This window comes from Camellia sinensis, chromosome 11 (genome assembly GCF_055761805.1).
Source record: "Camellia sinensis isolate YWXY chromosome 11, ASM5576180v1, whole genome shotgun sequence".
NCBI classification, from domain to species: domain Eukaryota; kingdom Viridiplantae; phylum Streptophyta; class Magnoliopsida; order Ericales; family Theaceae; genus Camellia; species Camellia sinensis.
The window spans coordinates 74,089,751-74,161,839 of NC_138971.1; positions in this window are offsets into that span (position 1 = coordinate 74,089,751).

Below are 72,089 nucleotides of genomic sequence, written 5' to 3' on the forward strand. Positions count from 1 at the left end.
TTGTGCCCATTTTGCCATATTTAAGGTCTGTCCTAGGTTGTTTGGGTCGAATTTGGCATGCTTAGTATAGCTCCTTTTCATTCCGGCTTGTTGGCCTTAAGTGTATGAGTGTATAGCATGACATTTTTGCGTTGATTTAGTGGTTTGGAATTATCCACCATGTCATTTCAGACCTTATAGTATGCTTGTATGCTTGCTTCAGTTACCTTTTTGATGCTTTGAAGGTTTGTGTAACATGTTCCATGTTTTGACCATTATGCATGCCTTTGTTTTTGAGCCACTTAGATGCCATCTAGGGGGTCCCCTTTGCATGGTCTAGGTCTGCCTTGAACTTATTTTAAGCCCCATTAGCCTTGTGAGGCTTGGTTGGCTTGGCCATGGTTCAAGCCCCTTTGACTTGCTTCAAGCACCTTTGACTTGCTTCAAGCACTTAGGCCATTTGTTGCATGTTTGGCTTGATTCGTTGCTTGGTTTGGCTCCATGTTTTAACATGATTTTCAATGCTTATGTCTCATGCTATATGTCCATGATTACCTTCTTTCAAATTTGTTTGAGAGTTGTCCAATTTGTGCCTAAGTGTTGGCCTTTCAACATGTGAATGTGTGCATGTGTATTGGGTCCCTCATTATAGCATTTTGGCCCTTGTTTTAGGCCTAATTAGAGCTGCCTAAATCATATGTAAGTCCACCTTTTTTTCATCAATTTGCATTGCCTCATGTATGCTTGTATGCTTGCATAAGTGTCTTGCCATGCCATGTTGCACCCTTAGCTTGCATGCCTAGGTTGCATTACATCTTGCATGCATGCCTTGTTCCTTGACTTGGTGATAGGAATTGGGCCTTGGTTTGTTTATTTGGTTTGCGTTTCATTTGACATGAAAGTTGCACACTTGATTCTTTGGGCCATCACGCATGGAAATGCGTGATTGGTGGTCCGAGAATCGAGACACATGTCCCTTTGAGTCACAAACATGATATGGGGCATGATTGGTGCATACATAGTTTGAATTGCTTTGCCATGAAGTTCTGTCCTCTGCTGCTGTGAGTTGCAGGTTCTGCAGGCATTCTTTGCCGACCGGCAGTGTACATTGCCGACCGGCAGTGTACATTGCCGACCGGCAATTATTCTTCTGCCGATAGCTTCATCTTGTGCCGGTGACTATATACAATTGCCGGTGGGCATTTTACTCAGCCGGTGGCACTCCCCAGTACCCAGAGAAGCAATTCTGAGACTTTGACAGTCTCCAGAGGAGCAGAACAGGGAAAACAGAGGCAGACCATGCATGGCGGCGCACTTCCGAGCAGGACCCGAGCATGCGCTGCATCTGGCCCTCCTCTCGAGGCGATTTACTGTTTTTCCTAGCTTAATTAGTTTGTTAGCTAATTAGGTAATTTGTAATATTTAATTAGCTTGCGTAGTTAATTAATTTGTATCATTTATTCGGTCCCTCCGAGCGAGGGCAAATCTGTAATAAGTGTGGGTGAGTGGCGTGTATGTCTTCCAATCCCCACTTCTTTCTTCCCTTTTATTTACCCGCTTTGATGGTTAGTATTAGGGCACGTCTAAATTAGCATACCTCATGCAATGCATGCGTGCATTCATACATTTGTCCTGCATGCACCAGGCTCGGTACATCATTCTAACTACATCTGCATTTCAAATCCCAAATTGAATATATGTTAGTTGTGCATTTTCACATATCATTCATAGACTAGCCGAGCCTACTCTAGTGACATTTTGTATGCGATGCATTAGGCACTTAACATGGACTTGGATCATGTATTGATTACTAACATGTTCCTGTTTTTGGCACAGAGTATGATGTAAGTATTTATGCTTTAGCATCTCGCATGCGTGTGAATGTTGCCATGACAGTATGCTTACCATGTGGCTAAATGCTTACGTGATATTACTGTTTGAATGCCTGCGGGTGAAGGTTGGATTGCTTGAGTTGGAAAAACTCGTTGAAATCCGTGTTTTAGCCTACTCGCGAGTAGCAAATTCCAAAGCGCTTTTCAAAACAAACGGATATGCAATGCTTGTTTCCAAATTAGGCAATCTAGTCTATACTTGTTTGTTGTGCGCATAACATAGTAATTCTAGGCTAATAAATGGAATAAGAACACATAAAGTTTTCAAAATCGGATATCATGGTTAGTAGAGGCCGGTCTTCGGACCGGGCGAAAGGGGGTGCTCATAGCTGACCTTCCCCGATCGTACCCAAGCTCCCGAGCCGAGACAACTCCGGTGATGACGGACATGTGGCCTTCGGCACCGAGTCAGGGTTTCCTAAATTCCCCCATAAAAAATATTTAGGTGGTGACTCTGTATCTGGCAAAGCAGTCCATGTTTGGCACTTCTTTTCAAAAAATCTGTTTCTCAAAACGATTTTCCAGATTTGGACTCTTTGTTTCAGATTTAGAACCGTGACACAAATCGAGTCCGAACTGTAGCGAAGGCCCCTCGCGGGACGCGTCTACAATGGAGTTCGTAGAGGATTATGATTTCGAGCAACATTATTATCCAGAAAAGGCCAACGTTGTGGTTGATGCCCTGAGTAGGAAGTCTATCAGTAGTGTGGCTTGTATTGCCATCTGAGAATAGGAGATGTTGTGCACTCTTGGTGAATTTGACTTATATTTGGGCGAGTCCGCTGAGTCTACAGCCTTATTTTCAGTAGTTGCATAACCTACACTTGTGAACCGAGTGTTAGAAGCACAGAAGGGTGACCTTAAGGTAGAATCCCTCTGGGAGAAGATTTCCAGTGGAAAGGTAGAGAAGGGTCTGAATGTGTATTCCGACCAGAGTGTGAGATACTGTGACTGTTTGTTTATGCCGAAGTCTTGCCGAAAGGAAGTACTCCGAGAGTTTCACCATTCACGCCTTGTGGTGCATCCGGGAGGCACAAAGATGTATCACGATCTGAGTCGCCAGTTTTGCTAGAGAGGAATGAAGAAGGATGTGGTCGTGTTTGTATCGAAATGCCTTACTTGTCAACAAGTGAAGGCCGAGCACTAGAGGCCAGCAGGTTTGTTGCAACCCTTGCCTATAGCTGAGTGGAAGTGGGAGCATGTCACAATGGATTTTGTTGTGGGCCTTCCGAGGACTCAACGGGTTAGTGATGCCATTTGGGTGGTAGTTGACTGGCTGACTAAGTCAGCGCATTTTATCCCTATGCATGTAAGTGACTCGGTAGATTATCTTCCTGACTTGTACATCAGGGACATAGTGAGATTGCATGGGGTCCCTTTGACAGTTATTTCGGATAGAGATTTGCGTTTCACAGCTCAGATGTGGCCGAGTTTGCACAGTGCCTTGGGCACTAGATTGACTTTTAGCACTGCGTACCATCCTCAGACTCACAGGCAGTCTGACCGTAGTATTTAGATCCTTAAGGATATGCTTCAAGGCTGTGTTCATGACTTCAAGGGGTCATGGGAGAGGCACCTACCCTTAGTGGAATTTGCCTATAATTACAGTTTCCAGTCGAGTACCGGCATGGCACCATTTGAGGCCTTGTATGGCCGACCGTGTAGATCTCCAATGTGTTGGGCCGAGGTGGGTGATGCACCTTTGTTGGGTCCAGAGTTAGTTCGGGAAACAAAGGAGAAAGTTGCACTTATCCGTAAGAGGTTGGTTAAGAGTCGCCAGAAGAGTTATGCCGATCGCAGGAGGAGACCTTTGTCTTTTGAGGTGGGTGATCACGTCTTTTTGAAGATATCACCTAGGAGGAGTCTTATGAGATTTGGAAAAAGTGGGAAGTTGTCCCCTCTGTTTATTGGCCATTTTGAGATCCTTGAGCGGATTGGGGGGGAGGGGTAGCCTACCGTTTGGCGTTGCCACCACAACTTTTCAGAGTGCATGACGTGTTTCACATTAGTATGCTTTGGAAGTATGAGCCGGATCCATCGCATGTATTGGATTGGACCGACTTAGAGGTAGATGAGGATGCCTCATATGAGGAGAGACCGGTGAGGGTCTTGGATAGATGGGACCAAGTCTTGTGAGGCAAGACAATTCCCTTGATCAAAGTATTGTGGAAACATCACGGGGTTGAGGAAGCAACTTGGGAGCGTGAATTGGAAGTCCGAGAGAAATATCCAGACTTATTCGTTGATGTTTGAGTATATGTTGAGATTTTAGTTTTGATCATGAATTATAAAGACATTGTATATGTTTTGAATTTTGAGAACATTGTACATGTTGAATATGTTTCAGAAACGCAAGTTTAATTTGAACATTGCATGTGTTGTTTAAGTTTTGGAAATACAAATTTATTATGAACATTGAATATGTTTTGGGAATATGAGATGTACGTATTGGAATTGGTTAAATTTTGGAAGATGAATATTTGTAATATATGTTCTAGATTTGTTCTCTTGTGAAAGAATTGAATGACCGGTAGGTGGATCATGGTAATCAGAGTTGAATAGTAATCATTTTGAAATTGGCTAAACATGGTTTTGAAGCATGATTTAAAATTTTGGGGAAAAAATTCTTCAAGGGGGGAGGTTATAGCGATCCAGGTTTTGACCCGACTTTTGTTATATTCCAGATTCGGGTCTCGTGGTTTAATATTGTTATTTATGTCTTCTCTCCCTTCCACTCTTTGAGTTTGAGATTTGGAATGTGCTGGGCATGTTTTGAATAGATGGGTTGTTATTTGGTTTAGAATGAAGTTGCCCAGATTTTGGCTTCTTCGTTACAGCGAAACTTTCCTTGCTTGAGCGAGCTTGGTGATCTCCCAGTATTTCTTTTAGACTTGCAGAGTTTTGGCAGGGCATCGTTCTTCGCTCGAGCAAGAACTCTTGCACTAGAGCGATGGTCTTCTGTCTGCAAAACTTCTGCGGATTTGTATTCTACGCTCGAGCGATGCTTCTTGCGCTCGAGCGAGGACACTTATTGTGTCTGGTCGCTTGAGCGACAACTCCTTCGCTCGAGCGAGCCTCATGTATATCAGTTCGCAATAGAGGAGTTTTATATCACTTTTGATTTTCTTTTCACTTAAAACCCTAATCTGGCTCCTTCTCTCTCTCTGCAAATACACATAGATGTAGGGATCTCTCAACCCTAGTTCCTTTGTTAAAAAGGTGGAACATCTTGTGGGCTTCCATTTGAATCGAACAAAATCGAGTTTCGGTGTCTTTGAAGTTCTTCCATTTCTCATTTGGGCTTCTACTCTTGAGGTAAGGACATTCTACACCATCATATGGTTTTTAACCTAGATATTAGTTGTTATGTATAAATGATGAGATTTGGGAGAGATTTTGAGTAATCTTGGGTTTGGGTTCAAACTAAAAGAGGGGTTTTCTATGTTGGGTTACAAATGAATATGAGGCTTTGAATATGAAGCTCTCTTGTGATAAAATGGTGAAATTTAGCCTTTGGGTTGATATTTGGAAAAAGGGAAAATTTGCCCTAATTTATTTTGAATAATCATTTTGTATAAAGAACGAAATTGATATGGGAAATGTGAAATTGGGAGGATGTGTGAATGATTGGTGTAGTTGGATTTGTTAAATCACTCATCTATAGAAATTTGATAAATTACCGATTTAAAAGATTGTATATCTGTTTAGAAATATTTGTTTTGGGCTATCGATGGAGGATAGCCATGATTGTTGTAGAAATTGCATGAGGATTAGGTGAATTAAACCTAATCATTTGAATTATGTCATCGAATATGACGGTATGATTAAATCATTGAATATGTGTTGTGGATAGTCATTGTATATGACGATACTTTTAAATATATTGTATATGTATCACTGTTTGGGAACAGATAGGGGATGTACTCTATTATTTAGGAGGAGATAAGGGATGGATTCCATTTAAAATTAAGTTGACCGGAGTGTCCAGGGTGAAAGTCCCGAAATCTTGTGTATATATGGGTGCCGATTCCCTCGGATGAAAATTCCGTAAAATGGCATGTTGAAGTGTTTTGAATAATAGATGTTATTGAATTGTGAACCGATGAGTTTTAGTTTCATTTCGGTTGTTTATATAACAATGAACTAGACTCATGAATTGACTTAAAGTGAATGAATGGAAATGGATCGAGATGTGAACGTCAATATTGAATGGTCCTGGGAAAGATGTAAGTTGGTTATGTATATTGAGCATTTATCTAACACTTATATCTTAGTTAAACCTCGTATATTATGTTAGTTTATTTCTACTGGGCTTTAGCTCACCATACATGGGAAACCATTTTCAGGTATCGGTGACATGCCTCCTCCAAGGACGTAGCTTGGGAGGACTTAGGAGTTGAAGGCTTAATTTTGTTATTTTTGTGTTTAATTGTTTATCCAAGTCGAGGGCTTTAAATGTATAGAGCTTATGACTCTCTTTTGTGGTAACAAAGTTATGTCTTGGAAACATGTAAGCCCGTAGGGCATTCATTTTGTTGTTATTAATTAGTGTTATATGCTGTAGTTTCAGAATGAACATTTATGAAAGTATAATGCATGTAATATCTTTTGTAATATAAACTCTGATATATCAAAGTATACTAATTCCGTTTATATTCTCATCGCTTATGAGTTCGATTGTTTGTATTTATTTTGGGGGCGTGACATAGGGGATGCATGGAGAATACCCTAGGTTATCCTATGGTTCCCTCATTGCATTCTCCTTATGCCTCTCGAAGAAATTGCACTAAAACACCAAAATTCTGGGCATCGGTGGGATGTCCACATGCACAAGGTCTGTGCAGATACCCTAGGAATGTGCACACACGCAAAAAGAAAATACATCTATGGATGCGTTTGCAAGGATCTGCACATGCACAAGGCATGTGCGGGTACACATCATTAATAGCTTATCGTATTTTGGATATATATTTCTCATCTGACATCGGATTGAGGCAAATCAAGCGGCATTGAAAAAATAAGTCAAAGGGCTACAATCTTGTATGGAATAGAAATTTCTAAATTCTAACTTTTCTTAGTGAAAATAGGCCCTCAATATGAACTAACAAACGGTAATTTTGACCAAAAATAATTTTTGGCATGAAAATGGTAATACAACTCTAACAACTTCAAAAATCTCTAAGGTTAAAATTATGATTTCATTTATCATCGGGATGCATTTCAAGCATCTAAATCTTAATGCTCAGTAAAAACGGGGTGTCTACAATATGGATATAAAAAGCAGGTTGATACAGACTCATTAAGGCAAGAGCAAGTTGTATAACCATAACAAACTGTCCAACATCCATAACACAATCCACATCCATCATACTACATATTTTTTTGCTTGGAAGGAACAAAAGGAGTGCAAAGCATGAATTATACATACATATATATATATATATATTTAATAAATCCAAACAAAAGAACAATTGAGAAATATTCAATCATATTATAGCAATAAGTACAAACCTAGAATATGAGAATAGTATATCACATATCAAAACAACTTCACAAGAACATTGAAAAACTACTAAGATGAAGGCTATTAAGCGGTGAAGAAGGAGATTAAATGACCTAGCTAAGTGTTGAACTGATTGACAGAGCTCACGATCTACGAGGTAACGGTTTAAAGGACTCCAAGTTGGTTGCCATATTGATCGAAGTGAGGAGAAATGGAATTTATGCTTGTTTGTACGATGTCCAATCGACCATATATCCCATGCTAGAATTGAGAGAACTAACGATGAGGAATTCAACATTGATTTGGTGGGTGATGCCCCCACTAGCTGCTACTACATAAGCTTCTTCTTCTTCTTCTTGTGCATCATCTCTTACTTCTTATCTAACACCATGAGGCCCCTCTCCTCTAAAAGAATCATGTGCTCAACTAATGACATAGTTTTCTTGGAGAATGACTTAAGTAAAGGTACAATCTCATCCTCATCAAAAAAGGGACAGTAAGTGACTCAAGGAGGCAATTGATGAAACAACCATATAGAAGACTAAGAAATGGTCTCATGGTAGGACTAACAAGGATATTGCAATAAATTTTGAGAGGTATATCAATTGAACGACCAAAACCAATGGCATAGAGAACAGACACATATTCCTAATTAATCTTTGAACTATGGGAATTGGGGCTAATGTCATCACACATAATGAAATTCAAAAGAAAATAGAAAGCAAGAAAGCATTTTCCTTAATCAGAGCACTAGGAAACCAAGAACACGGATGACCAACAAGAACGGTAGCAATGGGATCATAGTCAGTAGGCTCAGGTATACCAGTTGTATCAAATTGACACTTCGCTAAGCCATCTCTTTCTATGTCCAGTTGAGAGGCACTGAAGGCATGGGTGATAGTGAAAGAAGACCCACATACAAAGTTATCAAATGAGTCAATTCCATGTTTACCTTATCAATATTATAATAGAACTAACGAATATTGATAAGGTTAACATAGATTGATCAGAACTTGGAATGATCGAATTTTGTCACCGCCGAGAGGACGTGAACCAATGCCTAATTGGAATATTCTCAAAGGTCTCTGGTTGGACATGTTGTTCAAGGTGTATAGAACACCCAAAGAAGTGGTCACAAAATAGATGTGATTTTTCTTTGAAAGGAAACCTAGAGCGATCAAAAAAGGGATGTTAATTGTGATAACCCTAGTCCGTGTTATGCTAATTAATCTTAATTATGATTGTGATTATGTGTTTGATATGATTTTGAGTGCCATTTATATGAATATATGTGGTTTTAAATTTCTATCTGTTCACCATAGGAAAATCTGTTTGATTATCTGCTTTAGAATTTAAATTGAAGGCCCTATCAGCCACAAAACCCGCAATTGATTACGCCATTGTGATTAGCGTAATTTTTAGAGCCTACGGTGAAATTTAATTAGAAATTGATTCGGATCAAAGTAATTAGATTAAACTGATTGAATTGGATACAATTAATTAGCCTTAATCAAGTCTAATTAGATAAGCCTATAAATAGGCCCTTATACACTTAAACTCACCATATGTTTGAGCTCAAAATCTGAATTTTCTCTCTAGAGAGAGAGTGTCGATTCTAGAGAGAGAAAGAGGGAAAATTGTGCATTTTGACTCAAAGATTGTGGATTGGGAAGCTGCACTCAAGAATTAACAAGAATTTGTGAAGATTGAAGCTCCTAGGTGAGTAAATTCACGAGTTTAAGTTGTGATTTGGTGAATTCATGTTAGATGATGATCAAGGACTTGAATTGAGCTAATTATGATGAAATTGAAGTCTAAAATGCACATGCGTCTACGAAATTGCCATGAATTTACATAAGCTAGCATGAAATATGTTGATTATGAAAAATTGAGCATTGAAGCATACATGCAAGCATAGTTTGGTTGAGTTTCATGGTTATGAGCATCATTGGTGCTATTTGAAATGGAATTGGGGTCAAAGACTAACATGCATGTTGAATTGATAGAGATATGAATTTTGTATGAAGTTTGAATGCATGGGTTTTGATCATACAAAAGAAATGAGGATTAATTTGAGAATTGGGTTATGATTTTGAACAATTTGGTCTCATACTCTTATATTCTCATGTAGTATAATGTGTTTGCATGTTTTTGAACCAAAATCATGAGTTTGGAGCCTTTGAACATCAAAATTGAACTTCAAGGACAGTTCTGGAAAACCCAGAATTTGGCATGTCCGCTTGAGCGGGGAAAGCGCCGCTCGAGCATGAAATGTTGGTTCCTAGCACTTTTGCAGACATGGACGTCCGCTCGAGGGGGGAGATTCACGCTCAACACGCTTGAGCGGGGAGCCATGTAGTTTGACTCTTAGCTCGAGCGTCCGAAGTCACGCTCGAGCGTAAAAATGAGGCAGCTAGTACTTTTGCAGACCTAAAGGGTCTACCCGAGTGGCCAAAGCCACGCTCGAGCGGGGAGCCCTGTTTCAGAAAGTTTGTAAAGATGTTTTGTCTTTCATTTTCCGTTCTCTTCCATTTCTGAGCACTCTTAGGCATGCATTGAACATTGTAAATGGATTAAGAAGATAATAAAGAGGCCTAAGAGGAATGCACAAGTTAAGAACAGATTGAATCGTTTGTGACCCATATGTGTTATGTAATGTGTAGGGTCGAGCACGAGGGCAATCCACCGGCAGAACACTGTGAGTAATATCTTAGTTAAGATATTTTCAAGTATGTCACTTTCCAAATGCTACTTCTCTATGAGCTCCATGGATTTGTTGATTTGAAATATGAATGAGTATTCTATATGCCTAATTTGTATAAGGCCGTTTAATACGTTTGATATATTTGAATTGTGCCTAAGGCCGTTTTCCGTTTGCCGTTTGGCGTTTTCCATTTGCCATTTGCTGTTGATATGTTTGATATATCTGAATTGGGCCTAAGGATGTCGAACATGAATGATTGGGCCAAAGGCCATCGGACATGAATGATTGGACCAAAGGCCGTCAGATATGAACGATTGGGCTAAAGGCCGTTAGACATGAATGCAAAGATGGGCCAAAGGCCGTTTGAATATGTCATTTGATATGTTGAAATACCGTGATGGGCCAAAGGCCGTTTGAATGAAAGGAATCATGATCATGAATATGAAATACGCATGGATATGAATATAAAGAGAATGGGCTCGAGGCCATTTGATGCGCCAAATATGTTTGAATTGGGCCCAAGGCCATTTGATGTGTTCGAATTGAACCAAAGGTCGTTTTGAATAAAGAGTTGGTTAGACCAAAGGTCGTTTCGTATAGATGGACCTGAGGTCATATCGTTTTATATAAGAATTAGACCTGAGGTCGTTTTGCATATGGACATGATGTGTTGGACCTAAGGTCGTTTTGCTTTGTTGAGATGTGTAAATCTGGTGTGAATGGGAATAGTGGTTCAAATATGTACGTTATAAGTATGATTGATTTATGAACGAATCTCATTCATTAACCTCTTCATTTTGATATTATTCACTAGGCGTTAGCTCACTCTCATTTATATGTATGTACGTGAGCAAAGGGACGTTCAACCCCAGCCTTAGTGGAATTTAAGAAAGGAACTCGAGTTTTCTAAAGTCAGCAAAGGGACGTTCACTCTCATTTTGATATCATTCCTTTTTGCTATTTCTATTGTTCGTGATAGACCGTTTATGTGTATAAGCTTTTGGTTTAGCTGACTATGTGTTTGAATGATCCTGGGTATACAAGATGTTAACTACTGATATGTGGTGTGAGTTATTATTAAGTACATGTGAAACGTTTTGATATGCCATGTAAGCATAGCTCATTGGACAAAATTTTTAAGTTGTTTCCATTTGGCCCCTTAACTCTAATGGAGTATATTCTAATCTGATTTGAGGCCGTAGGTAATCTCATGATTACTGGCCGGTTATGACCATAATCTATAGAGGCGGGTTCAGGTCATGACATTAATAGTGAGTTTGGTGCTTTTACAGGAAGAGAAGCTCATGATAGCACACTCTAAATACCCAAAAAATGCCTAATAGAGAATTACACCGACAAACCTCAAATGGCCTCAAAGACAAAAACAAGGCTATTAGCCACACAATGAGCAACAATCCAGAAAAGAAAATTAAAAATGAAAAGAACAATTAATAATAATAATAATAATCTATGATCTAAGGAAAAACACGAGGATAAAAATAAATTCCATAAAGGAAAAGCAAGTGTGTGAGAGAGAGAGAGAGAGAGAGAGAGAATTAAAGAAACAAGCCTTATAGAGAGGGGAAAAAAAAGAAGGAAAAGAAACAGAAAAGAACAAAAAGAACTCACACACAATTGATGAAGATCAGTTAGAATCCCAGTGGTGAGAGAAAATCTGACATATAGACCTTGCTTTGGATAAAATCACACCAGAGAAGAGCAAGATGGGTGATAAAGAGTGTGATCGGTCATTTTTCAATCAAAAATAAATAAACTAAATGGAACACTTATTCTGTAAAATAGTGGATTGTCTAGGTATTGTACCAAAAGGACTGTGGGTTGAGTTATATCCATTCGAATAGTAATTCCTAAATTAATTTCATCAAGAGATGATGATTGAATTAACTAATGAGAGCAAAAGGAAAACTAAATTAATGATGCAAATAGAATTGAGTTGTTTTGAATATGGAGAGAGACTTAGGATCTTGAATCCACCACTAACCGCACATCACATAATTTATATAACTAATTATAGTAAATCAATGATTTGGATAACAATGATGTATCACGGTTACAAGTCCGAATAACATCGTTAAGAAAATAAATATATTCAAAATGTAGGCACAAATTATCTTTGATTGACATGAACCATCCACACTAAACTAAGGTTGTAGCACGATTCTTCTCCCTTAAGCATGACTCATTTCACAGTTTTGTATATTCAAGGGAGTAAAACAGTTGTATGATCATGTATTCTCAATCACAGAAATACATAGATTAAATGAAAACTTTTCTTAAATAAAAGATATTAATAATCGTATGATTATCCAAATCCAAAGGAAAAATAGAATCAAATACAAATTACATAATACTTGACTAGAGCTTCATCTTGATCCTAAAAATAGAGCTTAGTCACTCAAGGAGAGAGTGAAATCCTTGAAGGTTGAAGAAAACAACATGGATTGGTGAATTTTTATTATTATTCTTCTCTACCTTCTAGCCATCTTCTATAGGTTTTCAAATCACCCAAAACAATCCATTTTATCACCTCTACTAAATTCTGATCAAAATCGCTTGTGCTCAAAAAATGAGGCGAATCCACTCGTGCAGCTTAAATGTTCCACACATACATATCAAGGCAGGGCCAAAATAGGTTGAAGGCATTCCACTCGTATGGCTCGTGTGCTCCACATGCGCGAAACAACGCAGTATACACCAATTTCTTGTCTATAAAAATAAAGTAAAAAAAAAGTAGGGTAACAAATATAAATTTATTGATTTAAAATAAAACGAGTACAATCTCTAATAAATTTTCTAGTCAAAGAAAATAATCCTTTGATTCTTCTTTTCAAAAAGTTGACTCGAGGGCTTAACCGGTTGTTCCCAAATTGAGTGGTGAAATCTCCTCCAACTAGCGCGAAGAAGATGGCAAATTTGTAGAATGTTTATTTGAGGGCTTGACAGCTTGTTTCCAAATCAGATTTGTAGAATCCTCTCCAATTTAGAAGAAGATGACCATCAATTTGTAGAGTTTGATGATGAACTTTAATTGTGATCTCCAAACTTTATTATTTATGGAGATTGATAGTCTTTGGTGAAAAGACCTCGGGGCTTTAGGCTTGAATCCGATGGAGCTTTTCTCTTGCTTGATGTAGATTTTTGTTTGGAGAATTGTATGTCAAATTTTGGCGGAGATCACCCGTGCTTATATGAATGGATGGATGAGAGTCTGAATAGACTTCAACTTCTTTGATAATTATCTCCGATTTATTTAGAGATAAATACCCAAATATTACTTTAACGGTGTACCATAATTTCATTGGCATGATCACCTCAAAGTGATAAGTGGCCTAATTTGATTAATCAAAGACTTATTTCTAGATCACCGTGGCTTAATTTAATTCGCCAAGGAGTTATCGCATCATCTTAACAAATGGCAATATTTAATTTAACCACCATATAATCCTGAATTAAGACCAAATAAAAACATGACAATATTTAATTTATCAATAATTGTGTTATATTTTGTAGGCCTTTGTAGTTTGTTGTAATTTATAATTGACTAAAATTTTCCATGCTTACAAATGTAGAATTGGATTTTATTTATTTATTTATTTTTTCCTCTTTTTCATCTTTTTTTGTTTCTTTTCCAACTTCAGGGTTGTACATGCCTAGAGACCAAGGAAAACACTTTTTTTTTTTTTTATGTCAAGTATCGGAAGATAAAGGACTAAAAAGATTAACTAGCCGTGGACTTGCCTTTCTCCGCGCCCCGCCTTTCGAAAGGTTTGAAAAGAAGGCCTCACAGTTCGGACTCTCACTGTCACACCCCAAACCCGCTCCTAAAAGTTTGCGCATGACCTATTCAGAAATGGACACTAAGTCTGATATACATATCATATTGGGCCTGAACGGAAGCATTTAAAATTATAAAATAATGCCGAATAACATCCATTGAGCTAATACTAACATGCCAGGATCACATACTTGAGAGCCATTTAACTATATGTATACACATACGTACCCAATCCCTTCACCGAACGTATAACCGAACATTGGTAAAGAGACGGGTCATATACATACATTTTAACTGTAGGTAAACAATTAAAGTGCAAGCCAAAATCTTAACAAGCTTCACAGAAATGCATGGGCTTCGTCTGGGTGCCTAGACACACTAAGGTTGATAACTGAAGGGCGAGCATCAAGGGTTAAGACGGACTTCCAAAGTGATTACCTACAGAACAGACATAACACAAAGTGAGCGAAGCTCAGTGAATAATATTACATAAACAATTTAATGCTCATCTTGAATTATAATACATATCAACGCATATATAAATAAAGAGGGCATATGGCTAATTTGATTCTGCACTAATCCCAGAACAGCCTTAGGCCCAGTCTTTAAACATAATGGCTTTAAGGCCTTGAACGGAGTGGCATTAAGCCCTTGTAGAACGGCATAGAGCCCTTCACAGAAATACAGAACGGCATGAAAGCCCTTATCATATATGTGTGGATTCAAGAGGTGGCTCGCACGGATTCTAGAGGTGACTCGCATCGCAGCACTTTGTTCCATACCAGATATCATTAGGTCTTAAAGACCGATCAATTCATATCATGTCACAACTTAGCATAAATGAAATGGATAAACCGAAATAAATTCATACGGATTCTTAATTATTCTTGAATCATAACAGAAATCAGAGTTCATGCTTAATTATTCATGGTACATCCAATAACGCTAACAAATCAATATAGAGCATGCTTGTTAGTTCCATAACGGAACCTTCGGTACCGGGAACTTGTAACATACTTGAACCACGGTATTATTACCCCCGAGCAAGGGCCTTGAGCTAAGGATGCCATGAGTACTTTTATATTTGTGGACAGTCATTCATTAATTCAAAACATAACATCTCAGAAAATAAGGCATCTTTTGTCATATCATGTCATTACAGTACGCTTAACAAAGATAGAACAATTCGCATTCTAACGTGGGTCACATAATGATGTTAAACCTTTGCATTCATGTCGTAGATTCCGAACTATCTCGGGTCCATACGTAATACAACAGAATAATCTTGGATTCACACAGATACCATTGTTCCAGGATGAACATAAGTTCCATTTATTCTTTAAGAAGTAACGTAGTATGTTGATAATTAACAGAGGGTTAATATTCGTTATTGACAGAACAAAATGATTCCGAAGTCATACTGATGTACACAAATCTTTCAGCGTTCATATAAGTTCACATTGATTTCCAATCGTCATAAATGTTCGTGTAACACTTACGAAGAACAGGGCGTTAGTGACAATAATTATCACTGGTAAGTAAAATGTACATTTCCGTACTATTACTCATAGTGGTAGGTCTCTGATAGCGGTGGAACGATGTCCTCGTCCTGACCTACAAACACAATGCACATAACAGATTATGAGAATAAAACCAATCTCTTTTTATTCCTTACACAATAGCTATGGTGGTTCTGGACTCGTTAGTCCTCCATAGGTTATAATCCATGCCTCATAAGATAAGAGGAATCGATAGGAGAAAGGTTCAGACGAAGAAACGGTACAAACCCAGTAAACAGAAAGTGAATAGTTGTCACTAATTTAGGAATAACTATTTTGGTACTTAGAATTTGGGAGTAAGACCACCACCATTGGAAACTAGACTTCCGGGGCATGGTTTGAGGCTCAAGAATCACTCAAAATGGAGTCAGGATGCAAAAGATATACTTGTTCAAAGTTACCCAGTATATGCTGAAATAGGGATGGCCGCTCGTGCGCCCACTTTGGCTGCTCGTGCCGCCCAATTCCGCTTGAGCGGAAGAACCCGGCTGCTCAAGCGCCCAAAAGTAGAATGAAAACCTCTTTTTTTTCTTCATGTCCGCTCGTGCGGTGCCCGTGGCCGCTCGTGCAGTCTGGGCAAAAAACATCAGTCCGAAAATGGTTTTTTTTGCTCCAACACTTGATCTATCCATTTCTTAAGCTTGATTTCAAGTCTAATTACTCAAAAGCATGAAAATTGACCCACAAGGTGATAAACTATGAACATTCAAGTGTAACCCCATCTCAAACAAATCAATCATTGCCTCAAATTAAGAAACAATTCAAAAATCATGTACATAAGCATTGCGAACATATATCAATCTCACACATAATTGGATTCAAGCATGTAAAATCAAGAATAAGAAACAATTCCCTTTACATGGTCTCAACTTAACAACACAATCAATTAAATGATGGAAACACCTATTCAACCCCAACTCATATGAATACCCAAGAAATTCCTACCCATATTCAAGAGAGGAGTTAATTAAAGTATAATCAACATACCTTGAGCTTTGAAATCCCTAAAACCTTCTCAATCTCTTGCTTGAAAGACTTCTCCCTTTTTCTCCCTAATTTTCCTTTCCTAATCCTCTCAGGAGATATTTTAGTTTAAGGGTCATAGGTCAAATAGCTAAAGCATACATATATATATATATATATATATATATATAAATTGAATAGGACGAAATTTAATCAGTTTAATCATTCCAAATTGAAATTTCACAAAAATGCTTATCATAACTTAAAAATTATACTGATCTCGAATATAAAATCAATTTCGGATTATCAAGCCTCTAAGGCTCTCAATTTATGATTCAAACGTTTTAATTGTAACAGATGTTTTTCTTATTAAACAAATATAGGTCCCAAATCATAAGATCTATGTGCTTAAATTGAATTTCTCGAGGAATTTTTTCATTAAGCATTTAAATGCACAAAACGAGGGACTAAAAGGATACCAGAAACAGATGTGAAGGTCGGGTTATTACACTCTCCCTCCCTTAAATAAGTTTGGTCCCCCAAACTTGATTTACTATGTGACAGAGTAGAAACCTCGGTCTCACATTATTGCCCAATTCTGTCATTGATGTTCACATTCCTTAGTTCGAACAATTCATAGGGTAACTCAGCACTCAACACAATAATTTCAAAGTTCGTAACATAATTAGCATCTCATGATTTGATCCAACTAGTCGTTTCGATGCCCATTTCAGGTAGGTAGAATAAAAGAAAACATCTCCATATATTAATTTCACAGGATCTTGTATCGAACAAGATAAGATTACAAGAGTCCTCGGTAGGACATTCCAAACATAAAATCCCCAGTAAGCAGGGTTTGTAATCATAATATTTCCCTGTCAATAAGTTCCATAGCATCCATTCTCAAATACAGAAACATATAATTCTTAAATACAGAAACATAATAAACAGTACTCCCTGAAGCACATAATTCATAACTTCCCACAACAGACATTAATTCCATTCACAATACGTTCTTTACCATGTTCGTAACCAAATTGATCCCGTCATAATAGTTCATATGAAATTTTCATTAGTAAGTACATGTTCAAACTTGCCCAGTTAAATAATTCCTGGTGTAAATCTTATAGTGCCATTTACTCGGAGACAAGTTGTCCATTAAGGTCACATATAATTTTCAAAATAAATTAATTTCGTAGTTAGATTCAAATGCATAATTAAATCAGATATTAGAGCCTGCCAAACAAGGTTCTGCCTAAGAAGTAAAGTATATTCCAATCCAGCAGTCACAAGTAAATCACTTCGATACGTCACCATTAGATTCATCATTAGGTTCTAGTATTTCCTCATTTCCGAAAACATATCAAAGTCATATTGTTATATGGATTGAAAACCATATATACTAATTCTTGACAAGATCAGAACGATGGGAAGAAGAATCCCAATCCATTTCATTAATTCTGCACAACATTACTTCAAAATACAGTAACACATGGATAACCATATTTCAAATAAAAACTTCTCGGGATGTTTACTAACATCTACCTTATACAAAGCTGACATCCCGGCAAATCAAAGGAATAACCGCCCCGGATTCGAAGCACACCCGTTCATGACCGTTGGTGGCTGACCCGAAATCGGTTAGACAACCCACCTGGAAAATCTTCAGTGACAAAACATAATCCACCCGTACAAGACCGTCGGTGGTACCATCCATACAAGACCGTTGATGGCAAAACATAATCCGCCCGTACAAGACCGTCGGTGGTACCATCCGTACAAGACCATCGATGGCAAAACATAATCTCCCCGTACAAGACCATCGGTGGTACCATCCGTACAAGACCGTCGATCGCAAAACATAATCCACCCGTACAAGACCGTCAGTGGTACCATCCGTACAAGACCATCGATGCCAAAACATAATCCACTCGTACAAGACTGTCGGTGGTAAGAGATATCTCAACAAAGGTGCTACATAAGCTTAACGTCCCCTAGCACGGAAGGACCTTTCTAGAATGTCATCAAAAGAAAACTAATACTTGATACAGAAACTAATGGATAATCATTCATCATTTTGAACAAAGGAAGCCACTCATAACCGTAAGGTAGAACATCTTCCCTTAAGAAGTATTTCTTCTTGTTACAGCACAAATTAACTTGGCCTCTTCTTTTTTTTTTATTTATTTTTTTATTTTTTATATTCCACTACTCAGATGATTCTTTCTTTTCCTACTGTAAGACACGAGATCAACCACATGGTTTCGTATTCACAACTTATAATTACAGTGGGTCAGCAAACAATCATACAAAAATTATAAACCAGTCATCTGGCTCAGTTAATTAACATAAACAAAGTATCCAGTTATTCCTCATACGTAGATTCTCTCAAATCCATTTATAGGGTCATAAATCCCATTAAACATACAACAACTATAATAATCACATCTTTCCAGATTCCATAATGTCAAAATAAATTATGCGACGAGATAGTAAAAGAATAATTTGACTAACTAATATCAGAGTTAGAATTCTTAGCCAGATCAGTTCAATATGATAGTAAATCAATTCGGAATCACGTCGAGCATATTATACAAATCTGTACAAGCATAGCGGAGGAGGTAAACGTCTAGTACACATCATTAACTCACCATCAATGTAGAATATTTCCATGTCCATTCGTTTTTTTTTTTTTTTTTTTTTTTTTTTTTTTTTTTTTTTTTAATTAAGTTCACAGTGTCGTGCAGAGCAATTTACATTATACCCTTCAAATACAGGATAGGGATTAATTTAACAATTTGTAAGATCTAACATTTGCATATCTATACAGAAGTATATCACAAAAATGATTTTTCAATCTTAAGTCATTAATATACAGAACAAGATTGTAATTCTTACGGTAACTTATTTCTGATTCCAATTTCAAATTACAGATTTCAGATTTCCATAAATAAATCTCGATTACACATAAACAAAACTCATTTGACCCCGTTAATAATTCCCTTGGTTCACGAAATCATATTGATTATATGCTGCTTCAAGGTCAAAAACCAATTCCCCAGCATAGCTTTTCTATTTAACCGCCAGTAAGAAGCAAAATCACAATCAATAAACTCTTTTCACAATTTTAAGAGGAATCACTATATGCATAACTTCTTCTTATAACCAGTCATACGCAACACAGTTTTAATTATCCCGCAAAAACACATCTTATCAAATTATTCAAATACAGTAATTTCCTAAAATCACAGATTTAAACATTATTCTGGCAAGGAAGATATAACTATAACATAAAAGGTAGAATATCACATATATCGTTTTCTTTAGTTTTAGAATTATCCCATACTTATAGTTTAATCACTTCATTTGAACACATGCTAGGAAGCACAATCACGCTACCATCGTTTCTCACGGGTAATTACCAACCCAAAAGTAACAACCGAGGGCACACATTGTCATATAAATTGTCTTACCGATGAGTTTGAACCCTCACTACACGTCTGCTGCGCAACTCCGTTAACTTAATCCCATAATTTTCTTTTTCATTCTGTCTAACCATGTGGAGGTAAAACCCTCCGGGTCTTCCATCTTTGTGCTTACCATGCTCTGCATCACAATCTATCACTATATACACAAGAATATACGATAGACATGGATCATGATCGTTAACGTTAACAGATACACTTGACGTTGCTATCAATCTTTTCATATGCAATAAGGATGTCATGCGTGATACCTAAGTCTTTCTAGACATCCTAAAGCTCAATGGATTCGTGTGTGAGATAGCAACTCGTGCTCGGATACCACTTGTCACACCCCAAACCCGCCCCGAAAAGTTTGGGCATGACCTATTCAGAAACGGACACTAAGTCTGATATACATATCATATGGGGCATGAACGGAAGCATTTAATATTATTAAATAATGCCGAATAACATCCATTGAGCTAATACTAACATGCCAGGATCACATACTTGAGAGCCATTTAACTATATGTATACACACACGTACTCAGCCCCTTCACTGAACGTATAACCAAACATTGGTAAAGAGAGGGGTCATATACATACATTTTAACTTTAGGTAAACAATTAAAGTGCAAGCCAAAATCTTAACAAGCTTCACAGAAATGCATGGCTTGGTCTGGGTGCCTGGACACACTAAGGTTGATAACTGAAGGGCGAGCATCAAGCGTTAAGACGGACTTCCAAAGTGATTACCTACAGAACAGACATAACACAAAGTGAGCGAAGCTCAATGCATAATAGTACATAAACAATTTAATGCTCATCTTGAATTATAATACATATCAATGCATATATAAATAAAGAGGGCATATGGCTAATTTGATTCTACATTAATCCCAGAACGGCCTTAGGCCCAGTCTTTAACCATAATGGCTTTAAGGCCTTGAACGGAGTGGCATTAAGCCCTTGTAGAACGGCATAGAGCCCTTCAATGAAATACAGAACGGCATGAAGCCCTTAACAAAATGGCATGAAAGCCCTTATCATATATGTATGGATTCAAGAGGTGGCCTGCACGGATTCTAGAGGTGACTCGCATCGCAGCACTTAGTTCCGTACAACACTTTGTTCCATACCAGAAATCATTAGGTCCTAAAGACCGATCAATTCATATCATGTCACAACATAGCATAAACGAAATGGATAAATAGAAATAAATTCATACGTATTCATAGTTATTCTTGAATCACAACAAAAATCAGAGTTCATGCTTAATTATTCAGGGTACATCCAATAACACTAACAAATCCATATAGAGCATGCTTGTTAGTTCCATAACGGAACCTTCGGTACCGGGAACTTGTAACATACTTGAACCACGGTATTATTACCCCCAGGCAAGGGCCTTGAGCTAAGGATGCCATGAGTACTTTTATATTTGTGGACAATCATTCATTAATTCAAAACATAACATATCAGAAAATAAGGCATCTCTTGTCATATCATGTCATTACAGTACGCTTAACAAAGATAGAACAATTCGCATTCTAACGTGGGGCACATAATGATGTTAAACCTTTGCATTCATGTCGTAGATTCCGAACTATCTCGTGTCCATACGTAATACAACAAAATAATCTTGGATTCACACAGATACCATTGTTCAAGGATGAACATAAGTTCCATTTATTCTTTAAGAAGTAACGTAGTACGCTGATAATTAACAGAGGGTTAATATTCGTTATTGACAGAACAAAATGATTCTGAAGTCATACCGATGTACGCAAATCTTTCAACGTTCATATAAGTTCACATTGATTTCCAATCGTCATAAATGTTCGTGTAACACTTACGAAGAACAGGGCGTTAGTGACAATAATTATCATTGGTAAGTAAAATGTACATTTCCGTATTATTACTCACAGTGGTAGGTCTCTAATAGCGGTGGAACAATGTCCTCATCCTGACCTACAAACACAATGCACATAACAGATTATGACAATAAAACCAATCTCTTTTTATTCCTTACTCAATAGCTATAGTGGTTCTAGACTCATTAGTCCTCCATAGGTTATAATCCATGCCTCATAAGATAGGAGGAATCGATAGGAGAAAGGTTCAGACGAAGAAATGGTACAAACCCAGTAAACAGAAAGTGAACAGTCATCACTAATTTGGGAATAACTATTTCTGTACTTAGAATTTGGGAGTGAGACCACAACCATTGGAAACTAAACTTCTGGGGCTTGATTTTAGGCTCAAGAATCACTCAAAATGGAGTCCAGATGCAAAAGATATGCTTGTTCAAAGTTACCAGTATATGTTGAAACAGGGATGGCCGCTCGTGCCCCCCAATTCCGCTCGAGTGGAAGAACCCGGCCGCTCGAGCGCCCAAAAACAGAACGAAAACCTCTTTTTTTTCTTTAAGTCCGATCGTCCGGTGCCCGTGGCCGCTCGTGCGGTTTGGGCAAAAAACATTAGTCCGAAAATGGTTTTTTTTGCTCCAACACTTCATCTATCCATTTCTTAAGCTTGATTTCAAGTCTAATTACTCAAAAGCATGTAAAATTGACCCACAAGGTGGTAAACTATGAACATTCAAGTGTAACCCCATCTCAAACAAATCAATCTTTGCCTCAAATTAAGAAACAATTCAAAAATCATGTACATAAGCATTACAAACATATATCAATCTCACACATAATTGGATTCAAGCATGTAAAATCAAGAATAAGAAACAATTCCCTTTACATGGTCTCAACTTTACACAATCAATTAAATGATGAAAACACCTATTCAACCCCAACTCATATGAATACCCAAGAAATTCCTACCCATATTCAAGAGAGGAGTTAATTAAAGTATAATCAACATACCTTGAGCTTTGAAATCCCTAAAACCTTCTCAATCTCTTGCTTGGAAGACTTCTCCCCTTTTCTCCCTAATTTTCCTTTCCTAATCCTCTCAGGAGATATTTTAGTTTAAGGGTCATAGGTCAAATAGCTAAAGCATACATACATATATATATATATATATATATATAAAAAAAATTGAATAGGACGAAATTGAATCAGTTTAATCATTCCAAATTGAAATTTCCCAAAAATGCTTATCATAACTTAAAATATATACCGATCTCAAATATAAAATCAATTTTGGATTATCAAGCCTCTAAGGCTCTCAATTTCTGATTCAAACGTTTTAATTGTAACAAATGTTTTTCTTATTAAACAGATATAGGTCACAAATCATAAGAGCCATGTGCTTAAACTGAATTTGTAGAGGAATTTTTTCATTAAGCATTTAAATGCACAGAAAGAGGGACTAAAAGTATACCGGAAACAGATATGAAGGTCGGGTTATTAAACCCAAGATTTTGCCATAGATTGGGATAATTAAGCTCCTAGGTGAGTATCTGATGGATTCTAGTTTGTAATTTTGTGTGTTCAAGCTAATTGGGCAATCAACAGTAAGTTTGACATGAAATTGGGTTAGTTTTGTTGAATTGAAGGTCAATGTATGCATGCATGTGTGTAGTTGTCTTGAATTTGCATATTTGGGCTTGAATTACATGACTCATGTTGAATATTGGTTTGACCATCTTTTCATCATATGGGATGAGAATGAGGGTTATATGTCACATGCATGTACAATCTATGGGAGTAGAAGCTTTGAATGCATGAAGTTGCTATGTTAATAATGAATTTGGTGGAGAATGAGCCATGCATGGGTTTGATTTATGAAATTGAGCTTCAAAATGTTGTAATCTAGTGTTTGTACCATGTTAGTACACATATACATGAAGTTTAAGTCAAAATCATGCATTTGGAGCCTTTGAATTTGAAGTCGAAGCTCAAGAACATGTTCTGGATTTTCCAGAAATTTGAAGTCCGCTCAAGCGGGGAAACCGCTGCTCGAGCGTGAATTTCGTTCTCCCAGTATTTCTGCAGACTTGGATGTCCGCTCGAGCGGGAAAGTCCACGCTCGAGCAGGGAGCTATGTAGACAGACCTTCAGTTCGAGCGTCCGAGTTCATGCTCGAGCGTAAAATTGATACATCCAGCACTTTTTGCAGACATGGCGTCCGCTCGAGCGGTGTAATTTCACGCTCGAGCAGGGAACCACGAAGAGAGGCCTTCCGCTCGAGCGCTAGACTTCAAGCTCGAGCGTAATTTTGATGCTCCCAGTACTTTTGCAGGCCTCAAGGGTTCGCTCGAGCGGGGAAGTCCACGCTCGAGCGGGGACCCTATTTTCTGAAATTTTGTTTATGCATTATAAGTTCCGTTTTCTGTTCTCTTTCACTTCTAAGTACTCTTAGGCATGCATTGAGCATTGTAATTGAATTAAAGAGATAAGAATAAAGCCTAAAGAGGAAAATGTGAATTTAAGAACGGATTGAATTGTTGGTGACCTTTTTGTGTTCATGGACTGTGTAGGGTCGAGCTCCAGGGCCAACCAACCAACCGATCATTGTGAGTAATATCGATATTTTGAAGTTTGTCAATTGTCCAATTGTTTATTTCTCTGCCAGTTTACTAGTTTGAATTATAGACAACTGATTGACATAAATGATTGGGCCGATGGCCGTTTTGACATAAATGATTGGGCCGAAGGCCGTTTTGACATGAATGAATGGGCCAAAGGCTGTTTTGACATGAATGAATGGGCCAAAGGCCGTTTTGACATGAATGGATGGGCTAAAGGCCGTTTTGACATGAATGGATGGGCTAGAGGCCGTTTTGATACAAATGAGTGGGCCAGAGGCCGTTGGACAGGAATGAAAGATAAATGGGCCAAAGGCCAGTACGTTTGAAACCACAGTCACTTGACTTAAATTGCGTACATAAATGTGAAACAAAAATATGAATTGGGCCCAAGGCCGTTCGGAGTATGTTGTTCTACATATTGTTTGTATCTTCTTATTTGATATTATTCACTGGGCTATCGCTCATGCTCATTCATGTGTTTGTAGGTTGGCCAAGAGAGGTCCAGACCCAGCCCCAGTGAATTCTGTGTGGAACAACCGAGTTTTGGAGAGTCATCCCTAGTGTCTCACGCATGAGACCTGTCTTCGCCTTTTTGCTATACTATTTTATTTTTTTCATGTTGGCGAGGACTTTACATAGGTCTGTATATAGTTGTCGTGGGTTGACTTAGTTTTGGATGTTCCTGTTTGTACAGAACTTATGCTACTGCATTTCTGTTGTGAGTTATTAATGTATATGTGTTTGGTTGTATGCATGTGTCATGTAAGCACAGCTCTATGGACAAAGTATTGAACGGCTTCCGTTTGGCCCCCAATATCGCTGTTTAAAATACATTTGTTTTGGTTTGAGGCCGTAGGTAATCTCATGATTGCTGGCCGGTTATGTCCTTAACCCACGGGGGCGAGTTCGGGTCATGACAGAGTGGTATCAGAGTACGAGTTAATAACTCACACACTTGTCCAAAAGAGCAATAAGCATTTAGAAAAGATCTAGGATGCATTCATGTGATAAGTATGAATCTGAAAGCATCAAGAATACGCTTAACTGTTAAATGTGAACAATTATGTGTTATAAGTTGTGATTTGCTTGCTATGAAAATTATTCGAATATGTATGCTCTTTAATATATGCATACTTGTAAATCTATTGTACGAAGTATAATGTAAGTTTAATCAGATGGTGAGCACAAGAGGTGATGAGATAGAGGAATCCTTTACTGCCAGAATGGACAGAATGGAAAGTCTGATATAGGAAATGACAGAAACTTTGAGACAGCAATAGGAGTGGCAACAACAGTGGCAGCAACCACATCCGCCACCTCCACCTCCGGCACCACCCGTGCCAGACAATCAGAATGATGACCGAATCATAGCTCTCACCAAAGAATTCAAGAAAATGAAACCACCACAGTTTCATGGTGGATTAGATCCGTTGAAAGCCGAAGCATGGGTTCTCGGCATTGAGAAAATGTTTGAAGTGTTCCCCTGCTCGGAGACACAGAAAGTGCTTCTAGCCACTTTTATGCTAGAAGACGAGCCAAGAAGATGGCGGATGTTAATGAAAGAAAATCATAGAGATGTTGATTGGGTGAAATTTCTGGAAATTTTCTATGACAAGTACTTCCCGCAGTGTGTTCGGGATAGGAAAGTAGCTGAGTTCATGGAACTAAAGCAAGACAGTATGACTGTAGCTGAGTATGAGGCCAAATTCACCGAATTGGCCAGGTTTGCACCACATATAATTGATACTGACTATAAGAAGGTGAGACACTTTGAAGGTGGGCTCCGAAGTGTCATCCTAGAAAGAGTGAATGTCATGAAGCTAGAGACCTATATTGGGATGCTAGACAGGGCCGTCATATCAGAGGCTAAATAGCTACACAAGCTAAGCCAACAACAGAGTGGAAAGGCAACAAAAGACAGGGCTTCTTTTCAAAGAAAAAGTTTTCAAAGAAGCAAAATACGGGCTCCTCAAATACTTCAAATTCTTCCCGAGACACAGCTCCCATGTGCAACATTTGTAGCAGAAAGCACCGTGGAGTTTGTTATTGTGTGTTAGGAGCTTGTTTCAAATGTGGAAAACAAGGGCATATAGCCTGAGATTGTAATCAGAATAGTGGAAAGATAACTGCTAGTTCCACTGCATCGATCCCAAACCCGGGAAATACTTTGAGATCCGCTACCACCGGGGATACCGTGAGACAGGGGAGAGTTTTTGCGCTTGTTCTGGGCGATACGCGGAATGCCAACGCAGTTCTCTCAGGTACTATTTCCATATGTAATCAGGATGCTTTTCTATTAATTGATTCCGGATCCACACACTCTTTTGTGACATATGCATTTGCATCTAGACTGAATAGACCTTTAGAATTACTGCCATATCTACTATGTGTGTCGGCTCCATTTGGGGAATCTGTGTTGTGTGAATCTATATACCGGTTTTGTGATATGCGTGTTGAGGATGCTATCCTATATGTAGTTTTGATGTCCTTGAACTTTAGGCATTTTGATGTAATTTTGGGCATGGATTGGTTGACCAAGTATTGTGCCACCATTGATTGTGTGACAAAACGAGTTGTATTTCAACCACCAGAACATAAAGAGATTGTGTTTGTGGGTAATGGGGTAGTGCCTCCACCTTATTTGACATCTGCAATGAAAGCATGTAAATTGATTAGGAAAGGGTGTCAGGGTTATTTGTGCTATGTGTTGTCTGAACAATCTGTAAATGCTGAATTGAATGATATCCCTACTGTTAGAGAATTTCCAAATGTGTTTCCAAATGAAATACCAGGGGAATTGGTGGACAGGGAGATAGATTTCACTATTGAGACTATGACAGGCACCCAGCCCATTTCTAAAACTTCCTACAGAATGGCTACTGCTGAAATGAAAGAATTGAAAGAACAGTTGCAAGACCTGCTTGACAAGGGGTTTATTCGACCCAGCACATCGCCTTGGGGTGCACTAGTGCTGTTTGTGAAAAAGAAGGATGGAACCCTACGCCTGTGTATCGATTATTGGGAATTGAACAAGGTAACAATAAAGAACAAATACCCCCTACCCCGTATTGATGACTTATTTGACTAGTTGCAGGGGTCACAGGTGTTTTCTAAGATTGATTTGAAATCCGGGTATCATCAGCTGAAAGTTAAGGCAGAGGATGTTGAGAAAACCGCATTCAGAACAAGGTATGGACATTTTGAGTTTCTTGGTATGCCATTTGGAGTGACTAATGCTTCGGCATCATTGATGGACCTAATGAACCGAATTTTCAGAACCTACCTTGATGATTTTGTTGTGGTTTTTATTGATGACATTTTGATATATTCTAAAGATAGACTTGAACATGAACATCGTTTGAGAACTGTCTTACAAATACTTCGGGAAAGGAAATTATTTGCTAAACTAAAGAAATGTGAGTTTTGGTTGGACGAAGTTGTTTTCTTAGGGCACGTGATCAACAAGGAGGGAATTTTAGTGGACCCACAGAAAATAGAGACAATTGTGAATTGGCCTACACTGACAAATGTGACAGAAGTTTGCAGTTTCATGGGCTTAGCTGGTTATTACAGAAGGTTCGTGAAAGACTTTTCAAAATTAGCTGTGCCTCTTACCCAATTGACATGAAAAGGCAACTGTTTGAATGGAACAACGAAAGAGAAGCTGCCTTTCATGAACTGACCGCACCAATTTTGAAACTACCTTCAAGTACGGAGAATTTTATAATTTTCAGTGATGCGTCTTATAAAGGTTTGGGTTATGTGTTAATGCAGAACGGAAAGGTTATTGCTTACGCCTCCCGACAGTTGAGGCCACATGAGAAGAATCATCCAACGCATGACCTAGAACTAGTCGCAGTTGTTTTTGCTTTGAAAATTTGGCAGCATTACATGTATGAAGCAAAGTGTGAAGTCTGCGCGGATCACAAAAGTCTGAAATACTTCTTCACGCAGAAGGAGTTGAATATGCGACAGAGGAGATGGCTGGAACTGATAATGGAATATGATTTAGAGATTCAGTATCACCCCGGGAAAGCTAACACAGTTGCCGATGCCTTGAGCAGAAAATCAACGGGGAGTATGGCTTGGTTGCTTACTGAACAGAAAGAGATCTTGCAAGATTTTGAGACATCTGAAATTTAAGTAGTGATGTGTGAACAGGGCGGATTGATAGCCGCTATTACAGCCGAGCCGGTAATCATTGATGAAATCAAACAGAAACAGAAAGAGGATGAATTCCTCAAGAAAGTGATTGATGAATATGGGACAAGTCCGAAGGCAGAATTTGGCATTGAGAATGAAGTTTGAGATTCTGGAACAGAATGTGTGTCCCAGATATTCCGGAACTAAAGAAGAGGGTTTTAGATGAAGCCCACAGATCCGTATTTGCCATGCATCCGGGTAATAATAAAATGTGTCGGGATTTGAAACAAACCTATTGGTGGCCTAAAATGAAGAAAGAGATTGCAGAATATGTGTCCAAGTGTCTTCAATGTCAGCAAGTCAAAGCTGAACAACAGAAACCAGGCGGTCTACTTCAACCTCTCCCTATTCCTGAATGGAAGTGGGAGCATGTGACTATGGATTTCGTTGTTGGCCTGCCTTGGACTTCTTGAGGTATGGATTCTATTTGGGTTATAGTTGATAGACTGACTAAATCTGCACATATTCTGCCAGTTAGAACTACGTTTAATGCTTATAGACTGGCTACCATATATATTGATGAGATTGTCCGTTTACACGGAGTTCTGGTATCCATTGTGTCGGATAGAGATCCGAAATTTGTATCTAGATTATGGAAGAGTTTACAGGAAGCTATGGGGACAGAACTAAGGTTCAGTACTGCATTCCACCCACAGACAGATGGGCAATCAGAACGAACAACACAGACTTTGGAAGATATGCTTCGGATGTGTGCTTTAGACTTTCAGGGGAGTTGGGAAGACTATTTGCCACTTGCAGAATTTGTTTATAATAACAGCTTCCACTCCAGCATCGGTATGGCACCATACGAGGCTTTGTATGGTAGAAGGTGTAGATCACCTATTTGTTGGAAAGAAGTTGGGGATAGAGCTTTACTTGGGCCTGAAATTGTGCAAGACACTTCTGAGAAAATCAAGATCATTCGGCAAAGGCTCAAAACAGCTCAGGACCGACAAAAGAACTATGCAGTTGTTCGGAGAAGACCTCTTGCGTATGAGGTTGGTGACCATGTGTTCATTCGTGTGTCCCCAATGAAAGGCCAAATCAGGTTTGGAAAGAAGGGCAAGTTGTTGCCCCGTTAGATCGGAGCGTTTCAGATTTTGGAAAGGCTTGGCCCAGTTGCCTATAGAGTTGCTTTGCCACCGGGATTCGAACAAATCCATAATGTGTTTCATGTGTCGATGTTGAGGGGTTGCCTCCGAGACCCGCTTCATGCGATTGATTATCACCGGGTAGCTTTGGATGAAAATATGGAATACACTGAATGGCCGGAACGAGTTGTTGACCGACAAGTGAAGCAACTGAGAAACAAGTCCATCCCAATGGTGAAAGTTGAATGGAAAGAACACCATAAGACGGATGCCACGTGGGAAAAAGAGGAGGAAATGTGACTACGCTATCCACATTTGTTTCCCGACGAAGGTAAATTGAGTTTGGAGGACCAAACTTCCTAAAGGGGGGAAGACTGTGATACCCCTGTCCCGTAATATGTTAATTGGTCCTTAACCTAACTATGATTATGTGTTTAATATGATTTTGTGTGCCATTATGTGAAAATATGTGGTTTGAATTTCTATCTGTTCCCCGTAGGAATATCTGTTCGACTGTCTGCTTTGAAAATTAAATTGAAGGCCTTATCAGTCACAGAACCCGGAATTGATTACGCCATTGTGATTAGCGTGATTTTTAGAGCATACGGTGAAATTTAATTGAAAACTGATTTGGACCAAATTAAGTTGATTAAATTATTGAATTAGTGCCAAATTATTTATTATTATTAAATTAGGTTAGTGGGAATTGTTGTAAAAGGGGCACCACACCTCAATTCTCCTATTTTGTTGCATCTTGGCTGATTTTTTACTCTAAGAGTAGAGAGAGGGTCGACTGGAGAGGGTAAGAGGGGAAAAGTTGTGTTTGGCTCAAGTTTGTGGAGAATTGGAAGATTAAACCCAAGATTTTGCCATAGATTGGGAGAATTAAGCTCCTAGGTGAGTATCTCATGGATTCTAGTTTGTAATTTTGTGTGTTCAAGCTAATTGGGCAATCAACAGTAAGTTTGACATGAAATTGGGTTAGTTTTGTTGAATTGAAGGTCAATGTATGCATGTATGTGTGTAGTTGTCTTGAATTTGCATATTTGGGCTTGAATTACATGACTCATGTTGAATATTGGTTTGACCATCTTTTCATCATATGGGATGAGAATGAGGGTTATATGTCACATGCATGTACAATCTATGGGAGTAGAAGCTTTGAATGCATGAAGTTGCTATGTTAATAATGAATTTAGTGGAGAATGAGCCATGCATGGGTTTGATTTACGAAATTGAGCTTCAAAATATTGTAATCTAGTGTTTGTACCATGTAGTACACTTATACATGAAGTTTGAGTCAAAATCATGCATTGAGCCTTTGAATTTGAAGTTGAAGCTCAAGAACATGTTCTGGATTTTCCAGAAATTTGAAGTCCGCTCGAGCGTGAATTTTGTGCTCCCAGTATTTTTGCAGACTTGGATGTCCGCTCGAGCGCGGAGCTATGTAGACAGACCTTCAGCTAGAGCATCCGAGTTCATGCTCGAGCGTAAAAATGATGCATCCAGCACTTTTTGCAGACATGGCGTCTGCTCGAGCGGGGTAATTTCACGCTCGAGTGGGGAGCCACGAAGAGAGGCCTTCCGCTCGAGCGTAATTTTGATGCTCCCAGTACTTTTGCAGGCCTCAAGGGTTCGCTCAAGCGGGGAAGTCCACGCTTGAGCGGGGACCCTGTTTTCTGATATTTTGTTTATACATTCTGAGTTCCGTTTTCTATTCTCTTTCACTTCTAAGTACTCTTAGGCATGCATTGAGCATTGTAATTGAATTAAAGAGATAAGAATAAAACTTAAAGAGGAAAATGTGAATTGAAGAACGGATTGAATTGTTGGTGACCCTTTTGTGTTCATGGACTGTGTAGGGTCGAGCTCCAGGGCCAACCAACCAACCGATCATTGTGAGTAACATCGATATTTTGAAGTTTGTCAATTGTCCAATTGCTTATTTCTCTACCAGTTTACTAGTTTGAATTATGGACAACCGATTGACATAAATGATTGGGCCAAAGGTCGTTTTGACATAAATGATTGGGCCGAAGGCCGTTTTGACATGAATGAATGGGCCAAAGGCCGTTTTGACATGAATGGATGGGCCGAAGGCCGTTTTGACATGATTGGATGGGCCAGAGGCCGTTTTGATACAAATGAGTGGGCCAGAGGCCGTTTGACAGGAATGAAAGATAAATAGACCAAAGGCCAGTACGGTTGAAACCACAATCACTTGACTTAAATTGCGTATATAAATGTGAAACAAACATGTGAATTGGGCCCAAGGCCGTTCGGAGTATGTTGTTCTATATATTGTTTGTATCTTCTTAGTTGACATTATTCACTAGGCTATCGCTCACGCTCATTCATGTGTTTGTAGGTGAGTCAAGAGAGGCCCAGACCCAGCCCCAGTGAAGTTTGTGTAGAACAACTGAGTTTTGGAGAGTCAGCCCTACTGTCTCATGCATGAGACCTGTCTTCGCCTTTCTGCTATACTATTTTATTTTTGTCATGTTGGCGAGGACTTTACATATGTCTATATATAGTTGTCATGGGTTGACTTAGTTTTGGATGATCCTGTTTGTACAGAACTTATGCTACTGCATTTCTATTATAAGTTATTAATGTATGTGTTTGGTTGTATGGATGTGCCATGTAAGCACAGCTCTATGGACAAAGTTTTGAACTGCTTTCGTTTGGCCCCCAATATCTCTGTTAAAAATACATTTGTTTTGGTTTGAGGCCGTAGATAATCTCATGATCACTGGTCGGTTATGTCCTCAACCCACGGGGGCGGGTTCGGGTCATGACAATTCCTAACTATACAGAGTGTCTAATGCAACACATGCAATATGCAATTAAATAGGCTCGGCTACTAATATGGAATATGAATCGATTTAATAGCATGCGTTTAAACACGTATTCAAACAAGATATTGAAATAACAATGCAGTTTGAATGATGCGTCGAGCCTCGGTGCATGCAAGACAAAATGAATGGATGCAAGCATGCAATATGCTAATTGAAATATGACCCTAACCTAACCAAAGCAATTAAATAAAAGGGAGAAAGACGTGGGGTTGGAAGACATATACACGCACGCACACTTATTACAATATTATGCCCTCGCAAAGGAGGGTTAGAATGAATAAGAGCTAAGCTAAGCTAATTAAACTAATCTAATTAAGCTAATTAGAGTAATTATTACAAATCAAATGAATAACTAGCTAAACTAATTACTAATTATTGTAACACTTTAACTAACTAGCAAACTAATTAGTTAATTTACAACACAAATGCACACGAACTAAGCATTTAAGACATTAAACTATGCTGCCACTGCTCTGCCTCGAGAAGTGAAAGATGCACATGCTCGATTCTCGCTCGAAAAGACCTCTGTTTTTCTCTCGAAAGTCTCTGTTTGCAGAATTGGACATTTCCAGAACGTATCTGCTCCACCTTACCAAATCTTTGTTGAGGTTTACATCAGTGGCTTCCTGGCCATGGATGAATGCTGCCGGCCAAAATGGTGTGCTGCCGGCCATAAATGATGCACTGCTGGCCATGGATGGTGGCCTACCAGCCACTGATGCACTGGGTCATCATACTACAACAGAGTACAAACATAGCAAAAATGGGATTTTTCCAAGGATTTCTTTGTACTGTATCCCTCCTTATCATCTTAATATCTCAAAGGAGTGACACATTTGGATCCAAAACCACCAATCAAGCTAGTTCATTGCATGATGGCCAAAGATCCAAGTTGTACAATTTCAATAAATGCACAAATATGACAAACAAGACCACCACCCTATCATGCATGATCAAGGGCAATGGAGACCTAGGAAAATGGCACATTTCATCACTTTTGAGTATGAAATGTTCCACTTTCCTTGTGTTCAAACTAACGTTTGATTTGAACACATGCAATGCAACACAAAGAGATGCTTATCTTGCCTCTTTTACTTGTCAATTTCGTTTACACATTTTAATTACCAAATCATTCTTTAATTAATTTGTCCATTGGTGGGTGTCCTCTAAGGTGAAGGAAGTGTCAACCAAGGGATAGTGTACGGAAAGAGAGAGATCATGCCTTTGATAATGAACCCTCAAAGAGGATTAAACCATTAAGCATGACCTCAATCTCAAGCTTAAAGGATCCCAAGGTTGAAACAACCCTCAAAAGCAAATGAAAAAGTGAAGCAAATAGGGAGGTTGCAGAGATTTAGGTGCTGCAATTGAGTGATTAAAGCACTAAAAACATGCAACCAAGTCACACCAATGATGTTTAAAGCCTTAAAACAACAAGCTAGTGCAATGATTTACATTATAACTACACAAAACAAATCTCAACTGACCTAAATAGCCCAAAACAAAGCTAAAACAGTTTAAAACAAAGGCAAAAACATGTTGGACTTTATCTAAAACAAGCTAGATTAATAGGCTAAAACATAGAGCTATCTAGGCATGCAAGCAAAGCACAAGGAGGAAAGGTTAACCCTTCCAATTCTGGAATTCAAAACATGTTTTTTGCCACTGAAAATACTTTAAAATTTAGTGGTTAAAAGGGCCAAAAAGTTGGTTTGAATGTGATGGATAAAGGCACAAAAACTTTACAAACAAAGGAGTAAGAAGGGTGAACCAACCCCTAACAAAAAGAGGATCAAACCACCACTTTTAAGTCACAAAAACAGAACTTTTTACAGTTTAAAGCCAGCCCAGAAATAGTTGAAAAGGATAGAAAAACGAATATGCAAAACAAGTATACAAAGCAAGTAAACTACCTCTTAAAGCAAAAGGCAATTCCAGGCACAAAACCAAGCTAAACCCACCTTCAAGAGCTCCAAGAACACCTCAAGTAATCTCAGCTCAAAGGTAAGACGATTTGATTCAGGATGTGTATGCAAAAGTGTAGAGAAAACAAGCAATTAGGCACAAAAGTGTAAGAGAGAGTGAAATCTAGAGAGAGAGAGAGAAAATTTTTTTTGTCAAATTTTTCTAACCCTTACACATGAGAGGGAGGGGTCCTATATATAGAAAACACAAAATTTCCTCACAAACATCCAGCCACACACAATCTGTGCAAATAGCTGGCACAAAATATCACAAAATATTTGCAGGAAACGCTGGTGGCCGGCCGACCATCAATGATGGTCAGCAAGGCATCATTGATGGCTAGCAAGGCACATCAATGGCCGGTAGGCCAAAAGCCCTGGCCGACAGCCCTCATTGATGGCCGGCAAGCCACCAAAGACTGCAGGGGAAAGACGCTAAGACATGGTCCAGAAAGGAGGCAAAAAGGATGCGGGGATTGGAAAACTCAAACCTGTGGCATTCTGTTGAGGACTTTGAGCGCCTGGTGTGCAATCAGACTCATCAGCGGATGTACCTGCAAGAACATCCAAGTCTTAAAAGGCTGTCAAAAACGGATTGTCTACAGTTGCCCCTCTTTGATTGAACTTAGAGTCATGAAATGACGTGAGTGAATGTCAAAGCCCAGAGACGACCCATTATGACAAGGCCGTAAGACTTGGACAAACAATCAAGACAGAAGACAAATTGTTGCACCCACAGGCTACCTACGTATCCCTTTGCAAAAAATCAAACCGGCATAGTTCTGGGGCAAGATACAAATGATATGTATAATGAAAGAACCTAACTTATGATCATGCAATGAGATTGTGCAATGAAACATTTAAATTCAAACGCAATGTAATGAAAATGCCATAATTAAACAGACCGAAATAGGGCACAACAATCTCAATCATAAGAAGAAGTAAGCAAACACGCCACGCGTGGGAATTACAAGCCAAACCACATTTCATGCAGAAAGGATGTAAGAAAATTATGCAAGCTTAACTACGCGACGCGCAAGAAAGACAAAGAGCAACAAAAACATCGGCGGACTCGAGATGTCAAACAAGATCCTAACGCGTTGCACACAGAAGAAAACAAGGATGGTGTGAACACTGGGCCGCACCCGAATGTTTTTAACTGAAGGACGATAACCGAAGGATGGTATGAACATTAGGACACACTCAAATGTTTTTAACCAAAGGGTGGTAACTGAAGGATGGTATGAACATCAGGACGCACTAAAATTTTTTTAACCGAAGGGCGGTAACCAAAGGATGGTATGAACATCAGGACACACTCAAATGTTTTTAACCGAAGAAGGGTAACCAGAAGATGGTATCAACATCAGGACGCACAAAAATGTTTTTAACCAAAGGAGGGTAACTTGAAGATGGTATGAAGATCAGGACACACTCAAATGTTTTTAACCAAAGGATGGTAACCAAAGGAGGGTATGAACATCAGGACGCACTCAAATATTTTTAACCGAAAAGTGGTAACCAGAGGACGGTATGAACATCAGGACACTCAAATGTTTTTAACAGAAGGGCGGTAATCGAAGGATGGTATGAACATCAGGACACACTCAAATATTTTTAACCGAAAAGTGGTAACCAGAGGACGGTATGAACATCAGGACACTCAAATGTTTTTAACAGAAGGGCGGTAATCGAAGGATGGTATGAACATCAGGACACACTCAAATGTTTTTAACCGAGTGATGGTTCACTGAAGGATGGTATGAACATCAGGACGGACAGTAAACGAAGGATGGTATATCAGGACGCATTGAAATGTTTTTAACCGAAAGGAGGTAACCGGAGGATGGTATGAACATCAAGACGCACTCAAATGTTTTTAACAGAAGGACGATAACCGGAGGATGGTATGAACATCAGGACGCACTCAAATGTTTTTAATCAAATGGGGTAACCGAAGAATGGCATGAACATCAGGACGCACTCAAATGTTTTTAATTGAAGGACGGTAATCGAAGGGTGGTATGAACATCTTGACGCACTCAAATGTTTTTAACCGAAGGGCGGTAACCGATGGATGGTATGAACATAAGGACACACTCAAATGTTTTTAACCGAAGAATGGTAACCAGAGGATGGTATGAACATCAAGACGCACTAATTGAGGGGCGGTAATCGAAGGATGGTATGAACATTAGTATGCACTCAAATGTTTTTCACTGAAGGGCGGTAAGCGAAGGATTGTTTGAACGTTAGGGTGCACTCAAATGTTTTTAACTGAAGGATGGTAACCGGAGGATGGTATGAACGTCAGGAAGCACACAAATGTTTTTAACCGAAAGATAGTAACCAGAGGATGGTATGAACATCAGACGCACTCAAATGTTTTTAACCGAAGGACGGTAACTGGAGGATGGTATGAACATCAGAACGCGCTCAAATGTTTTTAACCAAAGGATGGTAACCAAAGGATGATATGAACAACAAGACGCACTCAAATGTTTTTAACCGAAAGGAGGTAACTAAAGGATGGTATGAACATCAGGATGCACTCAAATATTTTTAACCGAAGGACGGTAACCGGAGGATGGTATGAACATTAGGATGCACTCAAATGTTTTTAACCGAAGGATGGTAACCGAAGGATGGCATGAACATTAGACGCACTCAAATGTTTTTAACCGAGGGACGGTAATCGGAGGATGGTATGAACATCAGGACGTGCTCAAATGTTTTTAACCACAGGATGGTATGAACATCAGGACGCACTCAAATGTTTTTAACCGAAGGACGGTAACCGGAGAATGGTATGAACATCAGGATGCACTCAAATGTTTTTAACCGAAGGACAGTAACCAAAGGATGGTATGAACTTCAGGATGCACTCAAATGTTTTTAATTGAAAGAATTATCCTAACACGTTGCATGCGAGAGAAAGGAGAGTAAAAGGATATGATTCGAAGGGCATGAACGATTTTACCTGGAGCCCCTCTTAATGGACTGTACATACAATTTTGTTTGTTTGTGCTGGCTCCGCTGAATGAACCATGCATATAATATCGTGCCTATGTACAAAAACGTGTATGCAATGACAGTGCATTTTCTATGCAAGAAACAAAAATGAAAGCATATTCTATGAAACAATAGAGAAGTGCATATTCTATGCAATAATGGAGAAGCGCATATTCTATGCATGTGTAACGAATAGGAAACACATATTCTATGCAAGAAAACAACTGAGATATAATGGCATGTTCTATGCAAACCAAACAATTTGAGAGCATATTCTACGCGTGATTGGTAACGGGAGCATATTCTATGCATGATCCAAAGGCAAATGCATATATTCCATGCATGATTCAAAAGCGAAAGCAATAAGCATGTTCTATGCATAATGCAAGAACAAATGTCATAATACCAGGGATTCTAATCTTGTACTTCATCTATTGCTGCGATCAACTCATAGGTCGGTGCATGCCTTTGTTCAATAATGATCGGACGCATCCGGACTCCCAAAGGGATGTCTATCATGGAAGATAGAGTTGACAAAATGTCAGGGAACATGTTGTTCTCTCTTAACAGATGCGTGAAGGTAAAAATTAACCTTTTAGCCTCCTTTTGCTTGAGACACAACCATGTTCGAGTCCCCGATGACGTCAAACCTTTTTGCCACTAGTTCCAGGGCGGTTTCCAATCTAGTGATACACATTTCATATTTTGCTTCGTTGTTAGATACCATGAACCGAAGTTTGAAGGCTAAAGGTATATGGAAATTATCGGGTACTATTAGCAACACCCTTATCCCATAACCGTATTGATTAGATGCTCCGTCAAAGTACATTGTCCAAATCTCTTCCTCAACCTGCAGAATAGCCTCATCTGGGAATAGGTATTCTACCTCTTTGTCTCCTTCCATTGGGTGATCCGCAAAAATTCCACTACAGCTCTCCCCTTAACTGACTTGTGTGTGACATACTTCAAATCAAATTCGAAGAGAAGAAGCAGCCAATGAGCTAGTCTACCCATAAGCACTGGTTTCTTGAAGAGATATTTGATGGGATCTAATCTCGAAACCAGAATTATGGAATGAGCTAATAGGTAGTGCCTCAACTTCATGGTAGCCCATACCAAGGCTAAGCATGCCTTTTCCAACGGGGTGTAACAGGTCTCGTACTCCAGCATCTTCTTGCTCAGGTAATAGATGGCTTTTGCCACTCTATCCTCAGATTCCTACGCAAGCATGCAGCCCATAGTCTTGTCGGTGACTGACAGGTACAGAATCAACGGCTTCGCCGGCTCTGGTGGTGACAACACGGGTGGGTTCTGGAGGCACTACTTGATCTGCTCAAAAAGCAAACTGGCATCGGCCATCCCATTGGAATTTCTTTCCTTTCTTCAGAAGACCAAATAGTGGTTCACAAGTCAAGGTTAATTTTCCAATAAGCCGTCTCATGAATTGCACTTTACCCAGAAGGCCTCGCACCTCCTTTTCACTCCTTGGTGGTGGCATTTCTAAAATGGCCTTGATTTTGGAAGGATCGACCTCGATGCCCCTCTGTGTAATCAAGAAACGCAGCATTTTCCTTACTGTGACACTGAAAGTTCATTTTTGTGGATTTAGCCTCAACCGATACTCTCTGATCCATTGGAAGAATTTCTTCAAGGTGGTGTAGTGGCCCTCTCTTTCCTTGGACTTGACAATCATGTCGTCCACATACACCCCAACATTTTTGTGGATCATATTATGCAAGATCATGGTTGCAAACCGTTGATAAGTAGCCCCAGCATGTTTTAGATCAAATGGCATCACCCTGTAGCAGTTGGTTCCCCACGGCATGGTGAATGCAGTTTTGTCCCTCTTCTCAGCTGCCATCAAGATTTGGTTATACCCGGACAACCTATTCACAAATGAGAGCAATGCATGGCATGCGGTGAAGTCCACCAATTCATCGATGTGTGGTAGAGGAAAGTCGTCCTTCAGACCAGCTTTGTTCAGGTCTCTGAAAGCCATACACACCCGAATTTTACCGTTCTTCTTTGGCACCGAAACAATGTTGGCCAACCAAGTCAGATACTCAGATACTAGCAAAAACCCTGCATCTATCTACTTGGTGACCTCCTCCTTGATTTTCAAAGCCCAATCCGGGCGTATTCACCGTAGCTTCTATTTGACAGGTCGGGCCTCGGGATCGAGAGGGATTTGATGCTGTACAATCTTAGGATCGATTCTAGGCATGTCTTTGTAGGACCACACGAAAACATCTTTGAAATCTTTTAATAACGTGATTAAGAGCTCGCGTTCCTCCGAAGACAATGTGGACCTGATCTGGACCAGACGTGGATCCTTCTCAATACCCACATTAATTGCAATGATTTCGTTAACAAGGGGTTTTACAAACCTCTCCTCCTCTCGATCACCCAAATGTTTCAAAACCAGAGGAATTCATTCCTCGTCGTTTTTACCAAAATTTTGAAAGTCATGATCAATGCATTATACAAGTGGCACGTAGAAGTGCTCAGAAGCAGTAGTGGTATCATTCTCATTCAATGGTTCCAGGTCATCCAATTCCTCGATTACAACCAACTCAAAAGAAAAGGAAAAAAAAATGACCTAGACAAAACTATGGCATCCGGGTTATCAACCCCAGGAAAACCGAACTCTGACTCAGAAGAACTAGAATCTGATTCTGACTCCATAGACTCTATGGAATCAGATTCTGGCTCGCTACCTGATTCAGAATTGCTAGACAAAAAGCCCTCCTCTAGCGGCCAAATGAGAAAGGGTGCGTTAGATGCATCCAGAATACCACCAGAAGGGTCCACACCTGATTCGTCTCCGATCATGGAAACAATTAGGTCATCCCCTAAGCTCTCCGGTTTGATCTGAGGATCCGAAAGGAGACATGCCAGAGGTGCTCCTATCTTGAGTTCACTGCCGTTGGACTCACCATCTGTACTCTATTCAACCTTAGCAGTTAATTCAGTCTGTTCCTCTGTGGCTTCACCCTCTTGCAGCTGTAGGTAGAAGAAAATCTCAAAGCCGGGCAAACGCCGCTTCTAAGAGTTTAACCATAGCTTAGGAAAGTCGTAAAATGGCAAGTTTTCCCCCTCTCAGACAAAGTGGCCGTTCAGTGTTCCCTGAATTGGTCTATGCACAAGTTCATAGTGCTTCCCACTTTGCTTTGCTTTGGCTTTTCCTGCCATTTCTTTCCCTTTTCTTACCCAGTCCTTTTTGGTAGCCGTGTAATCGAGGCCAAAGGTGTAAGGGTTATGCGGCACTTCGGCCAGTGCAGTAATGCCCTTCCAGCTGTTCCTTCCTAATCCCATCCCGAGTATATGCTGTAGCTTGTTCATGAGGTAGGCTGATTGAGCACTGACGTACAACCCCTCATCAATAACCAAGATATCCTGCACCACCCGGGCCTTAGCCAAGGTAAACCCAGACAGGAAAACATCCCTATCGCCGTGTACAATCTGCAGTACGGGTGTAGTGACCTTGGGCGAAGGATGTATAGATGAATTTCCAAATACGATGGCCACCTTCTTTCCATTGGGCTACTTCAACATCTGATGAAGAGTGGAAGAAACAACTTTCACTTGATGCAGCCACGGCCGTCCATGGAGTAAGTTAAAAGTGGCAAGAATATCCAGGATGTGAAACTCAATATCCTGTTGTGTCGGGCCAACTTGTACTCTAACTTGCACTGTTTCCATCACTTCTCTACTTGTACTATCATAAGCCCGGATCACCTGGGCCGTAGGTACAAAGTCTGCTGGCTTCAAGCCAATAGCATAGGCCGTGCGTGACGGATAAACATTGATCGCAGACCTGGTGTCAATCAATACAACAAGCACCCATTTCTCTCTACATTCAACTGAGATGTATAGCAGTTTGTTATGCGCATAGCCCTTGGGCGGCAATTTCTTATCCGAGAAGGTCAAAGTCGGCGAAACACCTCCCGAGAAGACTAGTCCCACTAATTGTTCTAGGGTTATGTCAATAGACAGCTTGGCCTCATCCGTTGCTGATAGGACGGCTTGCCTATGTAGTCGTGAGGCCATGAGCAACCCCCAAATAGATATGTCTACTTGAATCTTCTTCAACTATCTCAACACAGCCTCCTTCTCTAACAGTTTCTGCCTCTGTTTTTCAGCTTCCTTACCCTTTCCGGATGTTTCAGGTTGATCCAGGTGTGGGGGCTTGAAGTACCGCACGCTTCTAGTTATATGATCCACCTCCTCAGAGTACCAAGTGTCGTCTAGCAGGTCTTGACCCCAATCTTCATTAGTGCGGGCAAGATTTACATCATCATCTTCTCACCAAATTCCTTCCGCAACCGACAGGCAATTGTCTGGTTCCATCGTGATTACTCCCATGTCAACATCACAATCATTCCCCACAAGGCCTTGGGCTTTTCCAGCCTTCTGATCATTCTCATCCCTTTCCTGTCCAAATCACTTCAGTGCGGCTTCATGTTCTGTATCAGTAGTACTAACAATGCTCAATTCCTAATCCCTTTGTTTCAGACCGACGTCTTCCGGCAGCTTACCCTTTCTATCGGCTACTCTAGCCTTTGTAGTGGTTCCTGCTTCTTGCTTTTCCAGTTTCGGTTTAAGTTTCTCCTCTATATCAAGTTCATCACTGAGCCACCCTGAATTGTCTGTCGACCCATTCAGATTGAACCAGTTAATCTGTACGTTCCCCTTATCTTGTTCATCGAAGAACTGCAGATTGTTGACGTCCTCCTCGAGGTGGGCTAAGTCATCCTAATCCCTGGCCTGGTCCATCCTCCTGGACTACACTGACCTCTACCCTTGCTGGCAACTCCAGCTCTGGTTTGGCCTGATTGGTTGGCACAATATAACAGCATGGGTTGTATTCCTCCTCAAATAAATCCACGGAGCCCTTAGGCACTGGACTAGTAGTCCTATTCTCTACCAAGGCCAGCCTACCTTCATCTTCCACAGTCACCACCACAGGTTCGGGTTGGAATGTGGATGCGTTCATTGTGCACAAGTCTGTGCTCTCAGGGATGAGCAACGCCGGCTTAGGTAGGTGGACAGGGGTGATGTATATACTGGGGTCGTAAGAGACGGCTAGTGTATGGATGAGGTTCATTTGCTGAGGTAGAGGGACCTGGTTATGTGGTGGCAGAGGATTTGGAGTGACATTGGTTTTTTCAGGAGGTGCTATCACCTTCTTGTTAATGAGATCTTGAATCTCATGACGTAATCTGAAGCATTGATTAGTATCCTGACCATGCTTGTTGGTGGAAGGTGAAGTATTTGGCCGGGTTGTGTGTAGGAGGGAGATGATTGGGCAATGGGCATTGTTCTAACGGCTTCAGATGCCCTTTTCTGATTAGGACTCTCAGGGCTGCAGAGTGGGGTGAAAACCCTCTATCCTCAGGGTTGGTGCTTTGAGGTTTGTGAGTTTGTATTGGATATATCGGCAAAGGGGTTGGCAGTTTTTGGTGTGGTGGTGACCATACCTACATCGGAAGGCCTTGTAACTGCACTACCACTTGTAGCCACATTGGAACTGCTCTTTCTCGTGGTCTATCAGTCCCTACTTCATTGCAACCTCTATCTACACCCCTTATTTTGTGGAGGTCAGCAAAAGTAGACAGAGGTTAGACTATCATCTTCTGTAGCAGTCTTGGTTGCAGGTTACGGACCACCATTATGATCTGGTCCTTTTTAGCCGGTTGGTTGGTCATCTTGGAGGCCTTGGACCTCCACCGGGTTACGAAATTAGAAAAGCCCTTCTTTGGTTCCTGGCGAGTTGCTTCAAGATCACGAGTAGTGACCTCGATTTGATTATTATAGGAGTAGTGTGGTATGAAGGTCTCGCCATTTCCTCCCAGTTTCTTTTCACAGAGTCTTCGAGTTTGGTGTACCAAATGGCCGCTATACCCAATAGGGCCTGACCGAAGAGGGATAACTTCTGAAGTCTAGATAGGCCCATCGGCCGCAGAATGTTTGAAAATAGCCGGAGATGGACCATGGGGTCACCTGAGCCATCAAAGCGTCTTATATGCAACATTTTGAACTTGTCTGGCAAAGTCGCTACCAAGTCAGTGTAGCTGTCCTAAATATTAGGGATCGAATTGAGGCCCCGAGCTCGTTTAAAGAGTTTTCCAGCTTGCTTACTTTCAGTGCAGTCGGGTCGACCACAAACTCAAAGGGGCCTCCGTTTGGTATATCGGTGCTTTGGAAGTCTGGGGTGGAATTAGATCCACTGGGATGCCTGCATTTCCCTAGACATTATGTCACACCCCAAACTCGCCCCTAAAAATTTGGGCATGATCAATTCGGAAACGGACATAACATTCGATATGTATAACATATGGGGCCTGAACGGAAGCGATTAACAACATGAAATAACATCCATTGAACTAACACCTATATGCCAGGATCGCAAATGGACCATCAACTGTTCCAACATATGATAAACAGACACACAAGAAATAGATATGCACATATACATGTATATATATATATATATATATACAGATCCGGCCTTGCACATGGGGGTGTAGCAAATATATTGGTAGGGAAGATTATACATGCTTAATCACATTAGACAAAAGACTGGTGACCCAAGCTAAGGGTTGTGAAAGGAACTCCACAAAACGCATAGACTTCACCAACTGGTTGGACACGGTGAAGTTGTCGAAAGGAAGCAACCAAAGCTGTGTTAAGACTAACCTCCGAGTTGGTTACCTATAGAGACAGACACAATACAGAGTAAGCAAGGCTCAGTGAATAATAGTACTTAAAGAATTCAATGAATAAACTTGGATTGTAATATTTATAACGTATATAAGTGCAGAGGTCATATGATTAATCTTATCCTGTAAACATTTTCAGAATGGACTCGGGCCCAATTATTAACAGATTGGCCTCAGGCCCAGATATTAACAGATTGGCCTAAGCCCCAGATATTAACAGATTGGCCTTAAGCCCACATATGATATAGAACGGCTTTAAGCCCAGATATGATACAGAATGGCCCCAGGCCCATGCAGAATACAAAACAACCCTACGCCCAACATATCATGCAGAGTGGCCTCAGGCCCAACAGATTATGCAGAGTAGAATAATCCCAGATTCATAAGAATACCATTACTCAATAGTGCACATAGTTTCTCTCATGGTTTATTACAAGTCGACATAGTTGTCTTGCGAATAACAAAACATTAATGATAACTAGTAACAGAAGGCAAATGTATCACTACATTAATAGGGATAGAACAATTTACATTAGCAAAACAGAATGATTCGGCATACACAAGATATTATTGTTCTGTAATGCACATATGTTCCATTTGTTCATCATGAATCAATATAGTTAACTTGCAGATGACAGAACGACAATATTAACTATTAACAGCAAGCAAAACGTACTATTACAGTACTATTACTCACAGTGCTGTGGTGCAGCGATAGTCCCTTCCGGAATGTGACCTACACACATATGCAACTCACAAATTAGCCCCTTTTCCTTTTAAATCATTTTTTGATTCGTTTTGCTTCCAATGAATTTACAAACATTTTAAAGGCATCAAATACTGATTTTAGTAACACCAGAGGGTCAAACAAGTAAAACGGAGCAGACGGAATTTTTCGGCATGGGCCACACGTGCGGCAGTCCCCCTCTGCATGTGCAGGAAGGTGGGCCGCACGTGCCTTTATTTCAGTAGCCAAGCTTTGCAATCCCCTGTTTTCCACACGTGCGGCTGTGAGCCCCGCATGTGTGGATGGAACCCCTGTTTTGCACATTTCAAAACAAAGCAATTCTTTAACTTGATAAACATATCATAAGGCACAACATAGGGAAGACTAAGACAATATTTTGGCTCAATATCACCAAAACATAGATCACAAGTGTATAACATCACTAACCATGAATTACAAGTTCCACAAGGTCAATCTCCCTTTTATTTCATATAACAATTCAATTCCCTTAAATTTGATATACATATACATAATATATAAGGACAATCATGTGAATTCAACATAAGAAATCAAGGAATAAGATGTACTCTTTCCATATAACTCAATTACTTCCAAACAATCAAATGATCTGAACATCTTCCCAATTCAACAATTAACACGTACATAACCCCAATTACAAACCCTAACTTAACATGTTGTAGAGACATTCTTACTCATATTCAAGAGAGGGGTTATTCTAGGTGGATCATACATACCTTGGCTCAAATCTTTACAGACCCTCTCAATTTTCCCAATCCTCTTCCGTGTTGAACTTCTATTCTTCCTCTCAAACTTTCTTCTTCTCTAACTCTCTCTCTCTCTCTCTCAGGAGATATTTTAAGTTAAGAATTCCCAAATCAAATGTATAAAGATAGATATAAATCTAAATGTTGAATAAAACAAAATTTAATCAGTTTAATCATTCCGAATCAAATTGTTACAGAAAATCATATTATGATTTAAAAATTATGCTGAACTCAATTATAAAGTCAATTTTAGATTGTCAAGTCTCTAAGGCTTTCAATTTCTGATCCAAACATCATAATTGTAGCAGATATTTCTCTTATTACACAGATATGAATCTATAATCATAAGATTCACTCAATTAAGCTTAATTTCACATGGTATTTCACGGCAATCATATAAATGCACAGAGTAAGGGACTGAAAGCATACTAGAAAACATATATGAGGGTCAGGTTATTACACTCTCTCTCCCTTAAATAAGTTTGGTCCCTCAAACTTGCTTTACCATGTAAGAAGATTAGAAATCTCAGTCTTACACCATTGTTCAATTTCGTTATAGATATTCAATTCCTTCCTTAGTTTGAACAATTCACAGGTCAATCCGATATTTATCATAGTTTCTCAACAGTTAGCAATATATAAATCAACCCATAATTCTATCCAATTATTCATTTCGATGGTCCACTTTAGGCATGCAGATTAAAGAAAAAAAACAACACCATTTCATAGAAACTTGTGCTGAACAAGATAAGGCTATAGGAGTCCATTATAGGACATTCGAGACATCAAATCCTCAGTAGGCGGTGTTTATAATCACAATTTCTTCCTGTCAACAAATTCCACAACATCAATTTCCAAATACAGAAACACAGTAGAAATCATTTCCTTAAGCACACAATTCATATCTTTCCACAGCATAGGTCACTTTCTATCATAATAAAGATATCCTCAACTATGTTCATATATAGACCAATCCAGTATTAATAGTTCGTATGCAATTCTCATTAGAAGGTGCACGTTCAAACTTTGCCTAGTTAAGTAGTTCCTTGGGTAAATCACATACTGCAAGTCACTTAGAGACAAGTTGTCAATTAAGGTTATATATAGCTTTCAAAGAAATCAATTACGTGGTCAGATTCAAATCTGATTGTGCATAATTAAATCAGGCATCAGAGCCTACCAATCAAGGTTCTACCTAATTAATATGATATACTTCATTCCAGCAGTCCCAAATAATTTGCTTAGGTCTGTAGCCACTAGCTTCACAATTTACTCCTAGTGTTCCTCTATTCCCGAAAGCATATCAAAGTCATACCATTAGAAGTTCGAATCTAAGTAATAGATACATCTATAACAACCATCATCTCGAGTAAAGGGAGTCATCCAAAGATAAAGTCAGAAATCAAATTCACAATTGCATTTAATTAATCAGTCATAACAGTAAGGTACCATATCCTCCCTTATTAAGCATTTCCTCTTACTACGGTAAAAGTAATTCAATTCCCCGTTTTTTTTTTATATTTATTTCAGTGTTCCATTACTTAGATAGTTCTTCCTTTTCCAACTGTAGGGTACAAGATCAACCACATTATTCCGTCTTTATAATTGATAAGTACAGTGGGTCAGCAAACAGCCATACGAAAATCATATGACAGTCATGAGGCTTAGCCATTTAACATAATCAGAGTATCCAGTTACTCCCAATACGTAGGTCCTACTATTTCCGTTTATAGGGTCATAAATCCCATTAAATATACAACAATCATAATAATCACATCCATCTAGAGTCCATAATGTCAAAACAAAATATGAAATGATATAGCAAAAGAATAATTTGACCAACTAATATCAAGTTAGTAATTCTCGGCAAAGTTAGTTCAATACAATAATAGATCAATTCGTAACAACGTAGTGTGTATTGTACAAATCTGTATAAACATGCAAGTAGAGGTAAATGCCCAGTACATATCATTAACCCATTATCAATATGGAATATCCCCATATCAATTTGTTTCTACCAAAGTTCACAATGTCATGTAGAACAGTTCACATTATGGCCTCCAAATAGGCAATAGAGGACTAATTTGCAATATCCAACATTTGTATTTTGACACAGAAATATATCACATAAATGATTTCTCAATCTTAAGTCATTAATATACATAGGCGGGATTTTAGTTCTTGCGGTAAATTATCAGATTACCAACCATCTACTTTTGATTCCAAATTAGTCAATAATTACCTTTTTTATTTTTTTTATTTTTTTTTATTTTGTACGAGTGTCATATGAGCAGACACGTAAGATGGGTGGGGTCATTCATGTCGTTCAACCATCCCTTGTAAGGAATCCCGATTACATAGCTTACACATAAACAAAACAGACTACAGATTCCTTAACTATGAGCAGACACAGTTATGATTACAGATTCCCATAAACAAGTCCCGATTACTCATTAGATACCATCAATAATTCCCTCGGTTCACCATCAGAAGTCGTCAGTAATTTTCTCGGTTCACGAAATCATATTAATTATATGTTGTTTCAAGGTCAATAATCACCTTCCACCATAGCTAATGTGTAAGCCATTCCCTTATCCATGTAAACAATCAGTAGGAAATACAATCAGTAAGAAACAAAATCACAATCAATTAACTCCTTACCCGATTCTAGGAGGGGTCTCTATATACATAACTTCTTATCACAGTCGGTCGCACTCAACACAATTCAGATTATCATGCAAAACACATCTTATCAACATATCTAAACACAATAACTTCTCAAAATCACAGGTCTAAACATTGTGATGGCAAGGAAGACGTGGCTATGTTATAAAAGTCACAACATCGGATATATCATGTCGTGTAGTCACTAGATCTTTGGAGTATTCAACATTTAGAGTGTAATCAATCCATCTAAACAGATGCTAGGAAGCATAATCATGTTGTCATCGTTTCCCATAGGCAAATATCAATCCAAAACTAATAACCGATAACACACATTCTACCTAACCATTTGCATATAAATTGTCTTACCAATCGGCTTGAACCCTCACTACGCTTCCGCAGTACAACTTTGTTGATTTAATCCAATCTGCATGTCTTGCATTGTCCACCGACCTATTTAAGATAAACAGAGGCAATAGTTCTCATAATTAGTTATTATTTTATTTTTCTGTAATTCATTTCAAATATGTCATACAATTTTTCCTTTTTATTCTGTCTAACCGTGCAGAGGTAGAATCCTCCGGATCTTCCATCCTTATTCTCACCATATTCTGCATAACAATCAATCACAATATACACAAAGGATATACAATAGACATGGATAGTAGCCATTGCGGTTAGCAGATATTACATATACAAATACCGTTGCTATCAATCTTCTTCATATGCACTAACGATGTCATGCATGATGCCTAAGTCTTTTCTGGACATCCTAAAGCTCAATGGATTCGTGTGTGAGATAGCAACTCATGCTCTGATACCACTTGTCACACCCCAAACTCGTCCCTAAAAGTTTGGGCATGATCAATTCGGAAATGGACATAACATTTGATATATATAACATATGAGGCCTGAACGGAAGCAATTAACAACATGAAATAACATCCATTGAGCTAACACCTATATGCCAAGATCGCAAATGGACCATCAACTGTTCCAACATATGATAAGCTGACACACAAGAAATAGATATGCACATATACATGTATAAATATATATATATATATATATACAGATCCGGCCTTGCACATGGGGGTGTAGCAAATATATTGGTAGGGAAGATTATACATGCTTAATCACATTAGACAAAAGACTGGTGACCCAAGCTAAGGGTTGTGAAAGGAACTCCACAAAACACATAGACTTCACCAACTGCTTGGACATGGTGAAGTTGTCAAAAGGAAGCAACCAAAGTTGTGTTAAGACTAACCTTCGAGTCGGTTACCTACAGAGACGGACACAATACAGAGTGAGCAAGGCTCAGTGAATAATAGTACTTAAAGAATTCAATGAATAAACTTGGATTGTAATATTTATAACACATATAAGTGCAGAGGTCATATGATTAATCTTATCCTGTAAACATTTTCAGAATGGCCTTGGGCCTAATTATTAACAGATTGGCCTGAGGCCCAGATATTAATAGATTGGCCTTAAGCCCACATATGATACATAACGGCTTTAAGCCCAGATATGATACAGTACGACCCCAGGCCAATACAGAATACAAACGGCCCTAGGCCCAACATATCATGCAGAGTGGCCTCAGGCCCAGCAGATGATACAGAGTAGAATAATCCCAGATTCATAAGAATACCATTACTTAATAGTGCACATAGATTCTCTCATGGTTTATTACAAGTCGACATAGTTGTCTTGCGAATAACAGAACATTAATGATAACTAGTAATAGAAGGCAAATGTATCACTACATTAATAGGGACAGAAAATTTACATTAGCAAAACAGAATGATTCTGGATACACAACTATTATTGTTCTATGATGCACATATGTTCCATTTGTTCATCATGAATCAATATAGTTAACTTACAGATGACAGAACGTCAATTTTAACTATTAACAGTAAGCAAAACGTACTATTACAGTACTATTACTCACAGTACTGTGGTGGAGTGATAGTCCCTTCCAGAATGTGACCTACACACATATGCAACTCACAAATTAGCCCATTTTCCTTTTAAATCATTTTCTGATTCGTTTTGCTTCCAATGAATTTACAAACATTTTAAAGGCATCAAATGCTGATTTTAGTAACACCAGAGGGTCAAACAAGTAAAACGGAGCAGACGGAATTTTTCGGCATGGGTCGCACGTGCGGTAGTCCCCCTTCGTACGTGCGGGAAGGTGGGCCGCACGTGCGGTAATCCTCCACTGCACGTGCCTTTATTTCAGTAGCCAAGCTTGGCAATCCCCTATTTTCCGCACGTGCGGACGGAACCCCTGTTTTGCACATTTCGAAACAAAGCAATTCTTCAACTTGATAATAAAATCATAAGGCACAACATAAGGAAGATTAATGCAATATTTTGGCTCAACATCACCAAAACATAGATCACAAGTGTATAACATCACACTAACCATGAATTACAAGTTCCACAAGGTCAATCTCCCTTTTATTGCATATAAATGTTCAATTCCCTTAAATTTGATGTACATATACATAATATATAAGGACAATCATGTGAATTCGACATAAGAAATCAAGGAATAAGATGTACTCCTTCCATATAACTCAATTACTTCCAAACAATCAAATGATAAGAACATCTTCCCAATTCAACAATTAACACACACATAACCCCAATTACAAACCCTAACTTACATATTGTAGAGACATTCTTACTCATATTCAAGAGAGGGGTTATTCTAGGTGGATCATACATACCTTGGCTCTTTACAAGCCCTCTCAATTTTCCCAATCCGCTTCCTTGTTGACCTTCTATTCTTCCTCTCAAATTCTCAGGAGATATTTTGAGTTAAGAATTCCCAAATCAAATTTATAAAGATAGATATATATATCTACATGTTGAATAAAGAAAATTTAATCAGTTTAATCATTCCAAATTAGATTTTTACAGAAAATCATATTATGATTTGAAAATTATGCTGGACTCAATTATAAAGCCAATTTCAGATTATTAAGTCTCTAAGCTTCCAATTTCTAATCCAAACATCATAATTCTAACAGATATTTCTCTTATTAGACAGATATGAATCTATAATCATAAGATTCACTTAATTAAACTTAATTTCACATGGTATTTCACGGCAAGCATATAAATGCACAGAGTAAGGAACTGAAAGCATACCAGAAAACATATACCAGGGTCGGGTTATTACACATTAGCATTGGGAATAATAGCCCCGGGTACCAGAATGTTTGTAGGAGATGGATGAGAAGCAGAGGCAGTTGCTTGCTGTGACTGTTGTTGCTGTAGCCTAGCGATTAACTCAGCCTGCTGGGTTACAATTTCTGCTTGGCAGGCGGTGCTTCCGCTTGGTGGGTAGCATCTAGCTGCATAGCCTCGATAGTTTGTTGGAGTTGTCAAAGCATATCTTCCATATTGACTGGAGGATTTTGAACTACCAGAACTGGAGAGTACTCTCTATCTGGAGTAGAAGAAGATGATTGGGCCTGGCTGGACATGGGTGAGGTAAATGGTGACTGCTGAATTGGCAAGTTCTGTCGAATCCTTCTCTGTCCGTTAACCGGCGGGAGTGAAATAAACACTAGCTGTCCCCTAACTAGATCCCCAGATCTGCAAATCCTTCTTACTCGGGTCCAGAGTGCTTGGGGGGTAACAGACTCGTCTGAAGGAATGGTGTAAAACTACCTTGCAAAAAGAAATGAAAAAAAAAACATAAAGAAACAGAAATCAGAAAACTACACAACACCTCAGCTCAGACAGAAACAACACACAGTTGTAATCATAAGCTGGATAACTGTACTCAAACATTAATTTCTACCTCAAATTTCTGCCGTAAAACTGATACCCAGACTTGCAACTGATACATACATTCCTGCAGAGTTTCACTCTAAAAGCACGTATCAAGCAAGTGAGAGCCAAAACACCCCTATGATGGGGTAGGGTTACCCTGTCCTAATTTCGTTAGGAGCTAGGGGTTCACTACGCAAACAAGCGATTTCATACATTTCCTACATTAGGGTAAGCAACCTGTCCTAGTTTGGAACAGTCTCTATGGTTTTTGATATGCAACTAGGTTGATTGGTCAAAACGGGTATCTCGACACGGCCACCTAACGTTGAGAAGTGAAAGGAGGATCAAACGGTACAATGGTGGTCCATATCCAAGGGTTGTGTTCCTATTGTGGCAGAGCCCGCAACCGGTCAGCCTTTTGGCAAGCTTTTCAAAGCAAGCCTCCCATAAACCATTCAGGAATAGCAGATGGCAAACACTGTGACTTAAGTGCACCGATGTAAATGTTAATGCAAAGAAACACACAAGTGTAGATAAAACAACATATCATGAATTTGAGTCAAGTTCTCTACGTCCGCAGCAGAGTCGCCAGAAACGGTGGACTTGCCTTTTTCCGCGCCCCGCCTTTCGGAAAGGGTTTGAAAAGAAAGGCCTCACTGTTCGGACTCTACCTGTGGTTCTGAATCTAATCTCACAAAGTGCAATGTGAAATTGATAAACACCAAAAAGTCCAAATCTGGGAAATCAATTTCGAAAATTGATTTTAATTCAAAGAATGCCAAGATTGGTTTGCTTTGCCAGATACACAGTTGTTGAATCGTTCCAATTCAAACAACAAGCCTTCATCCACAGGCATTCATACAGTTTAGGAAGTAAGCACATAGCCTCATGGATAGCATACTAATCATGGCAATATGGCAATCACACTCATGCAAATATGCTAAAGCATAAAAGTTTACCGAGTACTCTAAGCTAAGAAAAAAAACAAAGTCAGAAAAATGCAAAATTCTTAACTATGTTAAATGACTAATGCAACACATGCAATGATGTAACTAAATAGGCTCGGCTACTTAATCATGGTATTTGGAACACTTTGATAGCGTGCTTTGAAGCACGTATTCAAAGAAGTATTGAATTGACAATGCAATTTGAATGATGCGCCGAGCATCGGTACTTGCAAGACAAATGAATGGATGCAAGCATGCGAGCATAAGGAATGCTAATTGAAAATGTCCCTAATCTAACCATTGAAAGCGATTAAATAAAAGGCAGAAAGATGTGGGGTTGGAAGACATACACACACACACACACACGCTTATTACAACATTACGCCCTAGCGAAGGAGGGTCCGAATGAATAAGCTAACTAGCTACCCTAATTAAGCTAACTAATACAAAACGATACTAATTAACTATTCTAGTTAACTAATTATTACAAACCGAAGTCGAATAACTAGTTAAATTAACTAATTATTGAAAACACTTAATTAGCTACAAATAATTAATTACAACACATATTTGATCTAATGTTAATTAAACTAACTAGCTAATCCCAAGGAGCGAGGAATGCATGCATGCTCGATTTCTCAACCCGAAAAGCCACCGTTTTCCTGCTGTGAGCCTCTGTTTGCACATTTGAACACCGAAAATTTTTCCAACTTCTAGAACACCTCTGCTCTACCTCAGGAACACACTGTGCAATTTTCATTGGTGGCCGACATGGGGCCTGTCTGCTGCCAATGGTGGAAGCTGCCTAACAAAATTCAAAATGTCACCCTAGTCAATCTTCGGGGTCAGACTCTAGCAGCTCAACGTGCACCTGTTCGTATGGAATCGGCTAGGCCAATGTCACATTAGCGGCAGTGAGGGCTTTGAACCAGCCATGTTTGAAGCCCCGATTCTCGAATTTGGGGATTTCCTCTACATAGTTCTCCAAGGCGGCATCCTTTCCAGCTTGGAACGCTTTAGAAATCTCAGAGTCGGCTATTTCCTTCGCCTTCTTCGATTCTTCCAAGTCGGCTTCCAGCTTGGCAATCACCTTCTTGGCCAACTTGAGCGCGTCTTGGCTTGCGTTTGCCCTCTCCTCGGTGGCCAATCTAAGCTGGTCAGAACTCTCTGCCTTTTCTGCCTCGGCGTTGACTTTTACACGCTCATCCGCTGCTCTCGCCGCCCCGGACACGGCTCTTTGAGAGCCCTCCACATCCTTACTCTTCTCATTTTCAATTTCAACTTTCAGAAAGTTGATTTGCTCAATAGCATCATGTTGGCGGTGGCCGATCTCCGCTATCCTGCCCATCGTCTGCAAAATAAGGGGTTAAAGAGTTTAAAAGTAACAGTAATAAATAATAATATACGTTTATATGCAGATAGGCGAAAAGCTGAAAATAAGGTTACGTCATGTACGAATTGGGTCGATTGAGCGGCGAATGCTATTGACAACAGATCTGGCTTCGCACGAAAAGTTGCCCTATCAACCGATTGGGAAATTGAGGAAGCCATAGTCAAGGCCACTGCTGGATCTTTGAGAGCCGACGCATCGGACGCAATCGGCACGTTTTTTATCCTTGGTTGGATGATGAATAGCACGATTGAGTCTGACTCCTCCAAACGCAACCGTTTATCGGTGAGTGATTCCTCAGGGTCTGTTTCGCTCTCGGCGGGACGCTTCTTCCCCCTCTGATCGGCCTTCTGACTCGACCGTTCGACTATCTGCTCTGGCACGGTCGTCTTAATTTGAGCCGTTTCTTCCAGGCGGAGAAAACTCTGTCGCCGCAACAGGTTCAGAACGGATGGTCTCGGCCTTCTTCCAGGCGGCCATCTGTTCAGCGTTTTTCCTCCTTGCCAGCTACGTAAGCGATTCCCCCCCCCATGTTCTTAGGATATAAGCTTGGGAGATCTCCTAAATCAGTAAAAATATCTTCAAAGGAGACGTCCCCTCAACTTGAAATGCTTGGATGGACTAAGGCTGGCTTTTTGAAAAGCTGAGTTTAGAGCCTCATTGTAGACACCCCATTTTTGACCGTCCTCAGGACTTGGACGTCATCGTTTGAACACTCGATCATCATCCCTGTTCGTGTTCGTCTTGAGTTCTCGGAGGTTTCGGCTACGCGCCTTGCCTCAAAACCTCTCGACTTGTTTGTTTTGTGTTTGGTTTTACATCAAACACTTATTGTTTTGCTTCTGAGGGTGGGAAATAGCTTGTAGGCCATCCCCACACCTCACCGGCCATGGCTTGAGGCCACCAGCCTTGTTTCCTTGCCACCGGTCATTGGTGATGGCCGGTCGGCACTATTGATGGTCGGTTGGCACATTTTGTGGTCGGTCGGCCAACTTTGTTGGCCAATTAGCCACTTTTTCTGGCCGAGACCTTTTCTTGAGGGGGTATGAACCTTTTGAACCCCCTGTTTTAGTTTCTTGAGGAATCTTGAACCTTTTGAACTCTTGGTTTTAGTTTCTTGAGGAAGCTTGACCTTTTGAACCCTTTTTTTGTTTCTTGAAGAAGCTTGAACCTTTTGACCCTTTTTAGCTTCTCCAAGAAGCTTGACCTTTTTTTAGCTTCTCCAAGAAGCTTGAACCTTTTGACCCTTTTTAGCTTCTCCAAGAAGCTTGACCATTTTTCAGCTTCTCCAAGAAGCTTGATCATTTTTTTAGCTTCTTGAAGAAGCTTGAACCTCTTGACCCCTTTGCCTAGCTTCTCCAAGAAGCTTGGCCCTTTTGCTCCAAGCTTCTAAGAGAAGCTTAGCCTTTTTGCTCAAAGCTTCTAAGAGAAGCTTTGCCCCCTTGGTTTCTCTATAAAAAGAGGGCCTCTCCTCCCCTTTAAAGGGTTAGAAAATCTGATATGTAGGATATATATATCACTCCCTCTCTATATCTCCCTCTCTCTCTAGATTTGTGTGGGTTAGAGGGTTCAAAACGGTCTAGTTCTTGCACATTTACACTACAACTCTTGGCCTAACACCTCCATCATCAACCTAAGGAGCTTGGAGGCCATTTTTAGAGGCTAAGGAACTATTTTTTGGACCAAGAGGCTGCTGTCCCCTTTTGGCTACAAAGGTAACTCCTTTTCCCTCTTTATTCCCCATTTTTGCACACACCTTTAGCCTATCTTGCTTGCTTTTTTGAGCTTTGTGTATAACATAAAAAAGCTCTGGTTTTTTTTATTTAAGATACTTCATTAAGATCACTTTTGTGTTTGGGGTCGTTTACCCCCTTTTAGGCCTTGTTTGGCCCCATTTTGTGCTATTTTTGATGAGCTTTGGGACCACCTTGTTTGGGCCTCCTCACCACTGAAATCTTGAGGGATTTCAGTGGTGAGGATGGTGTCTTAAGGTCCTAAGAATGAGAGAGCCATCCCCTCTCCTTGTTGTCTTCAAAACTTGTCATTTTAGCCTCATGTGTGAGCACCATTCTTGAGTTCATGTTGGCCATGTCTTAAGTGTTATTTGTGCTTATTTTGCCTTGATAAAGCACTGTTTTAACTTGGTTTAGACACACCATGCTTGCCTTGCATACTTGTCTTGTAATGCCACGAATTGCCTTAACATGTGCCTAGCATTTAGACCACCATGCTTACTTGTTTCGGCCTAGCTTTGTGAAGCTTTTATGCTTGTTTTAGCATGCTTAAGGTCTGTTTTTGGTTTCTTAGGCCATCCATGGCTTGCTTTGTATAGCTACCATGTAACCCCCCTTGGCTTGCGTTGAGTTTTAGACCATTGTTGCATGCTTAGCTTGTCTTGTTTACTTGGTTTTGCACCTTCTATAATATGATTTCAGAGCTTTCTATGCATGCCATGTATCCATTCTTATCCTCTCTTAAGTGTGCTTAAAAGTTGTTCTTTGGTGCCTAAGTGTTGGACCTTGTGTGCATGCATGCTTGTATGTGTTTTGGCCCTCATTTCCAAGGCATTTGGCCACTGATTTGGGCCTATTTGAGAGCTGCCCATTTTGGTTTAAGACCATTCCCACATGTCATTGCATGCTTATCCATCTTGCATGCTCGTTAGTTTGCATAACTTGCATGCTTGTATGTTTACATTGCTTGTTCACATGCTCATATTGGATGCTTAGCTTTCATGCCTAGGTTGCATAACATTAAGCATGCATCTCTTGCCTCTTGAATTGATTATGATGGAGGTTGGGGCCCAATGTTTGTTTTGTGCATTTCATTCCATATTGAAATTGCACACTTTGACTCTTCGGGCCATCACGCATTGAAATGCGCAATTGGTGGTCCGAGAATCAAGGAACATACCCCTTTGAGTCACAAACATGATAAGGGATGTGTTTGGTGCACACATTTGCTTGAAATACATTGCCATGCCTTGTTTTGCCCTCTGCTGCTGTCAAAACAGGTTCTGCAGGAAGACTTGGCCGGTCGACTACATGGAGTGCCGGCTGACCAATTATTGATGGCCGATAGCTCAACAAATGGTCGATGACCATCCGGACATGGTCGATGGGGTTTCCACTTGGCCGATGGAACTCCACAGTGTGCAGAGAGCATACCTTGGGACTTGTGTAGTCTTCAGAGGTGCCAAACAGTGAAAACAGAGGCAACATGTGTCATGGAAATGGATTTCCGAGTGAAGCCAATCTGAGCATGCATTCATCCCTCTTCCCGAGGCTGTTTTACTGCTTTAGTAGCTTAGTTAATTTGTTTAACTAATTAAGGGTTTGTAATATTTAATTAGCTAGAGTAGTTAATTACTTATTCGGTTTGTATTATTCTTTTGGTCCCTTCGAACGAGGGCAAATTTGTAATAAGTGTGGGTGCATGTGTGCATGTCTTCCAACCCCCACTTCTTTCTCCCTTTTACTTACCTGCTTTGATGGTTAGTATTAGGTCATATTTAAATTAGCATACCTTATGCTATGCATGTGTGCATCCATACATTTGTCCTGCATGCACCGGGCTCGGCGCATCATACTAACTGCATTGTATTTCAATTCCAAGTTGAATACGTGTTAGTTGTAGCATCATCATATGCCATCCATAGATTAGCCGAGCCTATTGTAGCTGCATCTTGCATGTGTTGCATTAGCCATCTTAACATGAACTAGGATCATGCATATGATTACTAACTAGTTTCTGTTTTGGCTTGGAGTACTCAGTAAGCATTTATGTTTTAGCATCCTTGCATGCGTGTGAGTGTTGCCATGACAGCATGCTTACCATGAGGCTAGATGCTTATGTGATATAAACTACTTGAATGCCTGTGGGTGAAGGTTGGATTGTTTGAGTTGGAACAACTCGTTGAAATCTGTGTTTTAGCCTACTCGCGAGTAGCAAATTTCAAAATATTTTCCAAACAAACGGATATATGATGTTTTGTTCCAATTTAGGCGATTTGGTCTATACTTGTTTGCTGTGCGCATAACATAGTAATTCTAGGCTAATAACCGGAATAAGAACACATAACGTTTTCCAAAACGGATATCACGGTTAGCAGAGGCCGATCTTCGGATTGGGCGAGAGAGGGTGCTCATAGCTGACCTTCCCCAATCGTACCCAAGCTCCTGAGCCGAGGCAACTTTGGTGATGACGGACACGTGGCCTTTGGCACCGAGTCAGGGTTTCCTAAATTTCCCCATAAAAAATATTTAGGTGGCGACTCTGTATCTGGCAAAGCAATCCATGTTTGGCACTTCTTTTCTAAAAATCTATTTTCTCAAAATGATTTGCCGGATTTGGACTCTTTGATTCAAGATTAAAGACCGTGAAAATTCTAGAGTCCGAACTGTAGTGAGCCCAATATGAACAGAACGGGGGTTCATCCTCTCGGGGCGTTCAGGGACGTCTACACTCGTTAACTTCTTCGACTTCCAAAGCGAACTTCCTCGGCTGCTCAGCGACTTCCTCGGGTACTGGTTCTTCGGCTTACTCTGAATCAGAAGCTTCCAAACCAATCTTCCTAAGGCTTTTGAACCGGGGGAAGATAAGGGTCGTGAGCTGCTATTCGCCCCGTGGAGTCGGAATGTTGCCCGCGGCCGAAAACATTGTGTAAGTCAGCTCGTAACTCAGAAGTATATGGGCTGCCCTACCTTGCTTCTAGAGGTTTGGACGGCCAAAGAACTGGAGTGTGGCTTTGATTTCCGCAAGCACAACGTCATCAGCCGAAACCAAAACTTTCTTCCAATCGTTGCCTGCACAAATAAAATGATAAGTACGTGGAAAGAAAGCTGAGTAAATATAAACAAGATAAACGTAAGGAACTATACGGCCACCGGGTTCGCCTCTCCATCTAGGTATAGGATATAGGCGATCTTTGCCTTCGCCGAATTCCCAGTTACCTCGGACAATGACCATGACATCATCAACTTGCTTGCCAGAGCTGGCAAGCATAGTCACTAAGTGATGGTCGATGTCATTGGCCCTGAGCAAATAGCACCCCTACCGGCTAGAAGATTTGGCCAAGGCATAACAATGCCGAATAGCAGGTATGCCAAGATTGCGCCTAAGGCGTCGATTCAACTCTATAATCCCCATTATGATTCAGAAAAGAATTACATTAGGTTGAGAGGGGATTAAACACCAATGGCGAAGGATGGCCCTAAGGAATGGGTGGAGGGGGAAACGGACACCGCCCTCAGCAATTGATAGGAGAGGAAAGATGATTGTGCTTTCATCAGTCCTCTCCATATCAAGGGTGCTGTCTATCATGAGTGACAGATGGACATCGTCGGGGATGGAAAAATGGGGTTGAAAACCGAAAATTCGATCCGCAAAAAGGAGGTCTTTCAAATGTTTTTGCCATCCTAGCCAGTCTAAGGAGTAAGCTAAACTAAAAACAAACAAGGAAATGGGATTCGAAATGAAGGAGAAGAGAACTTACAAGAAGCAAAGGAGACAGTGAGAAATGGAAGGAGGTGGCAGAGGTCGCGAAATGGAGGAGGTATATCGAAAGGCAGACCAAGAGCTTTGAGTATTCAAAAAACATGCATTCGAAGGGACAATGAAGTTTTAAATCACAATAAATGAAGGAAGCGTACGAAGGGCCGGGAAATTGTAATGATGACCGAAAAACATGTGCGTTCTGACACTCGCATTGGAATGAGGTTAACCGCCGAAATTCTGTTTTGACTTTTAAAGTTCGAAACCAAACACGCCAACTAACTGTTGTTAGTGGGGGGTTTGGGGGCCAATTGTGGGAGCCAAATTTTAGGGGATGCAAGGAGGCCGAGTACACGTTTGGGAAATCAAGATATATATTATATTCGGCCCCGTCTTGTACCATCTAGAAGCCGAGCATCCTAGTTGGCCATAGAACTAGTTGAGCGACGAGCCGAGTGGGAATTGGTTTACGATAGAACGAGTCGAGTGAACAATCACACGGTGGATTAAAAGTGGACCCGACCCTGAGGCCCAAAAGCATATATAAATAGAGAAACATCAGCCACAGAGAAGTATGTGAGAAATAGCCCCAAGAAACTTGAGACATAAGCAAACGTGAGACTTATACTGACTTGTCCGTCAGAGTGCTAATTCTGGCACCCCCGACCGGAGTGTTAATCCCTTTTTAGGTGGCAATCAGAGGATCAGGAACGTCCTTCAGGATCCAAGAGTATTTCTAAACCACACCTGGGAAGGGATAAATAAAAAATAAGAGAGATAAAAGAATAGAGAGATGTGCGCTGAGAGAAAAAGTAAGGAAATGGCTTTTGAGAGAAAAAGAGATTGACGGCCAAAGTGATATGAGAGTCATAAATAAGAAAAGGATGGGAAACAATACCTGGAGAAATAGGCTCCTCATGAACTGAGAGGTCTCCCACCGATGGAAAGCAAATATCTGAGTGTTGTGTTTGTGGTTTTGTTTGTTTTGATTCATGTTTTGAGTCGTTTCTATTTCAGTGAGTCTAAATAGTTCTGTTAGGTTATTTTTACTTGGTTTTGCCATTGTTGAGTTGTGTGGTGTACTGTGGTCAGTCGTAGGTTTAATACCCAGTGAAGAACTCATTCCCGGTTTCAGTTTCAAAAAATAAATTGTTTTGTGCTCAAAGTGTCATTGTATTCTCAACATGATCTGTAAAACAGGATTCGTTCTTTCATAAACTCCAGGGTCCAACCCCGATCAAAAGAGAGAACAATAGAACAAGGACCTATTTGAAGATATATAGGTTCCGGAATGCAAAGCAAAAGAAAAAGAGGGACAATTGGAGCATCTAAGTTTGTTTCAACTTCAGTGTTTTTTGAGTTTGCATTTCAGATGCACCTTCTTAGACCTTGTCATTTCTCCAAAGTATGAATGTACCTCGATCTCAAGCTCAAGCCTACTTCAAGCCAGAATGGTGATTAAAAGTGCTATCCCTGAAACACCATTCCCCAACAGAGGCGTCTTGGTTGTATTTGCGATTAGTTCTTAGGAGACTAACTGCGACGGTGAAAACTAGAGTTCGAATGGCGATGCCTAGAACACAAAGGTTTGGAATTTCTGAGATTAAAGTCTAGTTTGAATACCTAGGGGTGTATCACCGGCTTGAAATATGTATGGCAGCCCCATAGAATGAGATAGCATGTGTACGTCTCAATTCTGGATATTGAATCAACCAAGTCTGTCACCTCGTTGGAGAATAGAGAAGTTGTGAGCATGATAAGGGGGAAAAGCAGCATTCATGGCTTCTGCATCCAGATTTTACCCCATGTCAGCATTTGAGGGCCTTTGAATTATGAGTTGAAGATAAGAATTCAAAAAACACAAGGGGGAGATCCCCATCAGAGTAGAGCGGTTCATCGTCACTCGCCCTTTGAGGTGCTTTCTGAAGCGCCGCTTTGCTAGTTTACTGCATTCTCTAAACTTTATCCATCACAATGCTTGTCACACATACCACATCGTGCATCAATCGCACGATCATAACACATTGTGCGTCTACCACACGATCGTGCCATGTCATGTATCTATCGCATGACCCAATCGCCATCGTGCATCTATCGTACGATCGTGCCACGTCGTGCATCTATCGCATGATCGTGCCACATCGTGCATCTATCGCATGACCCAATCACCATCGTGCATCTATCGCATGATCATGCCATGCCAGGCATCTATTGCACGACCCAATCGCCATCGTGCATCTATCGCACGATCGTACCACGTTGTGTATCTATCGCACAATCATACCACGTCGTGCATCTATCACATGATCCAATCCACATCGTGCATCTATTACACGATCATACCACGTCGTGCATCTATCGCACGACCCAATCACGATCGTTCATCTATCGCACGATCGTACCACCTCATGCATCCGTACCATTCATGTGCATCTATCGCAGAATCTCATCACACATTGCGTATCTATCGCATAATCACGTCATACATTCGGTATCTATCGCACAATCACATTAGACATTGTGCATCTATCGCACAATTTCATCATACATTGTGCATCTATCGCATAATCTTATTATACATTGTGCACCTATCGCACAATCTCATCATACTCTATGCATCTATCGCACAAGCTCATCATACTCTTTGCATCTATTGCATCATACTTTGTCTTGTTGCATTCAGCATTTAGGATCATTAGCTTTCCCCAGCAGATCATTCTTCACTTATATCGTACCACCCAATTACTTGTACATTTCCCGCGTTAATGCATAGTTCTGTATGTGTACACACCTATTGCACCAAGAATTGTGGTTTGAGGATTTCGGCACCTTTTCTGTGTTAAACGTAGTTTGATTTGCATCTCCATTCCTTTATGATATTTGTATGTTTTGCACTACTTGTGGTTTGATTATTATTGCATTGCACTGTATATTATTTGCATCCTGCCCTTGAACTACGCTGGTTTGATTCGTTGTAAAGGGATACGTAGGCAACCCTTGTGTTCAACCAACTGCATTTGCATTTTGTTTGTTTGCCCAATCCTTACGACCTTATCAAAATGGGTCATCTTCGGGCTTTGACATTCACTCACGTCATTTCATGAGTTTGAGCTCTGTCAAAGAGGGGCAACTATAGGCACCCCATTTTTGACCGCATTTAAGACTTGGGCGCCCTAGGTTGATCACTAGATGATGAAAAGTTACACTATACAATTGCTCGATTTCTTCAGCAAAAGGATTCGATTTTTGAGCTTCTAATCCCAACCTTACACCCCATTTTGGCCAAAACTATTTAAGACCTTAAAACCCTTTTTTAAAAAATATTTTTGAAAATGTTTCCAACATGTTCCGAGGCTCGCATTTCGTTTAAAATTTACACTTTTCGGTAAATCGAGTAAGGACAAAGTGGAAATAAATGAAAGGGAGGTGAACTCTTTCAAAAAAATTTTAAAAAGTCTTATTTATAGGTTTGGAGTTGCAGGAAATAGGAGGGGAGGGAAGAAAACTAGTTGGCGAAAAGGTTTGGCATCAATTCGTTAAGAAAGAAATGAGCAGCCTGCACTAAATTAAGAATATATACACTTAGAATTTATATGTGAGGCCACCTCCATTGGAATGTAAACTTCTGGGGTTTCAATTTAGACTCAATAATCACCCAAAACCGAGTTCAGATGAAGGAGATATGCCCATTTGAAGTCGGGCTTGAGAGCAGTTTTTGTGGTCGGTCGATCACTAAGTAGAAGGCCAACCATTAAAGGTGGCCAGCTAGCCAGTTGATGAAAAATAGGCCATTTTGAGTGGATTGGCCAGCCAGGTGTACCCATAGGTCAATTTTGGTGGCAGACAGGCCATGTTTCCTAACCGAGCAGATATTTGTTGCCAGCTATTTCCACAGGTCATGCACTGCACCAACTGACTTTATCCAGATATTTCTGATAGAGGCACATGCTTTTCTATATATGCTTGACCTTCCCTCTTGGTTTTAGATTAGAAAAAATTCCAAAGACTTGCATAGCACACACACACAGACTTTCTCTCTCTCTCTCTCTCTCTCTCTCTCTCTCTCTCTCTCTCTCTATCTTACAACCTACACACTCTTTCTCTGCACTTTCTAAACCAAAAATTTGGCTCTTCTTGTTGTGGTTCTTGACCTCAAATATCAGCCCTTTAGAGTGAATACCTTACGGTTTGTGAACAAAATAGTTACTCCTCTTCAAGAGGTATGACTTTGATTGTCTTTACACTACTTCTTCCTTCTCTTTTCTTGCTGTTTTTATACTATTTTTTGACTGTTTTTATAGGCTGAAACTTGTGGCTTAAAGCTATCAAAGGTGGCGAGGTTAACTACCTTTCTTTGAACCTCATTTTCCAAGCTTTTGCCCTTGTGTTTCCCATCTATTTTTCAACTTTTTCCAGTGTCTTACCACTATGTTTCAGAGTTTTTTAGAGGCTAAAAATGTAGGTTTGAAGTCCCAAAAATGGAGGGGTTAACCAGCCCTCCTTAAGCTTGTTTACTAGCTTCATTTCTCCATTATTGTGGCTCATTTTTTTATTTTTTTTTTTTGGGGCTTCTCCATGATAATTTCAGCACTGTTTCAGCCATTTTTAGGACTGTTTTGATGTTTTTATTTGGTTTATGCTTTGTACAGTAGGCTTGCAATGTAGTGTTCCTTATAGTTTGGTGGTTTAAGCCTTAGTCACCAACCTATTTGAGTTGATAGCAATTATTTTATGCTTTCCTACATGTGTTCACTTGCATAATCAGTTCTACACCATCCCTCATTTCTTGGCTTTTTATTTCATTGAAAGTTGTTTCAAATGAGTGTTGTTTAGGCTTGAAAAATAGACCCTTCAATGTTTAATGGTTTAATCTCTTCTGATGTTCATTACCAGGGCATTACATCTCTCTTATGCCCAAAACAACTTCTTGTTTGACACTACTCTCCATTTAGTGGAATTAACTATCATTCCTGGACTAAAATGACTGAAGAATGGAACAGTAATTAAAAGAGGGAATAAAGTTGGATTAAAAGAAGTAACAAGATAATAAGTCAAGCCAATTGGATGATAATTGAACCCACTGAGCCTTGAAGTGCTTCATACTCATTAGTGATGATAATGGCTCAAAATTCATGGTAAACCACTTCCCTTGATCAATTCCATGATAGAGAGGAGGTTTGTGAGTCTCTCATTGTCATTTATTGAGATTGTGCCCCCTGATTGATAAACCATTGCGCAATGAGTTCGTGTCAATTGATGGCTTGTGAATCAAGCCTACCCCTCATTTGATCTGTTTGTTGATAAGGAGAGACGGGGTGGACAAACATCCCTTGAAAATACTTTGTTTGCGTTTTGTTTCATGTCTGTTGCAGCAGGGCAGTACCAAACATTTGTGGTCGGCCAACCACCTCACTATACGGCTGAACACTTTTATTGGCCGGCTGGCCACCTCTTTTTTGGCCAACAGTGCCATTTTTCATGGCAGAACAGAGCAGAGGCTAGGGTAAAAACAGTTCAATTTTTTAACTGCACAACATAACCATTCTAGCAGTAGAACAAAGTGATTTTCGAAAGGAAATTCGCATTAATGCAGGAGCCATTCCTCACTTCTCTGGGCCTCGTTAAAATTATGTTTAATAGTAGTATGTTGTACCTAAAGTAGTGAACTTGTAATAATTAATTACAAAGTAAATTAAATTTGTAACTAGTTAGTTAGTTTAATTCCAATTTGTATTAATTAATTATAATAGCTAGTTAAGATTGTGTTGTAAATAATTAATTAGTTAGAATAGCTAGTTAAATTTTGTGTTGTAATTAATTAATTAGTTAGGGTAGTTAGTTTATTTTGGTAATATAATAATTAATTAGCTAGGACATTTATTCGGACCCTTCCTCTTAAGGGAAAATATGTAATAATGTTTGTATGTTTTCTAATCCCCAATTTTTTCTTCCTTTTATTTACTTGCTTATGATGGATTGCATGTAGCATCATGTTTTACTTAGCATTTTCCATGACTTGTATCCATTCGTTCGCATGCATAAGGGTTCTGCTCATCATTCTAACACAAATGTTGTCATTTCTACTTCCTTGAATATGTGCTTTATCACATGCCTCGAATTGACTTACATGCCATGCTAGTAGTCGAGCCTATTAATTGCATGTTGTATGTGTCGGATTAGTCTTATTGCATTGTTTAGGATCATGCATTTTCCTACTTATTTTGTTTCCTTTTGCTTGCCTTGGAGTACTAGGTAAGCGGTTTTTTGCTTTAGCATATTGCATATATGTTAGTACTGCCATGTCTAGCATATTTACCATGAGGCTAAGTGCTTAATTGATATAACTCTTTAATGCCGGTGGATGAAGGCTGTTTTACTTAAATTGGGATAATTTGATTAATGTAAATACGAGCTTACTTTTTCAAGTGGCACGTATTCAAAACACTTTTCAAACAAACATAAAATCAATGCATTCCAAATTTTGTGAGTTAGTTTATACTTGTGTGCATCACATAGAAAAAATAGCCTAAATAATAAAAAAAAGAGCATATACTATAAATAAGAATCACATCATGATTAGTAGAGGCCGATCTTTGATCGGGCGAGTGGGTTGCTCAGTTCATGACCTTCCCCTCTTGTACGTAAGTTCCCAAGCCGAGACACTTTGGTGATGACGGATAAATGGCCTCTGGCACGAGTCTCAGGTTTCTTGAATTTCCCAAAATTATTTATGTGGCAACTCTATAATCAGGCAAAATAGCCCATTTTTGGCATTTTGTTTCAAAATCGATTTTCCAAAAGATTTGTCGGATTTGGACTCATTTGTGTTTATCTGTTTGACATCGCACTTGTGAAATCAGATTTAGAACCACGAGAGTCCAAACGGTAGGGCTATCGTATCCAAAAGGAGCACGAAAAGCAGGCTACACTCTCTCTCTCTCTCTCTAGGTGTTCTCTCCCTCTAGATTTATGCTTTACTCACATTACTCACCCCCAACAAAAAACTTTATTTGTAAAATACCCATAATCCTCTACATTTTGAACCTATTGAAATTTGATTTGGTTGAGTTTTGTGGGTTCTCATTATTTTGTGCTCATTGCTCTCGCGTTTTTCTTGGGTTTTGCACTTCTTCTTGGATTTGGACTTTTTCTCTCTTTTTCTCTCTCCTAGGGTTTGACTTTTGACATTTTCACTCTTCTTCCACATTTTTTCCCCATTTTCAACCACCACTCACTACACTCTACATGGCAGACGACATTCCTCATGGTGGTGCCCCTCTTGAGGTACCCTTGCTTCCACCTACTGTCGAGGTTGAGGAGTCTGCAACTGATTAGGCTAGCGAGGCGGTGGAGGACATTGCCACCGTCATTGAGGCAGAGGAGTTTTACCCTCCCGATCATGATCCTGAGTTGCCACCATTAAGGGTGAGACCCTTCGATCCAGCCACTTACCATCCCCGGACACACACGATGGCCCTTGAAGGGATGCTGGGTTTTGAGGACTTCGCTATGGGCGTGCCCAAGGATGTCCTTTTGAGGGAGCGTGCCTCTTAGCTTTCTCATGGCGTTGCTGAGGTAAAAACTTTACTTTCTTGCACTTTGCTTGTTTTGCCATTACATTACTATCTTTCATTCCGTTGTGCATCGGACATACTCTATCTTTGACATAGGGTAATGTGCTCTCCTGGAGAGGCTATGGGGTGGTGACGACAGTGACGACTAGGGAGTGGTACCAGGAACACTGGTGGAGAGATGATGGGACACCCCCAACTCTATCCACATGTCCTCCACTAGGGAGATGACGATGACGCGCTACGATTTCTTGATGATTGCTGTATTGAGAGTAGGGGGTGATTCGATACCTTTCGACCTTGACATGGGCCAATGGGAGGCTGCCTAGATTCATTTGCTTGGTGCATGCCCTCCTCTGGATAGGCTGGCCGTGGTCCGATATAACTGGTTTTACAACCACTTCCACACGAGTCATCCAAAGACCGAGGAGGAGATTGAGCAGTATACCAGAGGCTTCTTAATATATCTACTTGGTACCACCTTGTTTGCGAATAGGTGCAATACCTTTGGCTTGTACATGCTGAGCGCGTTAGTGGTATTGCCTCGAGTCCAGTTCTACGATTGGGGTGGTGTTGGCCTCGCCACCCTATATGGCTACATGAGCTCCGGTTCTTGCAAGAAAGGGAACATGGTCAGAGGCTACTGGAGAGCTTGGGAGGTACACACGACACTTTCTGTTTGTTCCTAATGTTTTCTATTTTGCACTTTATATTCTTATCTTTGTTCCTTTTTTGTGCTCTCTGCTTTCCACTTTCTGTCTTTATCTCTGTTCATACTTGTCGACTCACACAAACGGATCTCTTCTTGCAGCTATGGGTATACGCATAATTCCCTGCCCTTGCCCCAGTTTCGAGGGATGAAGTAGAGGCAGTCGTCCCTTACTCCCGGTGGTATGATGGCAAGCGTCAGCCCATGCGTCATGATAATACCACCTTTGCTTATTACTGCTGCCTTGATACACACTCTGACAATTGACGGCAACTAACAACTGTGACTTCTCTATTTGCAAATCACATAGCAGCCATGGGCGGTAATGCTGGCTGGTACACGAGACGAGTACATAGGGTCCTAGGCCACCTCCTGATTTCAAATTTTGCTGGAGGGTCCTTTCTGCTGAACTTGGTACTTATAAGAGAGGTTCATGCACCAAACCTTGGACCTGCAGAATCTAATCGTTCTTGCACCTCCTCTACTATCTAAAAGGATGACTGATAGCCTCCTAGTTGAGGCTATCGTACATTTCATGGCAGGATAGAACGACGATTTCTACTGAGGGGTCGGGGACTATGCATCCTTCATTCGAACTCATCTGATGCCACCCTTGACTGGAGCTCGTGCTAGAGATGTTGCTCATGCTGCTGAGGTTACTGCCGAAAGTGCTGCTTCCGCTATTCACATAGCCGGTTTGCTAGTGATTTCGACCATGATCCCATGCTGGCGGCCCAGTGGGGCGGCCTATCAAATTCTGGTTGATCCACTGGAAAGGGAGCATGGATATGTTAGGGACCCTGACATGCAGCGGGTATGCACCTTGCCTCGCAGTTTATAATTCACACCCCTTTATCTATATACTAATGTTCAAATCCATTTGCAGGTACCATTGGAGTACGTAGGCGGCCTCCTTGGATTGGTCGCTTCTCTAGTCTAGATGGTGCAAATGAGGGAAACATTGCTTACCATCCATGGTTATCAGGTATTTGACCTTCTTTCATTCATCTAATGGCTTTGATTCATACCCATACTGATTCTGTATCATACAATTTCGATTTTCCATACTAATATTACATCTATATTGATGGTGTTCTGATCTGCCCTTACTCATATTGATTCTACCGTAATACTATACTGATACTCTCTACTGCTCTGTACTAATTCTGCACAGCTTTGTACTAACTTTTTGTTTCTTGTTTTCAGCTTCCTTCTGTGCCAGTGGCACTAACAGCACTAGCGGCACTAGTGACACCTCCTCTGGTAGTGGGAAGTTGAGGCTGGCAGGCCCCAACACGCGGCAAGGATGAGAGTTGAGGTCAGGGCAGAGGTAGTGGCTTCCAAAGTCAAAGCATAGAGCCTTAGGCAGAGGAGACTTCCTCCTCTTCGGATCTAGTTTTGAGTGGGGATGATGATAAGACTAGCAGCCCTGAGGAGATAGCGAATAGGCACTCTAAGTCCGAGAAAGGGGATGATGATGCTGGCTCGAAGTTAGAGAGTGGAGAGGAGGCCGAGACTGATTCTGGTTCCGGCAGTGGAGAGGATGATGTCGGCTCTAGCTCTAAGTCCCACCCTTCTGATGATAGTGGTGCTGATGGTGATAGTGCCCCTGAGTCCCCTCTACGGAAGAAGACTCTCGAGCTTGACTCTGATTTTGTATTTTGTTTTGCTCTGTTCTTTTGTTTTGTAGTTTAGCACTTTGTATAGCTTCACATAGGACGTTACTTTTTATTTTGAAACATTTGTATTCTCTTTTGTAAATACTATGATCAGGGTAAAGCCCTGTAGTTTTATAAAAGGAGTTTTGTTTTGTATCTCAAGAATAGAACCACACATGGGTAAAATTGGTTATACTTTGAATTTGAAACTGAAAATGCTTGTATTTGAACGAAGTTCATAATCGGACATTGAGCGTTCAATTGACCAAAATATGAAATACAACTCAAAACAAGACCTCAAAAGCAATGAGAACTAAAAAGATCAACTGCCTGGCCAGCTTGAAGGTTGGTCGGCCAACCAAGGTGGACAACCAGCTAGGATAGGTGGTCGGCCGGCCAATTGCGATAGGCGGATAGCTGGCCAACAGTTGTCATCGACTCACACAACCTTATCCTTTATAAAAGGTCTACTCTTGCCATTTCCTCAACAGAACTTCATCTTTGCTTTTGTTTTCTCTGAAAATGGAGAAATTTCTTGCCGAGAGGGTTAAGGATTGGATGACCACTTTGGACAACACGAAAAGGGTAAATTTCTTGGGTTTTGGCATAAATGTTCTTTTTCTGTTGAGTAGTACTTCGCTTTGTTTTCCGTTCCTCCACGTCGCTGTTTAATGATGGAACCCAGTTACACACGTATTTCGCTTTGGGGCACAATAAATGTGCCCTACGTTTAAAGAATTTCAAGCTTTAATGGAATCCCAGTGTGATGAGCAGATTATGTCCCAGCCCTGTTTGGCCATGCACGGGCTCTTGAATGGATGTGTGGGCTTACTTTACATGAGGTTCAATCCTTTGCTCATGACGGGGAGTTGGACATTCCCAATTTGATTCGTCGGCTCTCTAGTATTGGAGATATATGTGACCTTTTCTAGCGAGGTTATGGTCAACATGCCCTCTACTTGTGTCTACTTAAACACTTCCTTCTTGCCCCTAGTTGCAATGGAGCTAGCATTAAGTTGATCGATGTGGCTCAATGTCTTAATGAGGGAAAGAGTTTATGGGTTTGGCATTAGTAGAGACTTTGATGGGTTTAGATACCTTCCATTGACGAGAGACTTCTCAATTTGTGGGGAGTCCGCTATTCCTCCAGGTATTGTTTCCCATCCTTTCTTATTTATGATTTTTCTCACATCACTTGGCACTCACTCTCTATTTTCCTTCGAAAACCCTTTCTTCACTTTTCTCTCAATGCACATCTCTCTATTCATTAATCTCTCATCTTTCATCCCTTCCCAAGTGTGGTTGATGTATATGCTAAAAGTGGTGGACCCTTGCCTCGAGTATTCGGCTGGAGCTTCCTTCTTTCATCCGCGGTTGGCGGACTTTCCCATAGAAGGATTATGGTGCGACTGAATGTGCAGTAGATCTATGAATGACATTGCTTGGTGTTGCCCCTCGCTTAACTTGACTAAGATGGCCTATAGTATGTCCCGACAGCCAGGTATATAGTGGATTGGCCTCACCCACTGCATGTTCTATTTCCCCATTTGGTTCAGATGCCAGTTCGGACATGATCAAACTTATCCAGATGAGGGGGTGGAATACCCTGCTTCATTTCCAATCCGTGCTTCACACCTGGCTCGATACCTCGCTACTTTGAGGACGAGAGAGTTTATGGCCCCTGCCATTAGCTTTAGTTACACCCTTTTCGGCGAGTACTTGGCTTGGCTCGAGATAAGACATATGTTGGGCCATCTTTGGCGGCAGAGACTTCCATAAGCGCGAGCAGAAGACAAAGGACTGACACTTGACTTACTTGTGCCCCTAGTTTTATTGCCTTGACTTTTCTTTTCAAGTTTTTATGATGTAAAAGCAACTTTGATTTAATTAGAGGGTTGGAGAATGTACTTGTATTAAAATCAATGGAATTAAAGTTATGGGTACTGAAAATTTTCCTTTTTGGCCTAAATAATGGTCTGTGCTGTAAAAGGTAAAATTTTAAGAATATTCAACTTTAATAAAACTTTTCAAAATAATTTTCGGAAACGGTCACTACCTAACACAGACGGAATCAATCCTTAAAATGTACAGCCCTAAATAAAAAAGATTGTAATGGCTCACAACTAGATTCACCATTACTGCTCC